The sequence below is a fragment of the Cricetulus griseus genome (assembly GCF_003668045.3).
Source record: "Cricetulus griseus strain 17A/GY chromosome 1 unlocalized genomic scaffold, alternate assembly CriGri-PICRH-1.0 chr1_1, whole genome shotgun sequence".
Taxonomy (NCBI): domain Eukaryota; kingdom Metazoa; phylum Chordata; class Mammalia; order Rodentia; family Cricetidae; genus Cricetulus; species Cricetulus griseus.
This window is the reverse complement of record NW_023276807.1, coordinates 25,878,970-25,951,058: the sequence shown is the minus strand read 5'-3', so window position 1 is coordinate 25,951,058 and position 72,089 is coordinate 25,878,970.

The following is a 72,089-nucleotide window of genomic DNA, read 5'->3' as shown; positions in this document are numbered from 1 at the left end:
AGAAGGGACTTGAAATAAGCTTGTTCCCTAACTAGAACTAATAAAATAAAATAAAATTAAAAAAAAAACTAACAAAACAACAAAATAATAAATAATTATAAAGAATAAAAAAAAGAAAAAAAACACAATGCATTTATAGATGACAATTTTCATTAACTATTTATGAAATGTATGTGCTATCAGTGCCTGATTAATAAAAGAAATAAAATATGAGAAAATTAAAAAAAAATAAATGATGGCCAAGAGTCTACCATTGGCCAAGGAAAATGATTAGATAGTCTATACCAGCCTAGATATGTTCTAATGACTTTCCTGATGTTTTCTATAAACTCTAATAGACAGCACTATATGAATGACCTATTGTGAAAGGTACTTGCTACAACCTGAATTTTACAGGAGCTGGCATTAGATTACATATGAAGCCATATTGCTGAGGAGCAATTAAGTGTGGTACAACCATCTTGCCCTCTAATAGACATGCACCAATGGAAGTGGAAGGCATTTGGGGTGGGGTGGGGACTGAATTATTGCTAAAAGTGAAGCAATTAGTGCCACATTCAGCTTGACACTTCTGGACTACATACTAAAATGTCTATTCCTGTTGCAATTTTAGGAAAGACATTGATTGGCATTGTTCTCGCTTTTTTTTTCAGTGAAATAAATATGTGCTCAAACTGAGATATATTTCTTAAGTAGCCTCTTCTTCCTTGGAGGATATTTGGGCCTTGATTTACTAATCTATTACAAAATCTTAAATTCTACTACTATTTCAATTTGGTTTATTTGTTTTCATATAAAATGCTCCAACAAAAGTAAGTTAAGACAAAAAGAGTTTTATTTGGCTTACAGTTCTAAGAAGATTCACTTTATCATGGAAAGAAGGCATGACAGAAGGCAGGAAAGAGGAATATATATATATATATATATATATATATATATATATATATATATATATCAGGGAAGAGGAATAGAATAGATGGTTAAGGATGTCTGGGCAGGCGACTGGAGCAGGAGCATCAAGTGGTTGGGGAATATAAGAGGAGAACAAGGGAGAGCATACAAGGAAAGACAGCCAAAATTTAAGACCATTTGAAGGGTACTTTGGAAATCGCACTCCTAAAATATAAATACACATAAATGCAATCTAAATAAAGTAGCCAAATAATGGGGAGACAGAACCCCAACTGGACATCTGTTTTCACCAAATGAAGTTTCCAGTACTAGGATTGACTTACATCTAATTGAATTGTTGCCCAAAGGGGTCCCATTGGGACCTCTAAACAGCCCACTATTTCGCCAAGACTAGAGGTTACTCACCACAAATTGACAACCAGGCCCCATTGATGGAGACAACACCTACACAACTCACTGAACATGAAGAAGTTGAGCTGGTGCCTACATAGAGCTTTCATCCCTATGTGCTAGTGTTCATGGTATAGGAAGTTACTCTGTATGCTACCAAAAGAGAAATGTAAACATAAACCCAGCCACAAATCCTCTGATCTACAATGATGTTCTGCTTGCAAGACATGCTAGCACAATGGTGGCACAATACTTGTGGTAGAGACCAACCAATGTCTTTTTACTTAAGGCTCACTCAATGAAATGGAACCCATGTCTGACACTGCTTGGGAGACAAAGAACCTGAGACTATGTAGCTTAGGGACCTAGATAAAACAAAAAAACCTACTATTCTAAAAATAGTAGCAATAACATGACTTCTATTGACTTTCTACTATACTCATAGATCAGTGCATTTCTCAGTCATCATCAGAGAAGCTTCCTTTTGCCGCTGATGAGAAGTAATACAGAGGCCCACAGGCAGTCATTATGTACTAAGTGAGAGACCTTAGAATATTCAGACCCAAATTTAATGTCTCCATCAAATCTCTCTCCTAATGGACTGGGTAACCCTGCAGAAGGGGAGGTAGAAAGAGTGTAAGAACCTGGTAGGATGAAGACAGCAAGGGGTTGAGGTCCTCTTAACCAAAAGGATCACGATGTATATGAAGTCACAGAGACTGAGATAGTGTCTTGTTAGGATTTTTGTTCCTGTGAGGAGATATCTTGACTACAGCAACTCTAAGCACTAAATTTGGGCTGGCTTAGAGTACAGAGGTTTAGCACGTTGTTCTCATGGAAGAAAGCAAGGTAGCACACAGGCAGACATGGTACTGGAGAGGAAGCTGAGAGTTCTACATCTGGATTGGGAGGCAGCAGGAAGAGAGTGACACTGAGATAGAATTGAGCATTTGAAACCTCAATGACCAACTCCACTGACACACTCCTGCAAGGCCACACCTACTCTTAACATGGTCGAACTTCCTAACAGTACCATTTCCTAAGAGCTATCCTTTCCTGTTTCTTTTCTATGCATCTTCCTATTTGACAGTGAGTTTGTGTGTCTGTGTGTGTGTGTGTGTGTGTGTGTGTGTGTGTGGTGTTCACATGTCTGTGCATGTATGTTTAACAGAAAAGGTGCAACTATTTCACACACCTTTGACTCAAAAGCAAAAAAAAAAAAAAAAGTCAGCCATGCAGTTTTAGACATCCAAAGGCAAGCTCAGCCATTTCTCAGAAGAGCCAAAAAGAATGAACAAATCTTCATTTCCTTGATTCACTCTGCCATATGCTTCCCTGTCCCCTGTCTCTACAATTTTAAGCATCTTCCCTTACATATTTTATTGATATTGTTAATCAAGCTAATGAGGTTTATCTTATCAGTAGGTGATTGATTTTAGGCTTCATAGGTGACCCTGATTCTTTACATGTGTCCATTACATCGTGGTTAATTAGATGCTCACGACTGTGTGAAAGCTCATTGATTAACTGATCACCAGAGAGTAAGATCTCTTATAAAAATGATTATCCAAATCTGATGACATGATTCACTATGCACTTATTAATTTGATAATAGTATATACTTTCTATTAGCACATTCTTTACTGCTTAAGTGTCTATTTGCTGTTTCTTTAACCTTACTCCAAATGAACAAGCCAAGGAACTTATAGTTAAGCATGCCTGCAATTGTAGCCCTTTCCACATCCCTAGACATGGATAAAGACAGGACAGTATCTCTCATATCAACACATTAAGATCTTTTTTCAAGAAAAGGGAAAATGGAGTGGATACTGTGTACAGCTATTCATGCTGCTCAGTTCCGAGATGCAGAAGGTTATACAGCCAGTCTCACACTATGGAAAGCAGTTTGACTTAGAATTGCAGTGACTGAGTTCAAGTAAACAAATAGCGCCAGTAGTCTCTTGGCTCAGTTACCAATATGGAAATCAGTCCTAATAAATTATTTTCTAGCATGTTTCTTTCTAATCCCACAGAAAGTAATTCTTTATTGTCTAACTAGGTTATTTAAAGGGGAATTTTCATGGCTCTAAATAGCTATCAATTAACTTTCTATTTCCTGGTATTAAATATGAACATTATAATAATGTTGAGTCATCCATGAACACAAAGGAGAGAAAAATTACATCTGTCATATGACCTCTTTAATAGGCTGTATAAATGTAGCCTTTATGTATTTCTCACCATAAGACTCATCATACTCTGTTACTAAGTTAAACTGAAGAATTGGATGACATCCACATGTAAGTTAGAAATTACCCAGCCCTCTTTGAGGACTTCACTGGCAGACCACTCAGTCTGGGAAATGGTCTTCCTGGGTGGATTAGAACTTGGATATTATTTTTTACATTGCTCTTAAAAATTATTGAAGTTTTTTGAGTTATTTTTCACAAAGATGTAAAAAGCTGAAATTAATGAATGTTTTGAATTTAAATAGCATTTCACCATTAGTCATAAGTATCACAGTCGTTTTTTTCTAAAGCACTTTGCCATTAACATTTAAAATGATCAACAGAGCTGCTTAAGCTATGCTTTTTTCTTTACTCGATAAATTCATCAATTTGAGGTTGACTTGCATCACTGTGCAAAGCAGATCCATTTCATTTGGCTGCAAGACAAACCAACATATTTTGTTTTGAATAACTGTTACTTTTTTTGAAAAGTAATCTATTTGGAAAGGACGTAGCTGGAGGGAGGAGGGAGGGAATGGAGTTAACCTAATTACCCTGTAATGCTTTTTTTCTTTTTAATAATTTATATGGCATGTCTGGAAATGTCCTTTTAGAAGGAATATGTGGGCTTTTGCTTTATCAGGACAAAGTAAATGAAAATGCTAATTGATTTCCAATGAAATTATTTGGGTGAATTCTTAATTTTTGATTTTGGAAGTAATGCTATTTTTATGCTTGCATAAATAGTCTAATATCTGTAAAGCTTTTAAATTTTAGTCAGACATTCCAAGTTTTATAAAGCAGACTGTAGAGTAGAAACCCTCTAAGAAAACACAGGAACCATCGTTTCCCTGGGGCATGTGCCTCAGCTTTGACCCACTGAAGTACACTGTATGCAGTTCTATTGCCCTGTCAAACACCCTACAGACCAGCATCTAACCCCCACCATTACTATCTGTTTCTGCTCAGGGGAGCCTTGTGAGACCTTTCTCTATAAGGGTGTTTTGAGTTTTACTGCTCAGCCTTGAGTGAGTAATATGACTCACTTGGTGCCATGTTTCCTATAAGACTGCCTTCATTCCCTTCCCAAATCTACCAGGAAAAGTACACTATGATTGTCCCTTCTCCAAGGCAAAGGCCTTACACCATCCCTTTAATATGACTCACTTGGTGCCATGTTTCCTATAAGACTGCCTTCATTCCCTTCCCAAATCTACCAGGAAAAGTACACTATGATTGTCCCTTCTCCAAGGCAAAGGCCTTACACCATCCCTTTTCAATCTTTGTAATACACTGATTTCAGTCTAGTGTCCAGTGTATGTAAATCCTCGGTATTATTTTCTGCTATAGGATGAAAGGACTTTAAAGACGTTTAAAGGTAAATGGATTGAACTTTATCTACTATATGAAATGCTAAGATTTCATAAAATATTGAATCCTCCTTCCAATGTTACAGTTTTGTTTAGAAAATATCAAGCTTTCTGTGAACAATTATTTCAAACTGAAGAATGGTGTATATGCTTTGTTATTTATTTCACTGCACAAATTCATGGGATACAGAGTGATAATTCAATATATACATACCATGCATCATGCTCAATTGATAGTGGGTAATATTTCTATCTCCTCAAATGTAATTTTAAAATTTTCAATCAGTGCATAATTATCGAACATTTTTGTAGTGTATAGTGTGAAACACCAATATATGTATACACTGTGTACTAATCCAATCAGATATAATATGCTATGGGCTTGCTCAAACACATTCCAAAATTACACATTTTGATTCATCTGTTCTTGGGTGGGGCTCAGGCATCTGCATCTTAAACAAATGTCTCAGGTAATACTGCTGCTGGAACCAGAAAACTATAATTTAAGCAGAGAATGTTGCAAAGAGGTACTAAGCAATCTAGAAGATGTTTCAAAGCTATGCTTCTGTGTGCAATGGTAAAATTTTGTCTCTCTTTCATTTAGAATATGACAGCTGTATGAGGCATGGCTATTTGCTTATTATCTATTATCTCCATTGCATTGAATTTAGTTTTCTGCCTTCATAGTGCCACTAATGCAGGCGTGGAGAAAAACTCATAACTCATTTCTTTTCTTAGTTTATGCAAAGTTAGGAAAAATAAAGAATCTGAAGTAGTTAAAACACATAATCTAGTCATGTGATTATGTCTGCTTTTGTTTCATTTTGTTTTCTTTTCTTTTTGAGGCAGCATTTCTTTGTGTAGCCTTGGCTGTCCTGGAAATAGCTCTGTAGAACAGGCTGACCTCAAAATCAGAGATTTGCCTGCCGCTGCCTCCCGAGTGCTGGGGTTAAAGTCTTGTGCCACCACTGCCCTACCCTGATATTGAATATCTGCCAATAATGACCAGGCACAAGAAAGAAAGGACTCATGAATCATCATGCACTCATCTTCACAGAATTTCTCTACATCATCACCATGGCTGTTGATCTAAAATCAACTGGTGACTATTCACTGCTACTGTCCCATTACAAGTCTGTCTATGGCTCTCACTCACCTCAAGAATAAGTCTAAGTCTGGAACCTGACAATAAGATCTATGTGGGGTCTTCCACTTTCCTTTCCAGGCCCATGTACTTGACCTGCTGTTTTCTTAGACTTTCTCTAATACTTTAATATATATCCAACTTCCTGCCTAGAGGGCCTCACAGCTTTGACTTCCTGTTCAGATGCCTTCTCTTTAATTAGTACCCATTTCACTGACTGCCTCCAAGGGGAAACCTATGACGGAAAACCAGGCTATCCTGATGTGTTTGGCTCCTCTATTTCCACAAACCCATCAGGATGTTAGCAAAAACAAATCAGCAACAGCTGACCTCATTAACTTGTATCATTGTTTTGACAATTCTAAGAGACAGTTTCCCATTTTACAGATAATACATTGAAAGATGAGGGGACTTAGTCAAGGCCAGAAAAATTAATGATTGAAGGGTTGATACTGAAACCTAATACTCTCTCTTGGCCCATTCTCCTTTGTATTATTACTAAGTGTTGTTTTACTGAGGTGCCTTCTCCACTAGATTAGTAATTCCTTCAACACAGAATTCTTAGGGTTTTCCATATTCCAGTTTTAATGAATAGTCTAAAAAACAGTAGATGCTCAATTAACACATGATTAAATCATGTAATGGATTCATAATACACAGACCTTGGCAAGACTGAAAGAGTATCAGAAACCACAAAAAAGTGAGTTGGGCCATCCAACAACAGCCTATTCTACACTCATTATTATATATAGCTCACAGGAGCCACAGTGACTTAAAACTTCAACATTAAGCTTGAAATCAGGATGATTTACTTGCATTTGACCTCTGGAATCAAAGGTATGAATTAGGAATGGTTTGTTCTTTCTTTGTAGCTATTTCTGGATTTCTCTGTGGCAAGGGACATTAGTTTCAGTTCATGTGATGGGTGTCAGTGACAGGCTCAATGATCAAAGTGCTCATACTTCTTTGTGATCCGAAGCCTCTGTCAACCCTTCCTGTCAGTGTACTTAAAGAGTACAGACCAACTGCTCTGCAGAAGCCTCAACTCGATGAGCTCTTAATGCCTGCCTGATTTGGAAGATGACCTGGTCTTTATGCATGTAACTTTCCAACTTCCTGTCCATGTTAGCACACACCCTATGCTTTGGAGTCAGAGAGTCCTATGTTAAAGCTGCAGCTTTAACTGTAAGTTAAAACAATATGAAGGAGATCTCCATGTCTTGGTTTTCTTATTCCAAGGATTAATAGGGTCTCATTAATAGTATTAATGAATTATTATAAGGATTAAATGTCAAAATTTATACAAGACTTTATTTGTGTTTAACACTACAGTTTTTACACTTCCAATAAAGCTGGATATATAAAACAAACTCGGTTATTTTGGTCCAAAAGCCTGAATTCAGAGCCTCAGAGTAACATACCCAGCTTATGCACATAACTCATTTTGTTAACTATTTAACTTCAATCTCTGGCTTTTTAATGAAAAAAAAACACTATGAAATTTATGATCCTCATTGCCTTTCTTTCCACAATCTGTTGAACTATCTTCTGTCACCACTAATATCAGCAATTCCTAAGTTCTGAAGAATGATAGTTAATGATGTTAATTGTTCATACATCAATTATAAGCCTCTCTACCAATAAGCGATGACCACTTACTGAGTTTATGTATTACCCATTTAACAGAGTGAGTGAGTTGAGTCAGTAGGGTGATTCAACTCCACACATTTATGTAGAATCCCAAACTGACTGGTAGATAAGGTTATGATGAATTGGGTATCTATGTGGGGTGATCCTCACTTGATCACCAATAGAACAAAGTGTAGACAGGAATTCGTGGATGATTCTAAAGAGCATGTAGATGTATGTCAAGGCAAGGCAATGAACATATGTGTTCATCCCTGAGAGCTGCAAATTCTTTCCCATCCTTCACGAAAAAGTCAAACATTCACTAGTGATTAACTTGTCTGGTATCAGCCCTTCTCAAACTTCACAAGAAGTTTGAGACACAATCCAGTCCATCACACTGTTTGTATAAGACTGTTCCTTCTGCCTTAAATGATCTGAAAATTCCTTCATATCCAACCCTTTAAGGTAAAGAGCACTTATTCTTCATTCATGATTTTTTTCCTCATGTTTTCCCTCCAAAGGAGAAAGAAAAGATAGACACAAGTTTTTCCTGTCTCGGATCATATAAGAAAGATCAAATCATGGCAGGTTAGAGTATGAGGAGACACACACACACACACACCACACACACACACACACACACACACACACACACACACACATATATATATATATATAGAAAGAGAGAGAGAGAGAGAGAAAGAGAGAGAGAGAGAGAGAGAAACTTAAGCCAGAGAGATAAAGGAATCACCCAGGGCCAAAATTAAATCCATAGGATGCCGTTCCTAGTTTCTTTCAAACATTCATGTTGCCTTCTCTTGCTGTAGGACCAGTCGCATAAGGTAGTTGTATTCATTAACTGTTTCCAGAATTTCTCTAACTAACCTACAGTGTATATTAAAAAATGATAAAATGTTAGGATTTGTAAAAATACTGCCCATAAAATCTTCCTTGTATAGACTGACAGACTAAAATATTTCCCTAGTTCTGCTTTATGATCCTGTACATTTTGAAAATTGCTTAGTTTTTCTTAGTGATTGCTCAAATTTCAGTGAGAATGAATTCCTGGCGGTTGAGTCTAGTGATAATTGTTTTTGTGCATTAGTCATAATCACTTTTTAAGCAGCAAAGCCTATTACTGTTACAGAGTGAGTTTCAGATGCCCTGCAGATTTCAGTAATTTTGGGTAATGCATCTGTGTGTGGTAAAAAGATTTTACAATGTCTATAAAATGTTGCCTCATGACATGTTCAGCAGCGAATCTGTGGCACCATATAGCAATTTCAGTGCTTTTCATTAAACACCAGATACCATTTACAATGTGCAGTTTTTAAACAAGAGCCATCCTCTGAGATAAGGAGGGTCTTCAAGCTGCTAGCATTTGAGAATCCTGAATGGGTCCTGGAGTCTTGTAAATGTGTTTCTAGAAGCAACAGAAAACAGTAAACACACACACACTGAAAGACATATACAGGAGAGAATCCTGCTATCTTTACATTGTTCTTAGCTACATTTAAGACTGTGCTTCTTCCAGCTTTCCTCATCTAATCAGGACAGAGGTCTGACTCTCTGCCAGAGATTTGCATAATATGCAGTTTTCCACATAAACATAATAAGATAATGGCTAAATCACATGGAAAGCAGGTTACTGGTTTTGGTATTTAAACTTATCTTTCTTGTCTTTGACTGCCTTTAGGTCATTGCTGTTATTGTAATTAAGTTATCCAGCTATAGTTACTTGTTCATTTGATCAATTTACACATTTGTATTTAACACCAATATGTGCCTTGCAAATAGACTCAAGCCTAGGGGAAGAAATGGATATTAGAAAATAGGGTATATTTTTAATTTTTCTCCTCAAAAAAGCAAATAGTGTTGCAACAAATGAGGAATTCCAGTTTCTTCCCTAAACACTAGAGTACTTTTACTTGCAAGTATCACTAATTCATTAAAATTGTTCAATTCTAAATTCATCATCTTTGTCTAAACTAGATTTATCTGTGACTAAAGGAAATTATCAAACTCTGTACTGACAAAACAGCATAATAAGGTTGCATTTATTTTTCATTAGATTTATTCTCCCTGAATTCCATGAAGAGAATCTAAATATAAGGAAATGAGAAAAGAATGATTGCAGGTAATAGACAGGGATATATATGTCTATATCTACCTATCATCTATCTGTGTGTGCTTTATAAGAAGTTTTATAGAAAAGTTTTGAGTGAAGCTAAAAGTTTTCCTAGTTCTAATTCTGTCACAGCTATTTGGATGTGGTGGTGGGTTATAATTGCACAAATTTGTAGTGAAGCTTCACAGCATCTATTTTGAATTCCATTTACAACTCCATAAATTTATTAATTCATGTAGCTCTTGGGTCTGCTTAATTTTTGTCTGTGATACTTTTATTTCAATATATTTTATAATAAAGTAAAAGGAAAAAGGGAATTTTTCAGAGAACTCCAAAAATAATTATCTCAATCTACAAAAATTGAGTATTGTATTTATCAACATTACACAAGCTCTTTAAAATTGCCTCTTTCCTAATGTGTGATAGTGATTGTGTAAGGGTAGAATTCAAACTTAAGTTCAAGTCTAAACCCTGGCACAACTCTTTAACCCGATGGGAACTTTCAGGTACAAATGGAAGTTAATACTTCTAAATGAACAGTTACATCCAGTCCCCCTGCTTTTGGAAATTGCATTATGTAGATAATATTGAAAAATCAACCCTCATTGGTCCCGATGCAACTCTCAATATGCATGCACTACTCTTGCACTCTATCCAATACTCATAATGCAGTTAAAGTTGAAACCCAGTTAAGTATCAGAACACATTGGAAATAGCACTGTATTTCATTATGTTTTTTAAATATTCAGCCAAAATTTACTGAAGATACAGGTAGATACATGTAGGATAATGTTTGCTATTCAATGTTCTGGATGCTGTAGAACTGCACAGGTAATGTGAATATATGATGTGTCTTCAAAGGGTATTTGTTCTGGTGACAGAGGAATACCAGACCACTAATTCATCACTAACTCCATGTCCTTGTGGATATTACTTTTCCTCTAGGAATCTAAATTCCTTAACTATGAAATTGATTACTTATGGAAGCACTTTCCAAAATAAGTATGCTAATGTGTGTCTGGCATATGCAAAAATGCTAAATTATTTTCCTTTCTGCTAGTATCTACATGAGATGAGCCAAAACTACAGACATGCCTGAGTATTACTGTTTGGAGAAACGGTGTGGCCCATGATTCCAATAATTATTCTATTTGAAAACAAGGTTTTGCTCATTTTCTTAAGGCCCCAGCAGATGTCATTTGAATTATGGACTAAGTAGCGAGATTCAGAAAATTTACAGGCATTTTTTTCAGTATTTCTGGGAATTTCAACATGTAAATCCTATCCATATTTTCTCAAGAGACAGAATTTGATTCTTAGGCACTGGTGTTAAGGTAGTGGTTTGTAGAGAAATACTTCAGAAGGAATTCTGGTGTGTGTTTACCTGATGTAAACTGACCCTAATCAAGTCTCTACTGTCCCTTAATTGACTTCTCCACTTATAAGAAGAGAGCAATAACCTTCTTCCACATAAGAGTACTGTCCCATTTATGGCTTGGGTACCCGGTGAACAATGACATGGTCCTAGTGACTGCAATAAAGATTAAAACTAGACTCTCCCGAGCTTTTGTCTTTTGAATAATGCAGACAATATATACATAAACATATTCTGAAACATTCAGAGAATAAAAGTAGCATGAAGAAAAATGAGACAGAAAATTATTGGGAGGAGGAAGTCTTCTATGAAATGGCAGTGTTGATGTTGTGGAGAACCTAGCAGCATAATTTCTAGGAGGTAGAGAGATGGGTCAGTGGTCCAGAGCACTGGCTGCTCGTCCAGAGAACCTGGGTTCAATTCCTAGCACTTACATGCAGCTCACAACTATCTATAGCTCCAGTTCCAGGGAATCAGACATCTTCTTAAGCCCTCTGTGAGGATGTGGTGCATAGAAATACATGCATGAAAAACTCCCTTACACATACAATAAAAATAAAAAATTAAAGATGAAAGCTTCCAGGAGTGGTTTTTAAATTGGTAAAATAATACATGCACAATTAAAGAGCTGAGTTTGAGTCCCAAGACCGTCAGACTCTCATGCCACAAATATATATAGTTACTTTACTCAAATTGTTATTCCTGGCTTCCACAGAGAAGTTCATCATGGAATACCACCTCCCAGAATGGTCATGTATCCTACCTTTTCCTAAAGTGAGAAGAGTAGAGAGGAACAAAGAGCCTCTATGAATTTCTGCTTGTGGCTGTTTCCACCATGTCCACGTTCTCTCCCCCAGCGCATCTCCTAATTGGAATCCCTAGGCTGTGATAGCATCAGGGTTCCTAACAGGGAAGGGAAGGAAGAAATAGAGCCAGGGGCCAAGAGGTCAATGAATCTCTTAGAACACTACTTCAAATCATAGAGTGTGCCTTTGAGGAAATGACAGAGGTAACATTAGATATCATAGAGTAAGGCTAGATGGATAGTTCCTTGCATAAGGGCCATATAAGCATTAGGACCTGAGTTTTAGTCCCTTAATTCTAATAAACTCTAGACACATAGTAAAGCATTTATAATCCCAATGGTCTTATGAGGATTTAAGAGATGAAAACAAGAATTTCTGGAAGCTTGCAGGCTAAAATCTTAGTGTCCACTAACTTTCACACATGTTGGCATTTAGGATACCACACACACACACACACACACACACACACACACACACACACACCAAAAAATCATAGAAGAATAGCTTAAATACTTAAATAAAGGAGAAGGATGAGGAGGAGCAGAAATTGAAGAGAAGGATGAAAACTGAAGGAGTTTGTAGTTTGTTGATAAAGACTTTAATTTTGATGAGTGACTGCCCTGCACATCTTACAAGATTTGGGGTCAGGGGATGTTACTTATCAGTTTTCTCCACATCAGTTACTTTGGTTAATAGAAGTGAAATTCTTATTTTCTTGAAGTCTAGGTGATGAAGAATGCTTTCTCTGTGAACAGTGAAAATTGCTCATGGTAGAGTCCACCAAGCCTTGTCAGTCTGGCTCATCTTATCCCAGACTATACATTTCTTGTCAGGTTCTGAAGGATTGCAAGAGAATTTGCCAGCCATGGTGTTCACATTTGTTGCAAGTGATTTTTATTTAATCTTTCTAAGGAGTAGGCTGGTTTGAATACAGTGATTCTGTTTTACAGACAATTAAAAGAGAAAAGCCTCCTCTGCCCAAATGATCTATGTAAACCAATAAAAGTCACTCTGAGGCCTGGGTAATTATCTGGATAATTATCTAAACTCTTAGCTCTTCTGCTCTTCAAGGCTTCTGGTAGACATACAATGGAAACTTGGACGATTTGAACACTTGGATAAATCTGAAGGCCAAATGCCTGGAGCACGAAAGAAAAAAATATTTACCTGTTGCTATGTTAGAATCATAAACTTCAAAGAGAGTGAAAGCTTCTCCTGTCAGTTAAAAAATGAGCTAAGGTGGTGTTTTCCTTAGCAGAGGACATGATCCTTGCTTTGATAGCAATTTCTGTCATCCTAGAGTTCAAGGTTTTGACTACCTCACCAACTGCCCTTAATATTATCCTCTGGTTGATTCATTTCTATGTGGCTTTTTTAAAAAAATCTTTTGAAAAAGATAGAGCACAGTGAGTTTTCATAATTTATTTATATGCTCAGGTCAGTAACCTGAAAGTTTGTGGCTTCTGGTATTTTCATTTGGGGAGGGGATTAGAAAGTGATATTTGTTATGAATCGGACTCTATGTGCTATGATTTGTACTTTCTCTGGATGTCTAGCAGTGCATGGCATGAATGGTGTGGGATTTGCACTTTGGACACACAACTCAACTCACTCCCAAGATTAATCAATATGAAGAATTATGAAACTCTAATGGTAATAATTATCTTATTTTACTACACAACTTTTGGGTGTTTACATGTACTGAAGGATATATATATATATATATATATATATATATATATATATATATATATATATATATATATATATATATATATGGTATAAAAGCCTTGACAGTTGACTTACATTTCTCTTCCCAGAGCCCCTGAATTGGTTTCTAGTGAAATCTTAACTTTTCAGAAGTTATCATATTTTGATTTCTATTACATCAATCATTTTTGCCATCCCTCAAGTTTACATAAACAGAATTATGTAATATTAATGCATATCAGTCCCTAAGATTGCTAGGCATGTTTTCTTCCATGACATGGATACAAAATTGGATTGAAATAATGATGCCAAGGTACAAATTTACAGATAGAGGTTTGAAGCTTTGACACTTGATATGGACTTGGTCAAACTTGCACAGGAAACAAGTCTTCAGAGGCAGAAGATTACATGTTCAAGTCCACCGTTGAATTCTGATGGGTACTCAGAAGATATCCAGCCTCGTCCCAGCAACATAATGATATAAAAACAAGGCCATAGGCCTGAATCCCTACTTCATCATTACTTCTATGTGCCATGTATTCAGCCACATTTCTGAAGGTGTTTATCAGCTGTAGGAGTTCCCTGGTAGAAGTTTTTATGTATCTTCTGTATGATATTATATCATCTGTAATAACAATATGTTGATTTCTTCCTTTCCAATATATAGCTCCTTGATCTCCTTCAGTTCTCTTAATTCTCTAGCAAGAAATTCAAGTACTATATTGAATAGCTATGGAGAGACTGAACAACTCTCTCTTGGTCCCGATTTTAGTAGAATTGTTTGAGTTTCTCTCCATTTAATTTGATGATGGCTATAAGCTTGCTGTAAATTGCTTTTATTATCTTTAGGTATGAATGTTTTATCCCTAATCACTCCGAGATTTTTATCATGGAGGGGTGTTGGATTTTCTCAAAGGCTTTTTTTGGCATCTAATTTTCCAGTTTGTTTATATAATGAATTATATTGACTTCTCAACTGTGTTCATAGTGATTTTATTCATAATATCCAGAAACTGGAAACAACCTAGATGTCACTCAATCAAAGAATGAATAAAGAAAATGTAGTGTATTATTTACAGGCAACTGGATAGAACTAGAAAATAGTCACACTGAATGAGTCAACCCAGTCCTAGAAAGAAAAACATGATATGTACTCAATTTTAAGTGGATATCAAATGCTAAGTAAAGGATAATCATGCTTAAGTCCACAGACCCAGAGAAGTCAGATAGAGGAGAGGTCTAGTGGGATGCCTGGAACTCCCTGGCAAGGGGAAATATCATAGATTTTGTAGGTGAACTGGGAGTGGGTGGGAAGGGAACAGGAAGGATCAGGTAGGGGAGAGAGTATAGGAAGAGACAACTGGAATTGATGGCATTTAGGGAGCAATTAGAAAACCTAGTGCAGTAAAAACTTCCTGGAACATATGATGGTGACCCCTTGAGGACTCTTAGCAATAGAGGATATGGAGCCTGAACTGACCGTCTTCTGTAACCAGGCTAGGCTCCCAGTGGTGGGACTGGGACACCGACCGGCCACAAAACATATGACCTACAACATATCCTGGCAGCCAGATGCACTGTGGTAACAGTGCCTCAAAACTTGTGGGGGTGACCAAACAATTACTGGTCTAATTTGAGGCCCCTGCCAAGAGATTGAGCCCATGCTAGACATTGCCAAAATGGCCAGGATCTGGAAGGTGAATGTCTCAGAGAGCTAGGGCAGAACCAAGCACAACTGACAAAAGCAAACATCAGTAAAATGATTCCCAGTGATATTCTGCTATACTCATGGCATCTGTGTCTAGACCAAAAAGTCATCAGAGAGCTTGGATAGCAGTAAATGCAAAAGACCCACAGCCGAACATTTGGCAGGACTCAGAGAACCTGGTAGGGCTGGGGGAATTGTAGGAGCTAGAAGGGTGAGGATACCAGGAGAGTATCGCCCACAGAATCAACTAAGTAGGAACATAAGGTCTCACAGAGACTGAAGCAGCAATACTAAGGCAACATGGGTCAGAGCTAGGCCTTTGCATATATGCTGTAGTTCTTTAGCTTGGGTTTTTTTGTGGGACACCTAACAGTGGGAGTGAGGGGAGCTGTCTCTGACTCTCTTGCCTGCTCTTGAAACCCCTTTTCTCCTACTGGTTTGCCTTGTCTGGCCTTGATATGAAGATGCATGCCTATTCTTACTGCATCTTGTTATGTGTGCTTGGTTGATATCACTGGGAGGCCTGTTCTTTTGTGAAGGAACTGGAGGAACAGTGGATCTTGAGGAGAGGGTTGATGGCAGGGTACTGGCTGGAGGGGAGGCTGTCATTAAGATGTATTGTATGAGAGAAGAATAAAAGAAAAAGGTCCATGGGGGCACCACAGCTGTCCATCCAGAGTTCATGAGTTTCCATGAGCTTGGTGACTTTGTCGACTCCTCATGGCAGTTCTTACCTGTTGGGGAGTGGGTTGGGGGTGGATTCAAGAGGCCGAGAGGAGTGTGGGAGGAAGAACTTTGGTTGGAATGTAAAATGAAGTTTAGACAAATAAATTTAATTAAAGAAAAGGAAAGGGGGAAAGAAGAGACCCAGAGGTTGCTAACTGCCATTTTCCATGAGCCTAGGATAATACCTGTCACATGCAACCAAAGTTTAATGACTCTAACAAATAACCAGAAGTAAGGACGCTCAAAGTGTCTTTTTCCCTTCATAGAGTGTCCTTTGTGCTTCAAGACAGGTGGTAGTTGTGTATCTGTAGCTCTTGTGAACATGACTCTTCACGTAACAGGTAAGAAAGACAACTTCCAGGGTTTGGGAAGTATCAGATTGTATCATAACTCTCCAAATCTTTGGGATGTGATACGAGTTTGATCGTATTGTCAACTTTTTGTTGGAGTTAGGTGTAGGTGGGGCCAGTTTCCCCTTGGTGCTGCACTTGGCAGGCTGCGACCTTCTGTCTCCCTACCCTTGCCTTCTGTCTGCTACCTATTGTTAACTGTGGTGCTGTGGCGGTATTAGGGAACACAATAACGTCTGCTAATGCTGCCAACACCTTGGTAATATCTGCCTCTCTTCAATTACTTTTGTTTACAAATTACTCCTAATTTTGTTCTTAAAAGCTAGTTAAGAACAAATGCTGCTAGGATTGATGAGGAGCTAACTGCATGATTAAGTAATTACGTTTTTAAAGCTTGCCTTACACTAGGACTAATGATACGTCACCCAGTAGCAGAAACCCCAGATAATGAATGAGAAATGTTGATATGTACTTAGTTGCTTTTAAATCTCCCTTCACGCTAGAGCTGGTGCTATGCATTGGCTCCTGGGATGAAGAAAGAGAGTGACAGCTTAGCTTCCCCGGCCTTTGTACTGGCAGCAAACTCCCACGAAGGCTTCTTTTTCCTCCCCAATGGGCTCTTTATTTTTGTAGTTCTGGGTTTTCAATTGGTTCAGTGATGAAAATGCTACATCATTTTGTTGACTACAGAGCTGAATGAGTTTAACTAGTAAGTGATTGTCCTTTCCCTGCAGGGACCTGAATTGCCATGGAACTTTTGAGGATATACAATAGAATTAGAGTTCGGTCTGAAGGGGCCCGGCTATCCTCCAAATAGTGGCTTCTACAGTGTGTGTATAGGGGGGGAGAAAGTGTTGGGATGTCAAGGGGCCAGAGAGAGGATGGAGAAAGAAGGTCCTACTGTAGTTATCTTTCAGAATACTTAGTGGCCTGTACACTCAAGAGGAAGGCACTGATTGCCTCAGAGCTGTGCCCCTGAAGGGAGTTTCAGAACTCAGTTTACCATTAAGGATGTTATCTCTTCAACTATATAGTTATAGGATTGCAGACAATTTTTTAGATGAAGAAAGCAGTATAACTTTTATATATATGTATTATAAAATAACTTAAAATTATAAAATAACTTAATACATTTTAATACATTTAATCTAACCCTGTACTACACATGATATATGCCTATACGTTTATAATCCATACTTACATGTTAATATGTATTTATATATAGTTATATACAATGGGACATGTATATAAAATATAGCAAATAGCTGTTCAAGTAGTTGCTATGATTATATACACATTTGTTACTATAAATTGTGTCTACATAAATACGAGTAGATAATTGCTACAGATGCTTATTGCACCACATGAATATATCATTTGTTCATGCCCATATTCTCAAAAAGGTATTATTTAGCAGTTATTTTAGAGGATGCAAGACTTACTAGGAATGCTGTAGTTAGATCAATGCCTTGTCTGTGCAATGATAGCCAATTACCTCTTTGTTCAACTCTAGAAGTACCAGTTGCTGGGCTTTCCTAACATTCTCCTCCACACCCTTTTATAGAAAAATACAAATTATAACGTCACCCTGGTAGATTTGTTTGAATATAAAATGAGACTGTGTGTGCATGTGTATGTGTATGAAGTTTATTCTACAGTTCTACACATAATAGGTAATCAACAAATGCTAGGTTCCTGTCCTCAGAGCTGTAATATAACTCTAAAGTTAACTAACAGTGATGACTGAGATAAGAAATACACTGTGCATCTTTCTGTATGTGCTAAACTCAAATTATACCTCCTTTCTCTTTCTGTCATGTCTTAACAATGGTACAAACTGGGAAGGCTCATATTTAAATAAGTGATTTTAGCCCACTCTGAAAATGTAAATGGGTCCAAATTAATGAATGCCTTAATCATTCTTCCTGTTTCTTCTTTATAGACAAGCTATTTTCTGCCTAGTATGAACATACTGTACATACATTTAATAAGAATAAATATGCACATATTGCACATGTACAGTTTTAGTGTACGAGCTTTAATGAATAACAAAAGGGTAATGATTGGGGTTACAAAAACAATCTCATATATTTTCTTCTCTGCTGAATACTCTATCCTTATCTGTAAGTATTTAAAGTTGCCACAATTCTGGAGACATTCCATTTCCTTCTGGAGGACCTTTTTCTTTACAGAAGACCCATTTGATAAACTAACCCTTTGCTATCCATGGCTTTACTTTATCTTTAAAAAAATATTACTTCTCAGAGTGGTCTCATTTCACTGATAAAAATGTATTTATATATGTATAGTTGTATAATATGCATAATTATACATATAATTACTTTGCTAACACATACACTGATAAATGTAGATATTAAAAATTAAGAAAATAATATGATGCCTATTGAAATCTCCAGGGACGGGTTTTGATGTAGGTACCTGAAGCAGTTAGGTAGGAGAAAAGATCCATTCATCCTGGTCTTCTGTGGGAAGTTCTATCAGTCTCTACTCATCCTCATGCCTAAGTTAGAAAGTGTCAATAGAAAAAATGTGCTCTGTGCCTGCGTCAAAGTTAGAATGTAGACATAAAAGGAACAGCAGTTTTGTAATTGGCCCAACAGGTCTGGTATGTAATTGAACCAACCTGTCTGGTATACCTTTTCTTCTGACATATTTTATGACACAAAGTTCATTTAATCTGAGATCAAGGCAGGAGCTTTTTGGTGTTCACATCAAGTATTATCTTCTAGCTGTTGGGACCCAACCCCCACGGGGTCTCTGTGAGTTGTTTTCCAGAATAACCACAGGTACCTCCTATTTTCCTGGCCTTGCCCACTAGTGTCAACATCCTGTTATGAACCTTTCTTGTTATGAAACATTGTGCCTTGGCCCCATTCCCTTCTTGCTTCCTTGTGGGTAGGGGTTGTGGTATCCTTGTTTATGATATGGTGTGGGAATGCATTCTGCTAGCAGGTGGTGTTTTTCCATCTCCTCTTGTATATAACCTGCTGGCTGCAATAAACCTATGGAATTTTCTTCTATCTAACAACCTGAGTTGTGTCTTTCTTAATCCACAGACTCTTGCCTGGTCTAGTTCTTTGGTCACTGGTGCTGGCGCCAGAGACACTAGCTTAAAGAGAAGAAAATTAAAAGGAAGGTGGTACAATGTGTATTCTCACACCCATGTGGACTGTTGGTTAAGCCAACAGGTTTTTAGCCTTGTTTAATCTTGTTTAATGCTTTTAATGCTAGTTCTTCAATCTTGTTTACCTTCTTCAAATGCCAAAACAAATTTCAGAATATAATAATGAGATTGACAAAATAAGAGGAAGGTGAGCTGGGGTGATATAGACTGATTAGGATGTCCTGGTCAGGAAAATATTGCTATTAACAACAAATATATGAATAACATTAAACTATTATGAAAAAAGAAAAAAATGTGTGCCTATTCTTTAGAACACTTCTCATCCAGTTCTCTGATGCTGTAGGGAACAACCATTGCTGGATATCAGAATCAACACAGATTTGGAGGAATACAAATGCCTACATCTGTGTTCAGTAATAAATTCAGGCCAAGGCATGAATGCTAAGATAATTATAATGTGACAATTAGGTAACTATTTTGGTGTCACCAGAAGCCAGTTGTATTGTAACTTACAGTAAACTCAGGTGGCTGATTCATTACTTTAATTGCTATTGGGACCAAATGACTACCATAAACAACTTATGGGAAGATGCATTTTGGTTCCTATTTTCATAGATGATAGTTTACCAGGTGGATAGTTCGTAGCAGATCACAGCATCTTTTAGCACAGTGGTCAGGAAACAGACAGAAAGGAATACAGGATAGGACCAAGGCAAGATATTGCTCTGTGATACATCTTCAGCAACCTTCATCCTCCAATTAATGGGCTTCACCTACTGCTTTTGAACACCTTCCAATAATGCCATTTCCATTAATAGTCTGCCCACGGATTTAGCCATTTATTTAATCTAGGAGTGTGCTTTACTAATCTCCTAGGCAGTCTCCCAGGTGAGTCTTGATCCTGTCACATTCAAGTGCAACTATCATAAGGAGATATGAGATGACTCCCCCAGATCATGACTAGCTCTGCTACCTAGCTTTTCTTCTGTACAAAGCTCATTTTTAAACTGAAGTCAGGTAAGGTTAGTCTCAATCTGTGTCATCTCTCTGCCTATCACAGGTGACAGATCTATGCTTAGTATTTCAGTTCCAAACATGGAGTTGTTTTCCTGTCATCACTCCATTCATTGTTGTAGCGATCACGCCTGTCAGTTCCCATTAATCTTGAAGAGTCCGTCTGCACTAACAACCAGAGGCCCCACCTGTGCCTCTGACAATATCTGTCAGTGACTGACACCAGGCACAGCATGCATTAGCCCCAGTTGGCTGCCACTTCAGAACCTGGTCTGGTAATGTTGAGTGGTGCTGAAATTTCTACTTAGTAGCCACACCATCCAACACCACAACTGAAACAAATGTCAAAGTGAATGTTGAATAATGTAGGGGAGTCAGAGGCTGTTGCATTTTGAATCAAATGTCCCAGGTGTGATTTAAATGCCTTTCTTGGACCTGCCAAGTCCCCTTCAGGAAAGAATGTATACAAATACAGGGATGATAGTGAAAGCTTCAGGCACTATGTTGGCCTGCCTCTGTTACCTGTCAGAATCCACTCAGGCAGTACCTGGGTCAGCCCAGGGTTCCATGGGAACTAAGTCTGCACACAGGTGCAAAGGACCCCTTTAAAAGCCAGATCCCTGCCCATTTATGCACTCTCTACTCTTCTCTCTACTCTCTCCTTCTCTGCTCTTATCTTCTCCCACCTATGGACGCTCTCTCTCTCTATGGTGACCAGCCATGGTGGTCAGCCATTAACCCTGTTTCTCATCTTCCTTAGTCTCTCTACTCTGCCAGGCCTATAATAAACTGCCTAATATGTCTAATCTGTCTCATCTTGTGTCTCATCTTGCACCTCTACTTCTTTATCTTTAATTTAAGCAAAAGAATAACAGATAGGACACACTTAATGCAGCATTACTGGTATTAGGGGTAAAAATCACATTATTGCTTAATTTCACAGGTAAGTACCAAAACTTGAACTTGGGACAGACTCCAAAGTTTGAAAAAGAAGTTACAGATAGAAGCATATACACTCTCCTAGTTTTCTATGCTGTATTTCCCAGTGCAGGAGTTGAAAGCTAGATAAAAAAACATAAGTACAGAACATATATAGTTTTTCTACTTAATTATCTATATTTCTGCAATATCTAGAGTGAACATAAAAATGAGCTCCTACGCTTCATCGCAAAGTAGAATTACAAAGCATCTCTCATGGATTGAGTCCTACCTCTCTTCCACCCTCCATCCCTCAATTCACCTATCTAGATTGAGGACAGGCAATGAAGACAAATGTTCCTCGGTACCTTGTGCAGAAGCCGTGAATGTGACCCTCTCCTGGAATTCACAGGGTACAGTTTAGGTACTATTTGGCTTTAAAACATGGTGAACTTCCAGAGCCATGAGAAAAATACTAGGTGTATTTATGGCTTTTTAGTGTCTCTAAAACATATTATTTTTGGTTAGTAATATCCAAGTGTTATGTCCCCGATTTGAACTCCCTAAATACCCTAAATGTTGAAAGGCTGATAGAATGTTTTAGGGTAACTATGGTTTTAATCGTGAGTAGACACGATGAACACTGGGGTGCACACAAATATTGGCTGAAATAAAACAGTGAGTTAAAGAATAACTAGTCTGCTAGCATGGATGTAGAATTGAGCTCTTGAGAATTACAAATGAAAATGCATGATGGTGAGGATACAGGTAGCAGATACTGTTACTCGCCATGGGCATCAGTTATGAAGTGTATTTAATCAGTTTAGAGTTACATGGTAGTCTGGGAGGCTTTCTCAACAGTCAGAAGGAATTTGGTTTGGATTTTTTTTTTTTTTTTGAGAAGACATTTCTTGCCATCAGACAGTGTTAATGCATGCTAATATATACAGGCTGATAGCACTACCTGAGGTTGCCCATGGCTCATTAGGATTATTCAAATGATTTAAAAACAGACATTGGGTTATATTGGTAAAAATATTTAATTATTTATTGGTTTTCCTTAAGTTAGAATACAGAATGATGGTTTTATTATGGCAATTTCATACATGTATATGAATTTATTTAGTATTTTATCTGATCCTTTCTTCTGGTTCCCATCTTCCCACCAAACTCCTGCCATCTGCTGCCATGTCCCCAGTATTCCATTGTCTTCTCCTTATTCCTCCCCACCCCTGTCTCATAAAAGCTGTTCAGACTATTCTAGGATTCAGCCAATCAACTTCTCAGAGTTCACTAATCTGGAAAAATGAAGGAAGGATAAGGAATATTCCACAGTGTTGCAATGGGGAAAACCAATTTCTACAAACCATTTTGGAAAATACAGTCCATATCAGGTTGTGGTGATATGACTAGACACGTTATCCAGTTAAAGTGGGAGGCTATGTAAAATCAAGTTGCTTATTAGAACATCTCAGATTTCATGTTTTAAATTTGAATTAGAAGCAAGATTGTTTTACATGTCAATCCCAGTTCCCATTCCTTCCCCTCCTCCCCTACTACCCCCCACAACTAATACCCTACCTATCACAAATCCTTTCTGCTCCCCAGGGAGGATGAGGCCTTCCATAAGGTGTCATCCGAGTCTATCATAACCTTTGGGATAGGGCCTAGGTCCCCTCCCCCCCGTGTGTCTTGGCTCAGGGAGTATCCCTGTATGTGGATTGGGCTCCCAAAGTCCACACCTATGCTAGGGATAAGTACTGAACTACTACAGGAGGTCCCGCAGATTTCCAAGGTCTCCTCACTGAAAACTATGTTCCTAGGGTCTGGATCAGTTCTATGCTGGTATCCCAGCTATCAGTCTGGGGAACAAGAGCTCCCCTATGTTCAGGTCAGCTGTTTCTGTGGGTTTCACCAGCCTGGTCTGGACCCCTTTGCCCATCACTCATTCTTTTCTGCAACTGGATTCCAGTTCAGTTCAGTGATTAGTTGTGGGTGTCTGCTTCTACTTCCACCAGCTGCTGGCTGAAGGCTGTGGGATGGCATATAAAATAGTCATTAATCTCATTATCCGGGGAGGGCATTTAAGGTAGCCTCTCCTCTGTTGCTTAGATTGTTAGTTGGTGTCATCTTTGTAGATCTCCAGACCTTTTCCTAGTGCCTGATTTCTCTGTAAACCTAAAATGTCTCCCTCTATCATAGTATTTCCTTTCTTGTTTTCTTCTATTCTTCCCCCAACTCTATATTTCTGCTCCGTCATGTCCTCCTCACCCCTCCTCTTCTCCCCTTCTCATTCTCCTAGCTCCTTCCACCCTCCTCCCTTGCTCCCAATTTTCTCAGGAGATCTTGTCCCTTTCTCCTTCTCCAGAGGACCATTTATGTTTCTGTTAGGATCCTCCTTGTTTACTAGCGTCTCGGGCAGCGTGAATTGTAGGCTGGTAACCTTTACTCTATGTCTAAAATCCACATATGAGTGGGTAAATACCATGTTTGTCTTTTTTGTGATTGGGTTACCTTGCTCAGAATAGTTTCTTCTAGTTCCATCCATTTTCCTTCAAACTCCAAGATTCCATTGTTTTTTCTGCTGATTAGTATTCCATTGTGTAAAGATAGATCATTTTCTCTAACCATTCTTCAGTTGAGGGGCATCTAGGCTGCTTCCAGTTTCTGGCTATTACAAATAGTGGTGCTATGAACATGGTTGAACAGATGTCCTTATTGTATGAATGTGCTTCTTTTGGGTATATGCCAAAGAGTGGAATTGCTGAATCTTGTGGTAGATTGATTCCCATTTTCCTGAAAAGGTCGCCATACTGATTTCCAAAGTGGCTGTACAAGTTGGCACTCCCACCAGCAGTGGAGGAGTGTTCCCCTTTCTCCACATCTTCTCCAGCATAAACTGTCATTGGTGTTTTTGATTTTAGCCATTCTAACAGGAGTAAGATGGTATCTCAGAGTTGTTTTGATTTGCATTTCCCTAATGGCCTAGGATATTGAACACTTTCTTATGTGCCTTTCAGCCATTCTAGATTCCTCTATTGAGAATTGTCTATTTAGTTCTGTTCCCCACTTTTTAATTGGGTTGTTCGGTGTTTTGGAGACTAGCTTCTTGAGTTCTTTCTATATTTTGGGGATCAGCCCTCTGTCAGATGTGGGGTTGGTGAATATCTTTATCCAGGTTGGGCTGCTTTTTTGTCTTGCTGAATGTCTTCTTTGCCTTACAGAAGCTTCTCTGTTTCAGGAGGTCCCATTTATCAATTGTTGATCTCAGTGTCTGTGCTACTGGTGTAATATTCAGGAAGCGGCCTCCTGTACCAATTAATTCAAGGGTATTTCCCACTTTGACTTCTAATAGGTTCAGTGTGGCTAGATTTATGTTGAGGTCTTTGATCCATTTTGACTTAGGTTTTGTGCATGGCAATAGGCTTGGGTCTATCTGTAGTCTTCTACATGTCCACATCCAGTTATGTCAGCACCATTTGTTGAAGATGCTTTCTTTATTCCATCGTATAAGTTTAGCTTCTTTGTCAAAAATCAAGTGTTCGTAGGTGTGTGGGTTACTATTGGATTTTCATCTCTATTCCATTGGTCTACCTGTCTATTTTTGTGCCAATACCAAGCTGTTTTCAGGACTATAACTCTTTGAGAGCTTGAAGTCAGGGATGGTGATGCCTCCAGAAGTTCCTTTATTGTACAGGGTTGTTTTGGCTATCCTGGGTCTTTTGTTTTTCCTTATAAAGTTGAGAATTATTCTTTCAAGGTCTGTGAAGAATTGTGTTGGGATTTTGATGGGGATTGCATTGAATCTGTAGATTGCTTTTGGCAAGATTGCCTTTTTTACTATGCCATTTTGCTATTTTACTATCCAAGAACACGGGAAATCCTTCCATTTTCTAGTATCTTCTTTAATTTCTTTCTGTAGAGAGTCAAAATTCTTATGGTACAGGTCTTTCACCTTTTTGGTTAGCCATCTCAGATTTCTTGTTCGTTGACAGAACCAGTTAGAAGAGATTAGCTATAGCATCCCCTCAAGCTCAATATTAGAACATATCTGAAAGAGTTTCTCCTTTCTGCAAAACCACAATCTTTCTACCATGTTTAGTGTAGAATTAGGAATTAGGTTTTGACCGCCTTGTAAAGAGAGATCTCAACACCTGCATTTCCCACCTCTTAGGTTGAGTACATATTGGGGACTGTACAGACTGACAGTATTGACTAACACTGCCAGCTTTGGTATTTAAGAGTTGCTTTTTCTCAGAAGTGTGCTGTATTAGCAACCATGAAAGGCAAAAAAAAAAAGAATGTATATAATGTATTTATGGAATAAAGCATGGGATATACAATGATGCTGCCAGAACAAGGTAACAATAAATATAACAATACAGAGATGCCTTGGAGCAAATAGTAATTTATTGCCCTCACACACTTTATATTAGGGGGCATAGGATAAGAGGATTGAGATGGAAGAGAGAGATGTCATGGTCAGCTGTGACAATTCTCTTGATTAAGGGAAGATTCTCATCTGATGAGGGCAAAGAGGGGTGTGTCCCTCAGGAAATGGAATGATGTGTAAATTAGAGAAGTGGGAATGCTTAAGATGTCTTCAGAATGTTAGAACAGAAGTCTAATTAAAGAGGAAGGTTCATGGAGGGAAATACTAAGGAATTGAGGCTCAAAATATGAAGGCACTGCATATTAGCATTTGAATAAGTGTGAGCAGCTAAAAATTAGGAGTGCATTTGATCAGTTTAGTGTGTGACAATTATTTACAAAATTGTAAGTTGATTCACAAACCTTAAAAAAACAAAGCCAAGTCTAAAATATGAAACAAAAATGTGAAAATGTACACTTAAAGGTGACCCTGTTCTATGCTTTCTATTTCCAGTATTGATTTTTCCTTTTTCAAATGGCAGAACACATAGATACTACTCTTCATAAATGCTGAACTAAGAATGTAAAAAATATTGGTATATTCAAATTCCTTACATCTGTATTGAAGAACAATATGTTATTGGACCCATCTGCTTTAGAATAGTCCGGGCTCTGACAGTTACCAGGAGAAAGTGATGGATACATGACAGATGGGAGAGGGAAGATTGATAAGGACTAATGTCCTATAAGCTTGAGTCAGTATTCTTTCTCACTGCCTGTTCATTACCCACTTCCAACATGTGCCCTTATAATTACAGAAGGAGAGAAGTGTAATGAGCCTACAGCAGAGATGTCCTTTGTTTACCTTTACCAAAGTAAACTATATTCAGGAAAGCCAATCTTCCAAAAAAAAAATACAGTTCAAATAACACTACATCCATCCAAATCATTTTACTTTTGGCCTTCTGCCACAGTCATATGTCTCTTCTAACGTGTGACTCAAACTTTCACCTTAGCATCAATTTGAGATTTACTTTGGGGATTTTAATAACCAATTCACTTATTCTTGTATATATACATATGAATGATTAAAATCAAATTGGCTTCACAGAGAGATTTTGAGATCAAGAAAAAAACCCTTGACCTCCAGAGATCTGCAGTCTTGATGAAAAGTCAGGATACACTGAAAGTGATAGGCACCAAAATTCCCACCCCAAGACAGGAAACGAAACCTTAAGACACATAGACTTGTAGACGATGATGAGCAGGCTGTACGTGTAAGCAGAACTTCATAGAACAAAGATACCTTTAATAGCAAAATGCAAGATGTGATTAAGTCAAGAAGGCCAAAGAGAATGATGGAGGTGATAGTCGAGGATAGGGACACAGTGACTGCTGGTGCATGTGGTCCTGGTATGGAGTTGCCTTGGCCATAACTTTGTCTTCCAACTGAATTGTTAAGTTAGCCAAATGCACACTGAGCTGTCATTCTCCCTACCTCACTTCCACCTATGATTTTGAAAATGAAGGGGGAGCACATTTGTCCCCCTCTTAGCAGAGGCAGAGACCCTAGGCAAAGCAGATTCTCAGCTAGGTTCCCCTGTTCTGCAACCACTAATCCAGCATAAGGACCCCCACACTCTAGGGATGTCAGAGTTGCCTGACTATTTAATCTTTCCAGTTTCTTTTAGCATCTGATCTCTAATATGTGTGTGACTCCTTATCAATTTTTTTTTAAAAGAGAACACAAAAGTCAAAACCAAAAATATTTGCTCTTTTCAAATTCCGTTGCTTGGCTCAGTGTCAATCGCGGATGCTTTTTGCTCCTGCTGTGTTACTGCCTTTCATTTTTTCCCTCTCCTTCATAGTAAGCACTCCTTGTTAAGTGACGCAGCTCATGTAAGCCTGTACGTGTACATGTGCAGACTTACACTTGCACCCACACAGAAGACGCACACTCTGAAATTCGGATTCTGCCCTTTCTAATTACAAATCACCACCTGTGGTAAAATTATTGAAAAACAGATGAGCTTTTCATTCCAGCAATAGCCTTAAAACAAGCAGCAGTTTCAACTGCCAGTGTGATGTATAGACACCACAGAGGGCAGATGAGGGATTAATTAGGTCTGTCCTTGCACATTGCCAGGGGAACACTTCTGTAGAGGTGATTGAAAACTAGAAAGAGTGGCATTAGTCTTCATTGTTGGTTAAAGGCAACAAAAATAAAGATGCAATTGAGTTGACAAAGCTTCAAGGTATGTGGCTGAATCATTTGGAGGTGTCAAAACGATCAAACTATAATTAATTAGCCAAAGTGTTATATTTAATCCCTCAACTTTAATGAAGAATTTTACATCCGAGAACAAATAACAGAAGAGGTGCCATCGGTTTCTGATATTTGTTAAGGGCTGCAGGGGAGGGGCAGTTCTTAGGAAAAACTCAAGTTTTTCTCAGGCTGTAATGATCCACACCCTCTGTTTTTAATCTTGTTGTCATTTCCCCTTTTCTTACAGAGCAGTGATGCTGTTCTCTGCATTTCTATGAGGATGGCAGGATGCAATTGCAAGCACACAACTCTCCCTGCCAGTACATGAGGGCTTCTTAAGGGTGTGGAAAAGGTTGGCTGGGATGGTAGGTTTTGAGCACTTGCAGATTCTTTGTTAAGCTATGCTTTGGCCTGTTTTTTTTTACTAAGTATTGGCTCTATTTTAAACCATAATTGTAGCTTTTGATCACGCAGTAATAAAAAATAATTAATGAATGTTAATTATGGCCAGGAAATATTATTGAATACCTGCTGTATGTATGGTACTTTTTTGCTTGTCTTTACAAATGTTAGGCAAACATGTGATTATATATTTTTTCTGCTGTTTGTAAAATTTTTACTCACCTGTCTTTTTTATAATCTTGTTCTCATTCCCTGGGGAACATGAGATATGTTTGCATTGTCCCCTTCTTGTGGGGCCTAACCTAGGCCCTTACAGTGCCTGGTTTCATGGGATGTGTGATTCAACTGGTTCTAAAAAGAGGCACAAGTGACATTTATTAATATTAAGCAGTTCAAGCTTTCAGTTATAAATTAGCAGATTTTCTACTTATTATGTACAATGTATGTTTATTATTTCATACCAGTGCTATTGTCTTAAATTTGTAAAGCCTTTTGTTTTCTTTATTATAAATTTGTTTTCACCGAGACCTTGGGTGGAGATGGGCAGGCTAAACACAAGGAAAACTCAGAAATCTATGGAACCTCCTGTAGATGCCCAGTATTTATCCCTAGCTTAGGTGTGGATTTTGGGAGCCCATTCCATATAGAGGAATACTCCCTGAGCCAAGACACACAGGGGTGGGGCTAGGCCCTATCCCAAAGGATACAAAAGACTCTGATGACATCCTATGGAAGGCCTCACTATCCAGGGGGAGCAGAAAAGATATGTGACAGATAAGGTTTTAGTTGGGGGGGGGCGTAGGGGAGGACCAGTGGGAGAAGGGAACTGGGATTGTCATGTAAAACAATTCTGTTTCTAATTCAAATAAAAAAAGTTGGAAAAAAAAAAAAAAAAGAAACACGGTAACCAGTGTTCTAAAAGGCCATTCAATGTAACTTTTCAGTCTGCCAATTTACTAACACATACAAAAGAAATGTCCTTTTCAGAGGATTCTTTCAAATGTCAACTAATACACATTTTATGTAAAATTATGTTAAGTATTAATTATTTATTTTAGAATTTTTGTTTTAGTAGCTTTTAATATGCAAACAACTATTCAACAATGAATTAGGGGTTGAGGGGATGGATTACTGAGCAGGTTCAGGTAAGGGCCAGAGGTCAGATCACTAGCACCAATGTAGATGCTGGGTGAGCATTTAGGCCACCTGTAATACTAGCTCTCCAGAGACAGAAAGACAAGGGATCCCCACAATAATCTGGACAGCTAGACATGCCAAGTGTATGAGCTCTGGGTTCAAGTAAGAAACCTTGCCTCAATATATAAAGTGGAGAGTTACTCAAGAAAATATCCAATGTCAACTTCACATGCTTGCACGAATATCCACTCAAGCATATGCATTTCACGCACATATACACAGACATACACACACACACACACACACACACACACACACACACACCAAAAAAGAAGGCATTAAAATGTATTCATATGCAATGCATAATTGGGTATTGTAGATGTAGCTTATTAATCCCCAGTATCCATTCTGCAACTCGAAATAACTCAAAAGTACTCAACACATTAATGAATCTCATTGTGTTCATATACAATGGAATGGGACTCAGAGGAGAAGTAAAAAAATTAAATAAAGTAAAATAAAATAAGCATGGGACACATCCAAGAAAACATAGTGCCAAACTAATGCAGCCAGGCATCAAATATACACAACAATTAAATTTTATCTTCACTAATAATAGGCACATGTTGATAGAAATCTATGGATGTCTAAGAATGCCAGAGAAAGAAGATAGAACTAATGACAAAAAAATTTCAGTGGAGGAAGCTATGAGAGTGAGAACAGAAGAAAAGGAAGGATGCAGAAGTCATGAGGAAGCAGAAAGGTTGAGTCAGGTGTAGATTAGAAGAAAGGACATATGACAGGTAGAATTTTAGTTGGGGGGGTGGTAGAGGAGGAAGGGAGGGAGAAGGGAACTGGGATCATCATCTAATTCAATCTTATTTGTAATTCAAATATATAAAAAATAAAAAACTAAAAAAAATTTAAAAAATTCAGTGGAAATGGTTTTCAAAAAAAGCTGGTTTATTGATTTTCTACTGTCCTTTTCTTTCCCAACCCCAGATACTTCTCAAATCTTTGCAGCCATAGTAATTTTCCTTCTGCTTTCACCATGGGTCCCATTTCCCTCGCCTCTTTCCTCAACACTCCTTTTTGTTTTCCTGTGGTCTCCTGTCTAGTTTCATAAAATACACTTTAACTCATGCCCACTTGGATATATGATAGTTATAAGATAGATAGATAGATAGATAGATAGATAGATAGATAGATAGATAGATAGGCAGATAGAGATTAGAAGCAGGAATCTGCATGTAAGAGAGGTCATTCTGAGTTATCACATTTGTAATACTTTCCAGATGAATTCGGTTCCTATAAATTCTATGATTTCATGATGTGAATGTGTACGGCACATTTCCATGACCCACTGATGATCATCTAAGCTGGTTCCACTCCCTTACCATTGTGAATACTAAACAGGGGTTGTACAAATATCTCTGTGGTAAAATGTTCAGTGTACATTCAAGATCACATAGAAGTAATAATTTTAATCTCCACACCAATTTCCATAATGTGTGTGTTAGTTTACACTTACATCAGAAATTAATATGTTTTTTTGCCTCCCTATATCCTGGCTGGCACAAGACTAAAACAGAACAAAACAACTGCAAACTGACAGCTAATAAGTGTGTGAATGAGATGAATAGTCAGTTCTCAAAATAAGAAGCATGGGTGGCTAATAAGCATTTTTTAAAAAAATGTTCAATGTACTCAGCCATCAGGAAAATGTAAATTGAAGCTAATTGGAGATTCCAAATTATCAAAGTCACAATAGTTATATACTATTTTTTTCTAGACTGAGAATAATAAAAGAGTAGTATAATTAGAAAGCATTAACTTCTCTCCCTGTAAATGGAATACAGGAGTCATATTCTTTGGATATGAAAGTTGGGGACTTTTCTTAGAAAACAGATTACCAGAAAAATGTCCTCATTGCTGAAAAAAAGAGTTGAAAGTATTTTCAAAGAGAAATCAGAAATCAACTTTCTCATTTCTCTACCTCCTTTCCTCATTTAACCCATGCATCTTGTTCTAGATTTCAAGAGATTTTAAATATGTCCCTGTCATAAAATCAACTTTCATCAATATGTACAATAAACTGTTCTTGTCTTCACAAATGGTATCTAGGTCCCTTGAACTGAGATGGTAATAACAAAAATTGTCAGCTAGAAATGTCTCCAAGCTATCTAAAGTTATAATGAAGATATAGATACAGGTGGTACTTTGTATCGTTTTATACACTATGAGATGTCTTCATTGGTTTTCTTTGCTCATAGGACAAATCAAAGCTATGGTTATGGGTAACGCTAAGCATTTAACACTGAGAATAGAGATAAAAGCTTCTTAAATGCAGAATGCTATTAATATCTCCCCATTGTCACCTTAGTTTCCTTTCTTAGCTGTCGGGATAAAAGAAACTTCAAAAAAGCATGGCTTATTTTGGCTCACATTTCAAGGAATAATGCAACATGGTAGAAAAGTCAAGGCATCAGGACCTTAAAGCAGCTGGTCACACTGCAGCTGAAATCAGTAAGAGTAGAATGCAAAAATGTATGCTGCTCTTAACCTCTCTTGCTCAGGTTATTCTGTCTCAAGCAGAGAATGGTGCCACCCAGAGTGGGCATGTCGTTCCCCAAACAGCATATATAATCCCTCACAGCCGTGCAAATGGACCCATACCCCTGTTCATTCTAGATTTTTTTCAAGTTCTCCATTTTATAAAATGACAGCCTACAAGATCTCCCAGTATGCCACAGGAACAGAGGACATTTCTTGGTGTTGTATATCAACATCCATTGCAAGAAAGCATGAAACTGAACATCTTCCCTTGTTTAAACACAAGCACAATTTCCCTTTAAAATTTGTGCTAAAACTAGTGGGGAAAGTGAATAGTATGTTGTGATTCTTTGTGAAGTTCATAAGATATCTTCTATTTCATTCATTTGCAAAGGAGATGAATCTGTCTGCAAATTGTATGTGCCTGAAAATGCGAATGTAGAATTTTCTTTGTGCAGAGAAGCCACACTGTCATATAGGCACCTGTATGCCTACCCTGGAAGACAGCCTTTGGCTTTGCAAAGGAGCTTGTGCTATTTTTAACTCTCAAACAGCAAAAGGTACATACACCACTACTTGTGTTTGGAAAGAGAAGCAGGTAGGGAAAGTGAATATTCCGATACCTTATGAGGATCAGGCAGAGGGTACCATTGAGAAACAGCTCATCAAACAGCTTTTACCCAAGTAGCATCTCATGGGAACTGGTGAGTTGCTCTCTCATTACAATGCTGTCTCAATGAATATGCCTCACAGTCTTGCAAGAAATCAGTGACTGGCAAACAAGGAGGGAAGAAAACTTGAAATGATCATTCAGGGAAGGAGTGGATAATATCTGAATCCCACTCTTTTTTCTTTCTGCCATCATCATTTCCCCCAGATCACTAGCACATGCAAAGTAGAGTCATCTAAAGGCATCCATTTCCAAACATCTCACTTCTCAATATCTTCTAAGTTTGATTTGTAAAGAACAAACAAACAAACAAAAAAACAAACAAAAAACTAAGCCAGTATTGACAACTGCAAGGGCATTACTTCAGGCCATAGGACACAAGCAAATTTTCTGCAGTGGACATGTAGCAACATACTCTAAGAAGGCACAGCCAAACTGCCACAGTAGCCTCCAAAGTTACCTGCAGTCAAGGGTCTTTGAAGACACCAGTTACAATTTTATTAGCAACAGTTGCAGTCAGTGACCCTGGTTGGAAACTACTGAGCTCGCAGCAATTCTCAGGTCCTGTGTAACCAGTTCTGTACTCATGAAGATCACATGGGGCTGAGTCACTTGTCATTTTTTTCTTTTGTCCCCAAGAAAGGTGCTTGCTGTGGTACATTAGTTTACTTTGCATCTTTGCATAACTTCTCTGTTATCTTGACATATTCTTAATGAAGTCTATGTGCTGAAAACAAAAAGTCTCTGAAGAAAGCTGAATTTACTGTGGTATCATTCTGAAAGTGGAGGGGCCATTGCTTGTTACACAGACAAGCTTTGTTGTTCTGACTCTTTATACCGCAAAGGCCCCATCGCTATATCTCTGTCCTACTGAGTTCCCAGTTCTTACTGCAGTGGTGTCCTTTGTAACTCATTTCTGCTATGACAATTTTTTCCAGAGTTTTCTTGGCAATTGTAGTATGGTTCTTTTCTTTTTAATCAACAACTGGTCTGTATGTTATTGCATGTTCCATCTGGAAGACATCAAAGATCAATAGGCACAGAATTTCAAAACTGTCAAATAAAAACTAACTTCAATTCTTTAGTTCCTGTTTCCAAATCCCGAGGTAGTGCTGAAGCCAAACACATCTGTCTGCAGTCCAACGTGGCCTTCCCTGGACCAGAGAGGCTGCAGGTAAGGTGGAAGTTGGGTAAACAACACACACTGAAGGCCCTTTGTTCTCTGGCAAAACGTTAGCTATTTATTTACAGTTCCTTGGTGTCAATCTCCCAGATGGCTTGGAGAATCCAGTGGAGCCTCTAGATCTGTACTTCTCAACTGGCAGGCTTTGCCACCCTAGGGGACATATGACAATAACCAGACACATTTTGAGCATCACAACTGGAGATGTGTTATTGGCATCTATAGTGTAAAGATTAGAAATAAGCACAAGCATCCTAGGCTGCCTGAAACAGCCCCTGAAACCAAGAGTTATCTGCATTACACTTGACAAAGCTCCTCTGGATTGGTATGCATGAACACAAGAATTTCAGTAACAAGGAGGAAATTCAGAGTCGTTTTTATTTATGAGATGCCGCTTAAGGAGTCATTATTAGTATTTAGATAGGACATGCAAACTGAGTCCAGAAATAAACTGAATGTGAGGTTATGAGGTCTCCCAAAGCTCACCCTCCAACACCCACCCCATTCCATCACACCCCTGTTAGTCTTACTTAGGAAAATTAAATATGGCTGTGTTAATGTCTTTCTTTGTCCTAATTGAAGGTTTGCCCAAGCAGACTGTTTTGTCTTTATCAGACTTTCTAGCTGCTCCAATAAAGTAGGATGTACATCCCCACTTCACTCAAAAAGGTAAGGTTGTGAGAATTACAGTTCATACCACGAGGTTCACCTTTACTGACAATACACACCCTACACACCTGATAGAAAGACAAGTCCAATTTTCAGCAATCATTGGGTGAGGAAATCAGCAATGGCCAGTCCTTGGGGAGATGTGGGTAAGAGAGGCCTTTACTACTTGTTGTTATGTGTACTATGTCCAGGGCACTTACTCACCGTGCCTCTCCTGTTTTCTCTGACTACACACGGAGGTATAGTATATTTCCCTTGTTACCTTCAAGTTTCTGAAGCTCAGGAAGGCTTCGTCTTCTATTTGAGCACACAGACCTTGGAAAAGGAATCAAGATTTCAGATATGGTTTGCTGACATTAGGAATTGATGTAGGGGAAATCTAACACCACACACACACACACACACACACACACACACACACCACACACACACACACACACACACGGAAAGATGGTGATGCCTATCAATCAAGGAAGTAGAAAATGCTTGAATACAATTATTGCTCACTACAAGAACCAAAGACTCACAGAGTTAGGAGAGGCCTTGAAGACGTTTCCCTAAACACCTCATCTGACACATGAGTAAATAATATCCAGACAGTGGGTGTGTTATGTGGAATTCCCCAGCCCATATCCTTTTCCTAAAGGTTTGTGCCACCAATTTCACCTGGAAACATGATAGAATTCTTCTATGTCTATTATTGGAGAAGGAAAGAACAGCCAGTTCCTGCTGGTCTCTCTGGTTCATACTGCAGGGTTTTTGCTCTAGAATTCCCTTGCTTCCTGCTTAGACAAAGCCATGATGTATTTACTTTAAGTTCACAGCACCGAGAGGCAGTATAGTATGAAAACATATGCTTTATAAACTTCCTATCCTTCATTCCTTCCTTTTCTTAACTTAGCTAGTAAAATCTCACTATATGTTAAATCCCAGGGCTAAGGGGCTGAGACTAATAGTGATGTTTATTTTGGTACGTTTGCCTTAGGATCCATGTTTCCACAAACTTAAGGAATAATTTTACCTAGAATAACCAGACACTCCATAGCCCCTGATAACTACGGTTGGATTTGAACTGGTGACCTTGAGGGGCAAGACTTCACATCACATTATGGATGCCCTAGGCCACAAAGTTCACTAGCTGGCTGTTGCTTTAATGTAACTGCCGACAGCAAGATCAGCAGTGGGAATTCTCTGCTGTATGTGGATCCTGAGGTCTTAGATATTCTGCCGTTGAGAGTTTTCCTTTTGCTTGGAGTGTGGATCTATTAACTAGCAACATTGTTAGAGAAACTGCAGAGGGATTAAGAGTGGTATGTAATCAGGCAGTTCTGCTGGAGAAAAATAGAGTATCCGGTTATAGCTGTCTGATTTCCTCTCAGCCTCGTTGATAGCTCAAGTCACCAGTGCCCATGTTAGAGGAAATATTCGAGAGCATTAATGATTTGTCGGTACCAAGGGATGCAAAGAATGGTTTAAAAATACTGCCCCTCAATGGGAGAGAATGTATTTTTATTAAGGGACCAGAATTGTGCTACGCTTGTTGGAATTTTTGCTTGTGCACAGGAATTTAGCTTGAGGTCTATGTCTGTCACTAAAATTGACAACTGCCTATGGCTCTGCACAATTGAAACGTAGATCTTAAATTTCACATCATTATCCAAATAAAATATATCTGCCAAAGGGGACTGGTATTACATAGTTAGAGGACTATGATACCAGTCGTCTGATTAACATATTGAGAGGAATATAAGAATTTCTCACCTATTTTCCAGAAAGAGGCTGGCTGGGGAGCTCTTGCTAAATGGACTAATTGATCAGCCTCCCTGTGATAAGCAAAAAAGATGCCCAGCAACTGCCTGGCCTGTGGAGAAAGGCCTTGCCTATAATGTATGTTAGTGCAAGAAGGGACAGGGTTCAAAGGTATTTCTTTCATTCCATCTTCTAAAAGGAACCATTAGCCCATGATTACCTAATACAGAGCAATTTCTCCTGGGCTTCACACTCACTCAGAAGGATGAAGGAAGATTCACAGTGAAATTCTCTTCTCAAAGTCTTGACACCATAATGCCATCTCTTTTGATTATTCATAAAGTTGCCAAAGCCATAGATGACAGAGAGCATAATCAAACAAAATGTATAACGATAAGGGAATGAGAGTTGTATCTCTAAGAGATACATTGGAAGTTTTCACACAAATTATGAGGGTTCTTTTTATTCTGTATTAGTCATTTGTTTTACAGCCTGGGGAAAACTTCTATATTGTGATAGAAAGGTTAGGACCCAACAATCACCGGACATAACTGACAGGTTCAGATGATGCAGTAATTTCAGGAATCATAGAAACAAGTAAATTCAGGAACAAATGCCATTGCAAATTTTAGTTTGCCAAGTGAAAGAAGAGATGATGGATCACTTAATGTATCAATGGCTTTACTGTGGCTTTAAGAATCTAGAAGTAGCAGACAATTGTAATCATTTTGGGGCATCATGAGGATTCAATCAGCCTTAATTTCCAGAAGTGTCTTTCCATACTAATTTTCATCAGACTTTAATCACATCCTGTAATGATAGGTGTATGGATGGCATTTTATTCTTAACAGACCAATGTCTGTCTCATATCGCTGGTTAACTCATGCCTAACTTTCTACCATCTTTGATAACTCTAAAATATGGTTCAGACCTAAAATTCTGCATGGTGTCACGTATAGACATGGCTTAAAATGCAGGTTACTGATGATTTTGTTCAAACATTTCTGAAATTTGGATTTCTCTCTTTTCCCCCAGATATATACTATAAATTCAGTAAACATGAACTCCCTGATGTGAGCAGTTACTATGACAACCTTGTATTTTCATAAAGTGGGTGGTGCTCATCTTACGTCAATGGAGCAAGGTCTCATTGAAACAAAACAAGGGGGCTCTGTGAAGTTACTATGAGAACAAGGTCAAACCACCACAGTTCCCTCACCTTCTGCCTCCCAACAAGGAGAAGGGAAGGGGAAAATTTCACTTCTCTGAGTTGTACTGAGCAAAACTGTGAGCACATTCCTTCTGTGGTAATATTATGCTCTTAAGGGAAAGGTCAGGGAGGAGCAAAGCACATGTGAAACACAGTTCTGTATCCTCTATTATAAAACCTCAGCACCAATGCTGTCACAAATGAATGTAGAGGATTCAAGATGAATAGATAAAAAACATGCACTTGCCCTTGACTGGGCCTAAAGTTATGGTTCAGATACCTAAGTTTTACTGGGACAAGATGCCATGCTATTTTATACTATACTAGATTTCCTTACAGCTATGCAGGAAGATAACACAAAAAAATGAATCATATTTATTCTCTAGCATCCCATCCATGTAAGTTAAGGTTCACTTGATCAATATATTCCTTGAAGGAGACTGAAAAATAAACTTTACACATCCCAGTGTGTATTGAAATTTCTTGAAAGAAGGCATTTTTAATAACTGGCAGAGATACCAGTTATCACAGAACTAGCGTGGGTTTGGGGGAAATGTACAAATGACTTTAGTCATATGTTTACATCTATGTTCTTTTCTATCAACTATCTTAAAATTCCATGGTTCTGTCATGTATATGCAATGGACAAACTTAGGGATAAAGAGGAAAGGTAAACTGGTCTTCACTCCCAGGATTCTGTAAGTCTTAGATTCCAGGAGCTGTTTGTGCTATTCACAAGGCTACATGAAGAGAGTGGTTTAAATTGGGACAATAAAACAGATTCTGTACACAAGCACAGCCTTTGTTTACTCTGAATGTTCACTGAGTGTCATTCTTGCTTTCTCTATAACCTTGGGGATTGTGTGTCTCCCCAGAGAAATGTTGGGAGGGTAGGTGCTATAAAGAGTTAAGAGAAAACATAGAAATGGAGAAATAAGAGAGAAATACAGTCCCTGGGGCTCTCTGTTTGCTTTGCTTTAAGTTTCTTTTTACCTGGTCTTTACTGAGATTTATCAATCCTTTCTAAAATCATAAAGTATGTTACCCTGTTCAAGACCCAAAGTATTTTACAGTACACACGACTGACTTCCCTGTGGGTCTTGTATTTAGTTTGATCAGTATTCATCATTTCTGTGAAGAACAAACAAAAACATATTCCCACTGGGAAGATAGAGACTCTCAAGCATGGATGGGTCCCTTTTTGTTCTTTTACTGTCTCCTTCCCTAGAATCCATAACCCAGCATTGTCAAAGTGAAATAACTAGAGAGTGGCATGAGACAAAAAAAGCATGGGACATATGAAACTGATGGAGTAAAAGGAAAGCTGTCAGGTTAGTGACAATATCAAATTACTTTCCAGAAACCTTAGAAAAGGGTTTTCTAGTTTATGTACTGTAATTTTTTATTAATGTGTACTCATTGTACAAAGGGGTTTCTTTAAGACACTTCCACACCTCTTGCTTTTTCTCATATGTCCTTCCTCCTTTGTTATTTCCATATCCAAAGCAATCCTCCTTTTACTTGTAAGTCATGCCTAACGCAGGTTGCACACCCAGCAGTAAACATGTGATGCTTGCTTTATGAGGCTGGCTTGTTTCGCTTAGCATGATGATGTCCAGGTTCACCAAATTCCCTGCTGTGAGACAAATCTCCCATTGTGTACAGAACCACATTTTATCTACTGATTTATCTTTTGCTGGGTGCCTACAGGGATTCACCAACTTGGCTAATGAGAATTTTGTAGTGCTGACACGGGTATTCAGTTAGCTACAGTAAAGGATTTGATACACATGCTATATACATAGAGTGCTGTAGCTGGGTCATAATAAGTTCTACTTCTAAGTTGTTGTAGGATATTCTTAGTATCCCTGTAGAGGTCATATTACATTTTATTCAAACAACACCATTAGGAGAGATCAGAAATAAAAGGACAAGAAGCAATATGAACAATCATCAAATAGGCCAAGGATATGAAATAGGTATAGATTTGCCGCTTAATTATTAATGTATATAATGATCTGCTATCTTATATTTTCCTTGATGATCAATAAAAGATGCGAGGAAGAGGGAAAGAATAACGATTGACCAAAATGGAACATAGCAACATGGTAGTTACCTTGCCGTGAAATCCAGTTCTCTTCTTCTGTGTTTTAATCCTTCATCCATATTTCTATATGGTCAAACATTTAATAGCATGCCCCATGTTCCTTGCCCTCACTGTCTATCAGTAGTTGGGTCACAGGCTGAGTTTAGTAAGTTTGTGTTCAAGGATGTTAGAAAATGCAGTCATTTTACAGCTGTGCCAAAGACAAGTTAGTCTGTCTTTACTTTGGAATCATTTTTATTCATCCTCATCTATCTCCTTCTTCTTGACAGGATTTCACTACATGATAGTCCTTGCTAGCCTATAAATTGCTATATAGGCTAAGACAGGCTGGAATTCAAAAAGAGCCATGTTTCTGTCTCCCTGTTAGAATTAAAGGCATGAGCCACCATATAGACTTCTTCAAAATCTATTGGGATTGTTTTTAGCTTCTTTTTTTTCTTTAAATTAGAAACAAGCTTGTTTTACATGTCAATCCCAGTTCCCACTTCCTCTCCTCCTCCCCTGTCTCCCACTGGCCCCCTATCCCATCCCCTGTCTGCTCCCCAGGGAGGGTGAGACCTTCCATGAGGGATATTCAGAGTCTGTCATATCATTTGGAGCAGGGCCTAGTCCCTCCCCCGTGTGTCTAGACTGAGAGAGTGTCCCTCTATGTAGAATGGGCCCCCAAAGTCCATTCTTTTGCTAGGGATAAATACTGATCTACTACCAGAGGCCCCATAGATTGCTGAGGCCTCCTCACTGACACCCACATTCAGGGATTCTGGAACCAGTGCTATGCTGGTTTCCTGGTTATCATGAGCTTTCCCTTGTTCAGGTCAGCTGTTTCTGTGGGTTTCTCCAGCCTGATCTTGACCCCTTTGTTCATCACTCCTCCATCTGTGCAAGTGGATTCCAGGAGTTCAGTTCAGTGTTTAGCTGTGGGTGTCTGCTTCTGCTTCCATCAGCTACTGGATGAAATCTCTAGGATGGCATATAAGGCAGTCATCAATCTCATTATAGGAGAAGAGCATTTAAGGTAGCCTCTCCACTATTACTTAGATTGTTAGTTGGGGTCATCCTTGTAGATCTCTGGACATTTCCCTAGTACCAGATTCCTCTTTAAACCTATGATGGCTCCCTCTATGATGGTATCTTTTGTCTTGTTCTCCTCTATTCCTCCCTTGACTTGATCTTCTTGCTGTCTCATGTCCTCCCCTACCCTTCTCTTCTCCCCTTCTCTTTCTCCCTCTCCCCTCCCCCCATGCTCCCAATTAGCTCAGGAGACCTTGTCCCTTTCCCCTTCCCTGGAGGACCATGTATGTCCAAGATAGCTGGGGCAGAATTCCCTACCTTTATTTAATTAATTAATTTTTTTTGTGTGTGTGTTGGTGTGTTTTCAGTCTTCCACTGCCAGTGCTTTGGGTCTTTTTCTCTTCCTAGAAAACATGAAGCCTAAAGGCCTATAAGAAAAATTCTCTTTACTCTGGTGTGAAGTGAGGGTTGTTTTTGGAGGAATCTTTATATTTGTAAGAGTACAGAATAAATATTACACAGTACACTAGAAACCTGTAATGTTTGCTTTGAGAGCAGACCTGTACATTATATGATGTAACTTGTTAATGGCATTTCTGTTATAACTTTGTTGCCACTGTGGCGTCTGGTTGATTTCCCTTTAACTCAATGATGTCCGTGATGCAGTGTAGAGTGATGGAAGGTAGTATCAGAAGGTGACTTGGGATGGAATCTTGTGATTTGGCTGTAGCAGGGTGGTGGACCTCGCTTAAATTTTTTAAACCTCTGCTTTGTATTCTAAAATGAGGAGAGGGGTCACTTTTATCATCATAAAGTGCTGCATAAAATGAGCACATGTGTAGTATGATGCAATGAAAATAAAGGCCCTTTGTAAACTGGAGGTGAGGCAGCATTTGAAAACAAGGGTGAGTTCATTCCATCATATAAAGCACTATGCAAAGAGAACGAGGAAATGGTGAGAGTGACTCATGGCTGTTAAGTGGTGCCATTACTTTCACACAGGGATCCATAGGCAAAGATTCTTCTTCATTTAGACACTGATTTTTTGTTCTCTTTATATTGGGACACATGTGGAAGAGAGAGAGAGAGAGAATTTGAAAAGCTTAAAAATTAAGCTTTTTAAGGTCTCTTCTGATATTGCTCACCGTAACATATCTAAAAGGGATGTGTTTTTAGCCATTAGGAACAAGAAAAGAATGATGTCAGTTTTGTTTCAGCAGATCATACCTTAACCCACACCAGGCATGTTTCAAATGTAATCACAGGGACCGTAGACATTACGCTATTGTGTCCTCAGTGTATGTAAGCACAATATTTTCCACACAGGAGAAGAAATGTGAACATTGTCAGTGACACAGTCAGATAAAATGGAGCAGAATTCCAGGGGCTGTGTCACTCTCCTTACAAAATGTTCTTTTGGGCAGGGCGGGGGGGGGGGGGGACCTGGAACTTGTAGTGGACTTTATATGTAACCCATAAATATAAAATTTATGAAGGCTGGAGACAAAATTAAAAAGAAGAACTTTGAAGACCTAGGATGATCTGAGACAAAAAATAAATATTCAGAGTCATGTTGTCCAATGAACTAAATATAGTGTCTGTGTTCAGAAAGACTGGCTTCAGTGTCTCCAATGTATCCCAAAATAAATACTATAGAAAAGAATTGTACCCTTTGTGTTTCACAGTCCTGGTCTTCGCTACAAATCTTCAAATGAACCACTAATCTTCAGAGCTGTGGATGGGCCTGTCTTGATAGCAAAGCTGTATTGAATGTTGAACATTGAGACAACTGTGAGGTGGCCTGTAGGAGAGCAGCAAGAAGCCCCACTTTTCTAGGGAAAATCTGGAAGAAAAAGAGAGAACCTTTGAATATATAGTAAGACCACTGGAGTATTTCAAAGAAGCCAGGCAAATTGTGCCTCATAGTTTGTGGCTTCATTTGTTCTAGAAAACATTGATTTTTTTTTAAGTCAGTATACAACATAGAGCACTTTGGGGCAATTAAGCTGACAAAGAAGCTTGAACTGCCATCTTTTCTGAAGAGGGACTCGTACAATGTAACCTAAGTTTCCCTTGCATCTTGAGTCTTGGCACTGATCTAATTTCTGTCTATCCTACCACCGCTTTAAGACAATTTGCAAAACCATGAATCTAGTGGGAAGACTGCCCAGTGCCCAAATGCAAGCACAGATCCTTCCTTTATTGAGTTTCAGGTCAGAGGCTCCTAAAATTAAAAGTGTGTGGGTTCTTTCTGTAATCACCACACAAGTGATAGAATGTCCAAAACCCAATTAGAACAGTTTGTCCTAACTGACTTTCATTTTGAATCTGAATCCAGATAAGCAATAAGCAACATTAAGTCTAATATTTTGAAGCGTGAGAGAGTTTGCAGAAGAACTCAGCAGGCTGTAGAGCATTTTGAGGGGAGAATGCATCTTAGATTTCCACCACTTAACTTATAATTAATCTCACAAATAAAATGGCCCATAAATTACAATAACATCATCAACAACAACAAAAAGTATATACAATTGCAAACATAGGATAAAACCCAAGGAATTGGCATAGCTTTTTTCTTGGAGTGAACATCTCAAGAAATGAATTCTGTTGTGGTATGTTTTTATTCCATGCAGTGACAGGAAGCAGGACGAATGGGACATGCTAACAGCCATAAGCTGAATCCCTAGTACTCATGACCCTGGAAGGAATACTTTGCACTAATCAAATTGCATTATTCTGAGAAATAGAAGTCCTATTCATACCTTAAAGAGGAAGAAAGAAAATATTGGTGAGCTCCTGCAGCATGTTGAAACTTTCCAGGCTTATTTTCTTAAGGGAAAAATAAGGAATAAAAGAATCACATGAACAGTGACAACTTTTTGAGAAGTTAATTTAAAATTACAACACCACTCATTTCATATCAATTTTATTTTGTCAACTTTCATTGTCCTTTTCTCTCACTAGAAGTCCTAACTTCCAATTTGTCTTCCATTGCATGAGAAGAAAATAATTAGTTACCAAAAAACTAAGAGCACACTGGCCAAACTAGTGCTAAGAACCAGAACTGCTCGCCCTCTTAAATCACAGGCTATATTCTCTCATCTAACAAGAAAATAAGGAACCTTCTAAGGACACCTCTTCTATGCTGTCTAGTTAATAGCTTTGCTGCAAAGAGCTTAAAGGGACCCAGATGAAAAGAAGTAGTAGTGAGATAATGATGGGATTTCTGTGTATTGACTAGTAAGGGAGACCTCGGAAATACAGTACATAGAACTTGAAGCATTGCGAACAAGTGGTAGTAAATTAACTAACCATAAAACACTGCCATATGACACCATACAGATATTATTGGAGAGATTCTAAGGTTTTTGAAGGCATGTCCTTATAACCCCACAGAAATAGTCAAGATTCATAACAGATCATGGTAACAGAAAAAGGAAGCTATTTTTTGTGTCTTTGATACTAGACTCCATGTGATTTTCTGATGATCATTGCCTTTCACAGGGGCAACCCTTTAAGTATTTGTCATTTTCTATATGAGTAAAGAGAAAACCTATTTAGACCTATGGTTGTCAACCTTTGCGTTGTGACCCATTTGAATGTCTAATGATCAAGATCATCTGCATATCAGATATTTACATTACAATTCATAACTGTAGCCAAATTACAGTTATGAAGTCACAATAATAATAATTTTATGGTTGGGGTCACCACAACATGAGGAACATGTATTGAGGGGTTGCATCCTTCCATACGGCTTTTGTTCCTCTCTGTGTCTGTAAAATTGGCTGCAACCTCAGACCCATGCCAGACACACAATATACATCAGAGAGATAAAACTAACTTAATGAAATGCAATGTTCTTTCCCAGTTTGTCCTAGTAAACACAGCTCATGACTATTGTGTTCTGTCTTGATAGCAGAAATGTGTTTAGGCAGGCAAGAAACTGATGTTTGTAACAGGAAAGGGGACATTATTAACAAATTAATTGGTTCTGTAAAAACTCCCCTGAAAACTTCCCAATTCTATACACATCATCAATATTTACCACAATCCAGTGTGAAAGACACCTCTTAAAATTTCATCATTTTCCTGAGGACTTGAACTCAGATTTATTTTGAGTGGAAATATAAGTAAGGTTTAACCTTGGTTTGTCAAAATCATTACAGTGGAAAATAGTTACAGCATTGCCCTTCACAGACTAGTGATGTGAGCTCTATTACTTATTTTGATTAGACTGGCTTTGTTATTAGAGAAAAATTTCTCTCCAATCCCATGGAACACCCCTTTCAGAAGACAGGAGGGTCCAGGAATACTAATTTTCCTCTCCACCATCAACTTCAGATAGAGCTAGCTAGCATCCTTCATTCTATTCAGCCTTATCATGTCCACCATAACAATCAACAAAAAACACCCAAACACCCACCACTTTTGTCCTTACTCACTGAAACCGGATAGTTCACTTGTGCTACCTGCCAACTTAAAAACATACATTACACTCTTCTCCACCAAACCACAGGAACATTTTTCACCACAGAGTGAAATCCTGGAACATTTAAGTCTCTCGAAAGCAAATGGTAATTAAACACTTTTCCTGACACTGGGAAGCTGGAGTGGTGAAGGGGAGAAAGCTAGGGATTGGAATCTATTATGTGGCCGAGGCTTCTGTCTGGTCGATTTAAGCAGATTGAAGCTGAGGCAGTCGTACATAACCGCCTCAGGTAAAGGAGCGCAGTGTTCCTGTGGGGTTATCAAACCGGCCAGGCCTTGAAGGCAGAGCAAAACCCTTCCAGTGGGAAGTTCTTCCTAAGTGCTTGCATGGCATCCGCGGGATTATCCCACCCCACTCTCACACATCATCTGGCTTTAAACTTCAGGCCCTCTGGCAAAGAAGAGACGAACATTCTATTCGTTCCCTCCTCCCTCTTATCCCTTGGTTCTGCCTTTCCCCTCCTGTTTCCTAGCAGCCGCTGGCTGAGGCCTGCCCTTCTCTGCCAAGCACCAGGCTGGATTAGCTGCAAGCCAATAGCTGGGGGTCAGGATTAAGAGGCCAGCGTGCACTTTAATACAAGCTGCCTATAATTAATGGCATTATTAATAGCTTGACTGAAAAATTCATTAAAAAATCCATTAAAAATAAATACCCTTTTACAAAAGGCATCGCCTTGGGTGAGAACAACAGAAAAAAAGATAAAGGAAAATTGATTGGTGGCTTTCAGTTCACAGAAAGACAGACCATAGTTCAAACTGATTAAAATTGAACGTTTTAGATTAAGCACCGTTGCCAAAATATTCTCTGTAGTTACCCAACATGAAAATATTATGATATGTCACTTATTTATATTTTTATGTATCAAGGGCTAGGATAGAACACATGCAAGTAACTGCTTCATATAACTTTCCCTAAGTGAATATTCTTGACTTTCTGTAACAGCAGAATGCCCACTGACATGCTGGCTCACTGGATCTGATAAATTCACAACCTGGACTGCAAAAGATCTTTCAGAAGGCCGATCATCACCCCACAAACCATTGACTTTTCCCAACTCTCTAGCCACTTGAATATTGTCTGTGCCTCTATGAAACTAGCCCTCTTTCCTCTTTCTTCCCACCCCCCTCTCCCATTCCTACCACAGGCCTGGGCCCTCTTTCTGGCTCTGTGACTTGGAATCGATCCCATTGAGTTTTGCCTCAGCCCAAGTAAACACTGTTGATGATGATTGGAATGTCTGCTTTAAATGCTTGCTCAGAGAGAAAAATGGCGATATCTATAGGCTGAGTACGCAGCCTCCTTGGATTTCTATAAAGGTTTGTTTGTGTTGATCCTAAGTCTGATCTTTTGGGTCAACTTTGCCCTGGGTTTAATCTGCTCACTGGGGTGAGATGAACATTGTCTTCCTGAGGTGCAGCCGATCACATTCTCGCTCACTCCAAAGGGCCTATTCATGAGAGCCTTTGCTGGGAAAGCGCTTTTATTCACTTCACCTGTTAGGTTGTGTCTATAGAGCACAAAGCCAAGTGGAGATTAGGCAATTATCTGGTTAATAGGATCAACATAGACAAGAAGTTCATTCAATAGGCATTTTTGACTGCACACCATGCACAGCTCAGCCTTTCGTGGATGAGAGGCACAGGACAAGGAGAGAATGCAGTGCTGCTGAGTTCATAATGGAATAGAGGAAATGAGACAATCATACACAGCCATCAACTGACAGGCAGTTTACAAGCAAGGGCAGAATCAAACGGGAACCTATGCATTACAGTGTACACGGTAACTCGGCAAATGTGACAGGACATGGCTACAGCAGGCTAAAATTCTTGGAAAGGCAGATTATTGGGTCTACACATTCAGATGTCTCAAATTCGCCTCTTTTAAATCTGGTAGTTTTGAACAGGGCCTGCTTTTCTTACCTTTGAAAGTGCACTCATTCCCCCTTGTTGCTCTTACACTAAGTTCCCAGAATTTGTACTGAAGATAGTATTAGGTTCCTAGAAATATTGAGAAACTTTCCTTTATCTGCAATTCACAAAGACGCCCACAAATACTGTGTTAAAACCCTGGCGTTGTTTCAGCTCTCTCTTTTCCAGCCTTGAGTCCTAGTTGGTACAGAGGTCTTCAAAGTTATCAGCACATCATGATCGATACTGAGAAGTGCACTTTGCAGTCCAAAGCTCCTGACAAAAGTGCCCTTGCCCTGTTGATTTTCCCTTTTGTTACAGATAACACATGGCCATGATCAGCAATGCACTGGGTAGCTTGGTAGTGTCTCAAACAAGAGGCAATCTAGAACCATCATTCCTCTCCATTTCTTCATGATAAATTTTCCCCAAAGTGAAATACTTTTGTGTTTTGTAAGAAGAGAAACTTTAAAAAAAATAGCATTTGGGAGATAAGACACTGTTTCCTAGCCTTCTGAGCCCGCTATTACTGGAGTGTGTACTTCCACGTTAGTGGGAAAGTCAACAACACCTTTTGAAATTTTTAAAAATTTATTTCAATTTTGTCCATGTCGACAAAAAAATTTAATTATTGTGTTTCTGAAATGTTTAGTGATGGTTGGCAGCTATCTGGGGATGTGCTAGAGACAGAAAGACAGGAGCCAACTAGGCAGAAGGATTAGTGAGACAGTAGGTACCCAGGATGAGAGAGAATGAGGAGATGACATCACTGTCTGTATCAATCACAAAGTGCTTGGTGTGTCCTCCACTTTGATTGGGCAAATCAATCAACATTGGCTTTGCAAAGAAAGACCTTGGCCATTAGGGAAATGACATCTGCAAAGAAGCAGGCGATTCTTCATTCTATTTTCCCTCTTCAAATCCTGTTATTCCAGATGTCTGAGTCTGCTGAGAAATTTACCATATTCCAAGCACTAAGGGATCTACTTCCATAAAAGAGCAATTGAGTGGTTACAGACATGACTTATCAGGAATATGTGCAGAATGGGGAGGAAAGGTGGCAAAGGCAAGGGAGCAAAAGAAGACATTTCATTAACACAGTCTCCACTGCTTCCCATGACCACACAGATCTCAGTGCAGATTCATTCATTCCCTCAATTAGGAAATGATATTTGAACACTTACTAGATGCTGGTCACATCACTCAAGTGGGAAATACACTACATAACAAATAAAACCCCTGCATCTTCCTAAAGACTATATTCCAATAAAGAGGTGAAGTACAAAATATATATATGAAGGACATGCATACATCTATATGTATATATACATATACATATACCTGTATGTGTACATTTATGTAATGCATGTAATATATACATGTGATAACATACATATGCAATAACTTGTAAATGTAAATATATGTAACAATTTAGATGCAATTAGGAGTAAGAATTACTAAATTAGTGCAGTACACGAGGAAATGCCAGAACAAACCTTCTGGCCTTCTAACAGTTTGATATTTCCAGAAAGACTTGGAGGAGAAGAGGGGTGAAGACACTTACAGGAAAAACATTCTAGGAAAAGATGACAGGGGGTAAGGGGAGTTCAATTGTTTGAAGATGTAATGTAAGAATGAAGAAAATTATTTTTGCAATGGTAAATGTATTTATGGCTACAGGATGCTGACAAATAAAATAAGAGTTCTGACGGTCAAATGGATGGGAATAATAAACAAATGTACTGAAGGCCAAGTATTTGATCCTGGTGTTGTTTAAGGTTTATAATCCTTCTAAAGAACTGTTTGGGGTTTCTTGTGTTTAAATCAAATAAATTTTGAGAATGCATAGTTAGCCCAAGAACTAGTCAATTTCATTAAAATTGTTAACACATAATTTATGTAAAATACACATTTAAAATCAGATTATCTTTCTCAACATAGTTTGGGTCATATTTGCTATTATGGCTTTCTGCCCCCAAGAAGAATCTACTCTTCATGCATATAATGCTAAACAGTAACTATGATATGACAGCTACCCTCAGAGGATCATTACACTTTAATTAGGACATGGAACACATAGTGTTCCATGATGCAGTACAGTAAAATTTGAAACCCACATAATCCTAGAGTATTGTAGAAACAGATAACTGAAATTTTTTTCCCAGATTGGAGAGAGAGAGAGAGAGAGAGAGAGAGAGAGAGAGAGAGAGAGAGAAAGTTTATCCAGGTAATATTTGTAAGTGGAGTCCTAAAGAAGAGAGAGAATCTAGTCAGTGGCAAAAGAAGAGGAGGGCATTTATTTTGATGAGAGGCAGAGGCAGAAATAAAGAGTTAGACCCAACAACAAACAATGATTTATAACAAAATTATGAAAAATGAGACTAAATGGGAATAATGATCCCACGGTAGAATGACTCTGGCTAATATTACCTTGAAGAGAAAATAGTAATAAATTCATCATGCTTTGATCTGATATACTTCTCTTTCCAGAATGATGACTGTGGCAGCAGTGTCATGAGTGTGAATGGCATTAAGGAGCCATGGGAACTGGCCAGTGCCTCACTGAACTACCTCAAACAGGACATTATAAATGAGTTTGAAATATGGAGTCCAGTTGCATAAAGGGAGGAGAAATAATATGAGCAAAGGAGTTAAGACCATGTTGGGGAAACCTGCAGAAACCTGCTGACCTGAGCAAGAGGGAGCTCATTGACTCCAGACTGACAGCTGAGGAAACTGCATAAGACTGAATGCAGCCCTCTGAATGTGGGTGACAGTGGGGAGGGGAGTGGTAGTCTATGGGGCCGCTGGCAGTGTAACCAGTATTTAACCCTAGTGGGTGAATGAGCTTTTTGGATCCCATTCTCTATGGAAGGTATCGCTCTCAGCCTAGATATGAGGGGAGGGCCTTGGCCCTCCCACAAATGACATGACAGACTTTGATGATTCACTAATGATTCACTATAGGAGGCCTCACCTTCTCTGAGGAGATGGTGGGGTGGGATGGGGAGATGGTGGGGAGGGAGTGGAAGGGAAGGAGGGAGAAGGAAGTGGGGTTTATGTAAAATAAGATTGTTTTAAAATAAGAAATTCCAAAAGAAGACAAATGAGTTTATAAATGGCATTACTAAAAAAAGTAATTATTGAAATACTAGGAACACGACATAATTGCAAGCGGCATTTGACACCTAGAGGATGTGGGAGGAATCACAGATGACCCAGATATTGGCTCAGCTAAAATAAAGATCCAACAGAGTAAGAAACAGATTCAGGGTAAATGATAATATTAACTTTGAATAGCTTGTTCCTGACATATCTATATGACTGTCCTCATGGGAATGATCATTGCACAGCATGTGCATGTGTGACTTTGGATAGGTAAAATGTACATAAAGAGACCACTAAGCCTATATAATATTTCTTTCAGTAGCTGACATATTGTAAGGATTCCAGTTATATGCATGTACCACCAAACATGGTGATGCTTAAGAGTAGCAAGCATAAATCTCTTGCATTTGATATTTGTCTTGAAATCATTTTCTGCCATCACTGGTGATGGGTCACAAAATATAGGGTATTTTGGAATGCTTATCAATTAAGGTATTTTATCTTTGTTACATTTTTTAAAATTGTGACAAAACATTTTATCACTTAAAAATACTCCAAGCAAGTGTGGCTGTTAGAAATACCTATTTATTGATTAAGTCAGCTCTTTGTCAATTTCATGCATGAATATAATGAATTCTGATGACTGCCCCTCCTACTCTCTCTTATCTCCATCCCAATGCTATGAGTTCATTTCTTCTCTATTGGTTCGTTCCCCAAACTCATGAGTTTGGGTTTTATTTTGTGAGCTATTGTTATGGCCATAGAGGACAATCTTGCATCTGATAGACATACAATGTAAAGGGAAAGGGATAAAACACAATGAGGTGGCAGTAGGACTGGTTACCAGAGGCATAAACAAAGTATATTGAGAAATAGGATATGGGGATGATGGGCAACAATTTGACTTATAGAACTGTTGCCTTCATAGCTTCACTAAAATAGACAAAAATAAAACCCGTGTAAGAATCAGAATAATATGAACTGAGTCATAATGTATCTCAAGAAATTCTTATAACCTCTTCATATCCCTTCACTAGTTGATAATCAATTTGTAACACATTTTGTTTGAAGTCATTACATCATAATTTGTGTGTGTGTGTGTGTGTGTGTGTAGTTCTAGTGCAGCATGCAATGATCTGGCCATGTCAATGTACAAAGCTGGGAATAAAGAAGGAACAAACTGTTTTGATTTTGTTCATTGCTTGAGATCAAACCAAGTGCCTCACGTATGCAAAAGAAAGTCTTGATCTATCTTAACCCTGAAGGATGTCTTTTAACTGGGTGGTTCAGGTTGTGTATTCTGGGAGATGCTTCCAGAACAGAAAGAAACAATGTGTGCCTAGTAGCTTAGCTAAGGCTTTTAAGGAAGTAAGAGTGAGGTCATCTACTCAAACATGTTTCTACAGGAGCAGGAGACCAAGAATACTGACCTTCAAGTGAAAACAAGCAGAAAGCTGCAGAAATATGATGTAAATAAACAATGACTTGAAGAAACCTGAGATGAAGAAAGTGTTTGCTAATTATTTCAAAACTGGGGAGCATAGAGGAGAAACTCTCCCAGCCTATTAACTTTTCAACTGAAATTCTAAAGGAGATGGCCTGAGATATAGGATACTCAGGGAGGCTCAAATGATGGACACTGTATCTCAATCTTACATAGTAAATACATGACACTCAGCTGTCCACTTTGTTTGTACTAGATGTCAATCCACTCTGCACTTGCTGGACAGACACATCAGTTTCAGCAGCATGTGTCCTGCTCTGTATGCAAAATATATCCGTGAGTATTCACTAAGTTTGCAGGAAGAATCAGGCTTCATAATGAATGCTTTAGCAAAGAGGCTTTGGGGAATGAAAATGTGTCTTCAGGCAAAACTCTCATAAAGTAGACATCATCTTTGATTTACAATTTATAGTATTTGCTTCACTGTATTCAATCTACCCAGCTTGATATGGTATGATTAATGTCCAAAGTAGGAGGATCCTTCCATGCTAAGTCAATGGAATTGGAAATCAAGGAAGACACATAACAAGCTGAAATTTCCCATTTTGTTTCCTTTTTATGGCTGTTTGTTTATTAGAGGTCATTGAAATATTTGCGTATGACTCAATTTAGTGAAAAGAAACCATTAAAAAGACTTGTTTGGTCTTTTAGATATATGGTGCTCCACTCTGCTTGGCCAATATTCACAAGATAAAGGCACAGCTGGGGAGGTGTGCTATCCTACTTTGCACTGTAGGGTATCAAAAAACACTAAGGGATTTCAAATATGGGAAAAGATTGGGAATGGAGAGATGGTTCAGTTCTTAACAACAGTGGCCACTCTTGCAGAGAAGCTGGGTTCCATTCCTAGAACCCACACTGCAGTTCATAACCATCCTAACTCCAGTTCAAGTGGATCCTTTGCCATCTTACATTCATAGGCACCAGGCATGAACATGGTGCACTTGCAAACATGCAGACAAAGCACTCATACACATAAAGTAAAGAAATAAACCTTTCAAAACCATAGAAAGCTACAAAAGCTATACAAGTGTCCTGGCAGATCTGAAGGGTAAACAAAGAGGAGAAAAATGAGACAATATTAGATAAATTTGATTTTGTCAAGACACTCTTCAGAGCACATTGGTACATTATATAAACTATAGAATGTACAAGAAACTAATGTCATAAACCATAAATAATGAAGACTACCATAATTAATTCATACATGGAAATAAGTGATAAATGCTTTCTAGAGAATTCTGCCTCGTTTTTGAATCATGTTGATATTCAACTTATTATCTGAATGATTACTTAAAAGAAACATGACTGTTTGACAAAATGGATTAGTGTATACATAAGTAGTTAGAACACACGTTTAGAGTTATTGGTAAATGGGTGCACAGATATATTTAATTTATATTGATCATTTATTTAAAAAAACCTAGATGATGAAGGATTCTTCTGAGTATGCTTGATACTCAATGGTCATTTATAACTGGCTATGAAGCCACAAGAAACTTCATAATTATTTCTACTAAAATATTTTCTATGTGTATGAGCAATGTGAGAAGAAGAAAAGTTCTATGTGTGCTTTAAAAAAAATAGTATCCTGGTAAAGTAAAGATTCTTCCAAGATGCTAACTAATGGTAGCAGGAGATATTACTGTGTTTGGGAACATTGAGACACATGCTCCAATAGCATGAGTGGACACAGATGGGCAGAACAAAATAGTTCCATAAGCAGATGGGTTAAGCCACTCCCCACAAACACATACCAAAGGCCGAGAAGATTTTTATGGTTGCTTTGCATGATGTTTGGGAAAGACTTATGTGACTTTAGTATGTGTATTGGTTCCAGATTATCAGCTGTGTCTTCTGGATTTGAATTTCGTCATGAATGAAAAATTGTTCCCGAATTCTTGGGAAAAGCCCTGCTTTCGAGAAATCTGGGTTTTCAAAACAGCAAACACCGATATCCTGACCAGAACCTAACCTCTGCTTCTTGCAAAGATAGCTCCTGGATATAAGCTGTTTTTGACATTTCCCCACTCACATTACTTAAATAAGTATGAGATGTTTTCACAAATCACAGTACTGGTAATTTCATATACTCTTATTGTTACTCAGCTACATTGTCATTTGTCTCAAAGGGGCACAGATAGCCTCTATTTTTACAGCAAGCTGAATAGTAACAGAGAAACCTATTGTGGGGAATGTGAGAAAATTAAATGCCATTCAGCATCAACATGAACACTACCAGTTCAAAACACCTCGCTTAAATTAACCAAAGTAGGAATAAAATATGTGTTATATAATAAATGAGACAGAATATCGTGACCTTTTTTGTTTTCACATGCTGCAACACCAACCCCAATGTGTGCTCTTTTGGCACTGATTCATTTTGACGTGGAGCTAGAGATGGTGTGTGCTGATTCTGAGGGTTGCAGCCTGGGGACTGAGCCTGTCTCAAAATGGATGGCTGGATTTGCTCTGTATTAGAATACATGAGACCGCAGGAAAAGAAACCCACGCGTGTGATGAGTTCACAAGCTGAGCTCTAAGCAACCATTTTCTTCTTCTTCTGTTGGTGGGCAAGCGCTCCAAAGCAAAGCTGTATCGCAAGCCCTCGAGCTGTTTTCTAGCTCCATTGTGCTTATGAAAGTTCAGAAAAATGAACAAGAAAGTTTTGGTAGATCATGTGTGTGCTTCAACCATTGATGTTTTCCATAAACTAGAAATACAGAGACTCCTCCCTTCCTACAGCAAACATGAGGTTCAAAAAAGAGAACAACGATTAGCTGCTGTCTGCTTACTCCCGTGTAGTTCTTAACAGATTTAGAAGAATGAAGATACCAGGGTGGTGAAGAGCAGAAGTAATGCCATAATGCTGAGAGAACATATGGAAAGTAGAAAGCCTTGAATGTTTCTACTCAAGGTGGATTTGAGTGAATCATGTTCTCTTAAAGGCCTGCCATTTTCTTCTGTCCACAAGTGACCTCTGATAAATGCGGCTATTTGGAACAAACAGAAACAAACACAGATCATAAACATACTAAAAAGATGACTTACCAAAAAAAGGGGGGTGACTAAAGAAAAATGAAGCAAGACAATTAGTCTCAATCTTTGGGGTTTAGAGAATATTTTTAAAGCTATGAAACTTTTATCTCCCTCGGTCCCCGTTGAGCCCTAAAATAACGACCACGTCAAGGGGGCGGTTCTCTTCTTTCCAAGCTGGCTTTTGGCCTACTGCGCAGCAGCTGATTCTGTGAACTCGGTATCAATAATGGGGGTGCTGTCCCTGTGTGCATTGTGTGGGTGTGTTAATCTACCACCCATGTCAAATTGCCTGAGCACTTGGGAGGTGGATGAGGATTTGGGGGAAGGGTGGAGAAAGCTTGGCTTTTCTTATCTCATTCAAATTGGTTTGTTCATTTCAGCTCTCATGTGTCTTATAAAAATCAAGATGGGTGAGCTCCCGGGGGGACTCCAGTATATTCCCCTCTGTCAGCTAAGGATTATACCCTATGATCTGCCCCCAAGTGCTTTATACACACCCGTTTAAAATAACTCCAGTAACAGGATCTTTAATTGACTAAGAGATGGTGGGGGCCTTCCCAGTACCATTGTAGTTTTGCTTCAAAGGAGAAGAATGAGGTTGATTCTCTGCCTTGTGTCTAAGTAACAATATGTGAAAAGATTCATTTAGTTCTTAATCCTTATGGGCCATCTGAAAGGAACTGGCCATTTAACAGCCACACAGAGTTCTTTTGAGCTGTTTTTCTTATATAGGTCTTGGTTGTTAAAGGTCTAACTGTTTGCCTCATTGTTCAGCAAGAAAAGAGGAAAGAGAGAAAGAAAGAAGAACAAATTGCTATTAGCAAGTCAGAAAGCAATGAACTGAACTTAAAAATGAAATCTACCCCAAGTCTTCCTGTAGGAGGTTAAAATATTGACTGCAATATTCTATGATTCATTGTATCAGGAAGACAAAACAATAAAGCTGAACAAAGGAAAACATCTTTTAGAGAAAACTGATGTTTATAAAGAGAATGTTTGATTTGCCCAACTGTGTCTCTCCCAGTTCTACTGTTATAAATGAGCTCAAGAGCAGCTTGAAGGAGGCAAAGATGTACATGAGTGCATTGATCTACGTATTTGTGGCAACAGTTTTGCATAGCTTCAATTGCACATGCTTTTTTTTAAGGCACACAGACTAATATTTCTCCTCAACTCCTACTTTTATAGCATTTCCAGCATTATATCACATTGAGAATATTTTAATACAAATTTGGGGTAATAAGACAAAAGGATTCTGTGGGGGCATTTACTCTAAGAAGCAAAAGTATCATTATGTATCAATAGCTGCCTATCTGTATACAGATTTGTTAGTTCTTCCTGCTTTGGATTTTGTCAAGAAAACTGAGAGAACAGGCAAAGTCAAAGCTTCTACATTGTCATTGATAGATAAAACTAAAGGCTGGGTGAAAGTAATGAATTGATATTATACCTCCTAATTTCCTCTAGAGTAGTGCATAGCTTACACACCCATATCTATGTGACCTCAAAGATCTGTGAACAAGGAACTCAGATTGAGAAACAGTTGACTGAGATGTGGGTTTGTCTTGCCACATAGGATCATGATTTCAGATCTGTGCACAAGGACACATCTGGATGCAAATGAGTGTAGGAAGGTAAATATATGAATCAAATCACAGCCAACGGGGCAGAAATATTTTATTAAAATAGCCAGGCTTCAGAGAGGCAATAATCATGCCCAAGGCACACTTATAAGAAAACCCTTGCACTACTGAAAGAAAGAACATAGAAAGGTTCCTGGTACCCAATAAAATCCTACTTTGGGGATTGGTCTCTAATTTTTTGCTATCTTAAAATTCTTGAAAGAATTAACATACAGTTTGTATGCTATTTTATTATTATTTGTAAAAGGTTTATTTTAATTTAATTTAATTTTAATTTTAAATTAGAAACAAACCTGCTTCACATGTCAATCCCAGCTCCCTCTCCCTCCCCTCCTTCCCTGCCCCCATTAACCCTCCACCCCATCCTCCCTCCGCTTCCCAGGGAGGATGAGACCCTCTATGAGGGATCCCCAAAGACTGTCACATCATCCAGGGCAGGGCTAGACCCTCCTCCATGTATCCAGGTTGAGAGACCATCTGTCCACATGTAATGGGCTCCCAAAGTCCATTCGTACACCAGGGATAAGTACTGATCTACAACCAGAGGCCCCATAGATTGTCAAGGCCTCCTCACTGACATCCATGTTCAGGGGTTCTGGATAAATCCCAAGCTGGCTTCCCAGCAATCAGTCTGGGGTCCATGAACATGTCCTTGTTCAGGTCAGCTGTTCCTGTGGGTTTTGCCAGCATGGTCTTCACTCCTTTGCTCATCTCTCCTCCCTCTCTGCAACTGGATTCCAGGAGTTCAGTTCAGTGTTTAGCTGTGGGTATAATGGCTGTATTCCTGCATGTGTGTTTGAGCACCTAGTGCATGCAATGCTAATAGTGGCCAGAAGAGGGCATCCAGATTTCCTGGAGTTGGAGTTAACAGTGTAAGCCATGAATTAGATGCTAGGAATCAAACTTGGGTTCTCTTGAAGAGCAGCCAGTGTTGTAAACCAGAAAGTCCCCTTTCCAACACATAATAAACAGTTTGAAAAGAATTGGCCTGACTTTTTTTGTTTGTTGTTTTTTGCTGTTTTTAATTCTGTTGGAGAAATTCTGAGTGATGATTGAAATAATTTCTGGAGAGGCAGTTTTGAAATGAGTCCACACTGCGATTTCTTTTGCTCACTTGAGGACTGACAGTTGCCTCATGTAATTAAAGCTGTAGGCAAGGAGAACAGAGTAGCATGCAAACAACTATATGGTCATTTCTGTTGTTTCCCACAGTGAGATTAATGCAATTCAATCATTGCTAGAAAGTTAGCAAAGCCCTATGGCAGAATATAATAGCTAGAGAAAAGATCTGAAGTGTACATGGACATCTAAGTTGCTATGTTGGAGTCCACAGTTAGCCAGACTAGTGTGTAGCATGAAGATGGACTGTATGGTGGTTCCCCAAGAAGTCTTTTGGCAATGAGATACCTTCTCTGAGAGTTTCAGGAAGCTCCTGCCATAACACCTTTCTGAGATGATTAGGTAAGAAGAAAATACTCTGAGAATCACTGCTTTCTTTTGACAATGTTGTATGGAAGCAGTGTTTACCTCTTTTTCTTCCATGTCTACCAAGGGTATGATGGAAACCTTGGTTTTATAAGGATCATCTTTAAAATTGGTAGATGTCAAAAACTGACCTTTCCAAGAAGAAGAAAGGTGAGGAAGCCCTCATAATTCAGGGTTCAAGCTTCAGTCTCCTTCGTTATTGTTGCTTTAATGTCATACTAGGTTTTTGTTTTTGTTTTGTTTTTTGTTGTTTTTTTGTTTTCTTTTTGCTAACCACAAGTAATTGGATGGAGTCTCCAAAAGGGCTAGATGATATTTGATTTGCTTAAAACTATTTTCATATGAGTAACTTTGCTGAACATCTAAGGTTTACTTGAGGCAGCACCTCAGGTGTATAAGACACTATGACAAGCACTTCTAGGTCACCCTTAGCTTTCTTTTCAGACAGACAGCATAAACCAACACACATGTTGACTGTGTGTTGAGTTATGGAGCAAGAGCTCAGTAAGTACTTGCCTTGAAAGCATTAGGACCTGAAATACCCTCTCAGAATGCAATTATGGGAATTCTCCCGTTAAAACAAACAAACAACAGTTGGACATAATGGTATTCACTGTAAACCAGTATAAAGGCAAAGATAGGCAGAAATCTAGGGTTGCCATTGTTATTCTTTTGTTTAAAAAGAATAGAAATGCTGAGACATGAGACATAAGACTATAAATGTTATTGTTTTGTTTAAAAAGAAAAAAAGAGAAATGCTGAGACATGAGACATAAGACTATAAGTTTATTATAAGGCCCGGCAGAATGGGGAGACTAAGAAGAGGAACAGGGGTAAATGGCTGACTGCCATGGCCGGTACCATAGAGAGACAGAGAGAGCATAGGTGGGAGACAGAGTAGAGAGAAAGCAGAGACAAAGCAGAGCGGGGAAACAGAGAGAGGGAACAGAGAGCATAAATGGGCAGGGACTTGTCTTTTAAAGGGGTCCTCTGCACCTGTGTGCAGACTTAGTTCCCATGGAACCTTGGGCTGACCAGGGTACTGCCTGTTCCACCAGGTAACAGGGGCAGGCCAGCATAATGCCTGAACTTTTCATTCCCACCTCTACTTATTATTTTAAAAAGGTGGGGTGTTTAGACATGGCAGGTTAAGGAATAAGGGTGTCGAATTCTCAAGACTGCTTCCTGCTGACGTGGTGGGTGTTGACCATCTTTGGGGGACCCCAGAAGGTTGGGGTGCTGCCACATCCTGGGGTAGCTGGTTGTTTCATTGCAGTCCAGGCTGTATGGAACTCCCTGGCGCCTCTTAGACCTAGCAAGATGTTGACAGAGCAGAGGACAAGGTTAAGTTTAGAAAAAATTTTTTTCTTAGGTCCTGTCACTTGAGGGGAAGATTGTAAGATGAGGGAGGGGTTCCCAAGGAGTCCTAACATGAGGGAAGGGAGTCCTGGGACCAGGGAAAGATTGAATAACTGGAGTGAATCTGACCTGTTTGTTTGGATCCAATTCTGCTCCCTGGAACTTACAAGAGTCCTTAGAGTTTGTGGAAACATAAGTATTAGACACATTAGCAGCATATTTACGTTAGAAGCAACTTGGCTAAAAAGCATTACCATTTTAAAACAGACAGATTTTTTTTTAGGACAATGAAAAGCATCTTAATCTTGACTTTGTAGTTATGATCCTATAGTGGTATTGTTGAACTTTACTATGAACAGTAGCATGAGAAATAGAGAACTCCAGAACATATTTCATTCTTTTCAATGTCTCAACTCACTGTATCATCATTTAAGCATTTTTATCCTCAGGCCTTTGTAACTACATTCTCAGACTTTTATACATCTTAGACTTTCCTATCTTCACATAGATAAACCCTAAAATACCTGTTCCTGGAATCTGTTTTGCTTTAAGCTGGCAAGACTACCAGGCGTCAAAAGCATCAGAGTTCTTGAGAAGGATAAGATTTTACCTGAATCAATGATTAAAGAATAACAGAGACTTGCCAGCAGGCTGCATGGACAGCCACCCCCAAGGTCCTCCATCCATAGTAGTGGGCTGCAGGACACCTGCCTTCTTGCTGATAGTATGTGACCTGTGGATTACAGACTTTGGGAAGACTCGCCTACTGTTGGTCCAAGCAACACGGGAAAGTCGATTCCGTTGTCCTCTTATCCACGGTCTGGAATACTTTGTAGTTGTTGAGGTGAAGGGCAGGGTTGCTCAGTGACCAGCCTTGTCACTGACTTGAGATGAAGCTTCTTCAGTGCCCATCAGTCTTCTTGGAAGAAATGGGGTGGGGCCAGCAGCTGGCCTATCTCTCTGTTATAAAAAGCTTTTTAACAAAACATTTTAAATGCCATATTCTCTAGATCTCTGAGCATTTGAGGGCTGTCTGCTTAGTATCTTAGCAGTTAAGTTTGCCTTTAGTTAGAGAAAAATCCCTTTTTGTAATTAAAGCTGTACCTTTGTAAACGGCTTATAGGATAGACTGAGTGGTATAAATATTTTGTTAATTTGAAATAGACCTTTATGATTTTAAATTTTTATCATCATTTAAAGATACATGAGTTAAATTTAAGTTGTATAGACTTAGCTTATATTTTAAGTATAGTTAAATTAGACCTTTATGACTTTAAATGTTTACCATCATTTAAAGATACATAGCAATTTAGAAATATGATACTTAGTATAGTTTAATTTAAATTGTATATAGAGCTAGATAAGTATAAAGTTAAATTACAGGTACAGAGACAAGCAGGACTGGATAACAGTAAAGGGGGAACCAGAATGTAATCTCTGATCCGTACACTGTAGCAAATGGACAGGAGATTTAAAGGGAGAGAGTAGATTGAAACAGAGGGCCCTGGAAAGGCATAGTATTTAGTAAACAAGCCATGAACAACAGAGCCAGTGAAAGAAGAAATCACAGACAAAAAATAAAATAGAAAGCAAAAAGATCTGGCAGAAATAAAAAATCTGGTAGACAGGTTTGCTAGCTGGGCGTGCCTACAGGTAAGTCACATGACCATAAGCCGCTTTTGTCTGTTTACCTGCTTGTTGGATGAAACCAGAAAGGTTCCTCTATGCATTTTCCATGGGTGAGGCAAGTGGAAAACCAGCAAAAGCTCCTCTCTGGATGCACGTCTGCCCGTGGGAGTTGCCAGGGGGCCTGGCCCGGAAGGGAACACAACTATTCCAAAACTGAAAAAGGACCCAGAGGTCTGAACTGAAAAAGCAAAAAAGCACTGCTCCTGGAGTGGGATCCCATGCCTGACCTTCAGGAAATGCACCCAACAAGTGAAAGAAGAAATAAAAAGCAAAATGTCAGGTGGCAGTGCTTGCCCGTGTAAGTCATTGAACTGAGTGGGCAGGCCTAAGCTAGGTCACCTGATTATGACCAAGATGGCAGCCCCCAGGTTAGCCCACGTGGTTGAGATGGCGACCCCAATAAGCATATTCTCAATTTCCAGAAAAGTTTCAAACCTCATTAATGTGGAAAAATGAAAACCAGCAAACAAACAAAAAAACTCTTAGAGCTTCTCAAGCAGACATTGCCAACCAAGAAGAAACAGTCAGAAATAAAACAATCAGAACAATGAGGGGCATTCCCAGGTGAAAGAAAGTTCCCACTGGGAGGCAGAACTCCGCTCATTTACCTACTCGATGCCAGTAACCAAAAGATCCCATAAAAATGTATTTCCCGTGGGCAAGGCCAAAAAATGGCACAGATTGCCCTGTCTGAGAGCACCCGGCGCGAAACCGAAAAATGGACCCAGAGTGAACAGTGCTGGGTCTGCCCCATGGGAAAGGTTTTGGGTATCTTACCGGATTGCAGCGAACAGGCAGATCAGTGAGTTCAAGAGATCCTTAGTTGGAAAGCAGCGAGTTGAGTTCCAGCATCTCAGGATGCTGCAGGCAGGAGGAAGTGCCAGGAAAAGCAGAGATGGAAGTGGGTTAAGAGTTTAGATTTTAGGATCTCTGAGATTTCCCGTGCTTCTGGCAGGAAAAGTTACAAAGAAAGACTATCCCACCAGCTAGCATTCAGAGAGGGTCTACAGAGAGAGCCTAAACCAAGTCGGGCGCCAAAATGTTATTGTTTTGTTTAAAAAGAAAAAAAGAGAAATGCTGAGACATGAGACATAAGACTATAAGTTTATTGTAAGGCCCGGCAGAATGGGGAGACTAAGAAGAGGAACAAGGTAATGTCTGACCGCCATGGCAGGTCGCCATAGAGAGACAGAGAGAGCATAGGTGGGAGACAGAGTAGAGAGAAAGCAGAGACAAAGCAGAGCGGGGAAACAGAGAGAGGGAACAGAGAGAGGGAACAGAGAGCGTAAATGGGCAGGGACTTGTCTTTTAAAGGGGTCCTCTGCACTTGTGTGCAGACTTAGTTCCCATGGAACCTTGGGCTGACCAGGGTACTGCCTGTTCCACCAGGTAACAGGGGCAGGCCAGCATAATGCCTGAACCTTTCAGCCATCTCAAAAAAATGGTGAATGACACCCAAAGCGGATACCTGAGGTTGTCCTCTACACACATACACAAATACACAGATACACACACACACACACACACACACACACACACACACACAAATACACAGATACACACACACACACACACACACACACACACACTGATACATACATACATACATACATACATACATACACACACATATATATATATATATATATAATATATATATATATAAATTCACAAATGCGCACTCACACATGACCACATACACACACAGATACATATGTAAACTTCCACATGTACACTTGTCGTGGCCTGGCTTGTCTCCGCTTTAACCCACGACAGCCATGAGGTTCTACCTGAGTGGGGGTATGTGAACTTGGAAGCTTCTAGGAACGCAACGACGATAAAGACCAAACACAGGCATCTTGTCATCTTTAGAGAGCTCTCAGTTCCATGTTTTGGAACTAGAGCCATTACTTTATTAACCATCTTTTCTGGTGTCCCTTAACACCCTGCTAACACTGCGAGGCAGTCATTTCTCTCTTGTTCTCTCTCTCTGCTCACCTGCTTCCCTCCTCACCTTCTGTCTCTACTTGACTCCCAAACCACCAGCACCTCCACCCAGGTGGTGGCCTATTCAGATGCTTAGGCACATACAGATGCAAAATAAGAGGGATATTACCCTCAGGCCAGGTAAAGTTACAGCCTGGTTGTTAATTAACAATACAATAGTGGGCCGGAGTTTCCTGGCGCCTGCTGACAGCCAGAACCTAGGGCCCAATATTCGGTCCCCCACAAACACTCACACATATGAACATACACATTGATATGATACATATATAAACTCCCACATGTGCACTCACATGCATGAAAACACACACACACACACACACACACACACCACACACACACACAAACACACACAAGCATATCTAATAATAATGTCTTTTAAGTAATTACCTTGAGTCAAATTTCTGTCTACATGTTGATAGCTTTCTATGCACACATGCTCTAGTCTTGCTAAACATCTTAAAACATCCAGCAACCAGAACTTTATTGAAATTTAAGATTAAATTAAAAATCAAAATCTCCCCTCCTAAAAAAGAATACCAGTGGCTTTAGTTCAGCTTGATGTTCTCAAAGCTAAAGTCTGTAACCCCAAACCTTCCTGAATCTCACTACCCTGTTGATATTCCTCAACAAGTTTTCCATATTAGCAAGATGATTAAAGAATTTTGTGAATCAGCTAAAGGTCAAACTTTATCCTACATCCCTTTGTGACTTTAAATTTCTCCTTTGCCATTTATGACCCATGGTAGGTTTTGGTATGTTTCCTGACTTGTGGGTTACATACAACTAATCTCATGAAAGTAATAACATAGCAGATGTACCTGATCTATGTTGTTGCTTTGCTTCTCAATAAAGTGTCCTTGCCATCACACACACACACACACACACACACACACACACACACACACTCACACACACACTCACAAATTATAAAAGTGAAAGGCAGCGTCTTTTATTACCTTTTGAATATGCAAAGACTATCTTGACAAAATGTTCTAAATAACAGCCATCAACTCTCAAGCAAAGCAGCTCCAAAGCAGTCAAAGAAATGTCTCGTAGAAGATTCAAACACAGGTAGCTACAGGCAAAAAGCTTCCATAGAGGTCAGATTGGCCTGACTTCCCATGCAGCATATGTACTAGAATAGACTTTGAGCCAGCACTGCTCTGTCTTCTTTTGGAAGGCTAGTTATAACTTGGCTGCTACAACAGGGACTGTACTACTGCCAACTTGAGGCACCTGTGCAGGTATGTGCAACAATTACAGCCAATTTGGCTACTTAGATGAAGGCATGGAGAAAACCAGCTTCATGATTTCACTAAAAGTCACAAGGACAAATGAATTGGCTAAGTGACGGAAAGAGAACAGCTCATGTTGGCATGGCATCATGAAGGATCTGAGTATGAATTGGAAAAATTCAGTGTTGATTTGCCCATTGTGTTACATGGTACATGGTGATGCTTGTTATCTTCGGAGAGGTGAACTTATGACAGAAGGCCTTGGATCTCGAAGATTAGTGTTCTGGGTAGTCAAAACATGAACCATTCCCCTCCCAGATCTAGAACTAGTGCCAGTCATAGACATCAGCTCAGACATTGAGTGAAAAGGTAGACTTTCATTGTACAGAATTTTTCTCACTTCTGACTCACTTTAGTCTTAGCAAAGCTTAACATATGAAATTTCATTGTGATATTACTTGGACCAATAAACATCTTTTAACCTTTGAAAAGCTGTGATAGATCATATGCTTGTGGTGGATACTGTTCCTCAAAATGATAATAAAAAGCTTGTTATATCCCTTAGACAGAGAAAAATAGACTTACATATGGCTTCCTAAGAAATTACAAATTATCAGGACCTGAAGGATATTTTTACCAACATTAGTCTTAAATAACAAAAAACAAATCAACAAATAACAAAATTGTAAGAAATGATATTACTGTTAATATTAAATGGCACAGAGAGATAAATCACAATAAATGCATTTGAATTATTTTAAGCCTTATTATACTTCCTCAGGATGACTATCAGCCTTATCTACAGTTATTGAATGCTGAAGAATTGGCTAATACCAATAACTACAGGATTTGGAATGCAATAGTGATCCCAGAACACAGTAGGGTTGCAGGCATCAGTGAGATACCTCTGTTCTTCTCTATTCATCCAAACTTCTACCATAGGAACCCCAGGTGATTCATGCCCTAAATCCTAGAACTTATGAATATGTGGCTACAGGACTCTGAGAATTAAGGTTATACATGAAATCAATGTGGCTGATCAAGCTACTAAATTTTACTATGTTTTTCTGGATTATTTAATTAGTCTCTGTGAATCATACATGTCTTTAAAGTTAGAATATGGAACTGTAACCACAGAAAAATTCTCAGAGGGATTCAACATGAATTGGTTGTGAAGATATAAGAGGGGACCCCTGAGCTGAGAAGTGCAAGCACTGTATAAAGTCTGACACACAAGGAAATGTTTTCCCTAGAGATTCGGAGGATTCTTGCGTCTCACAGAGATCTTGACAATTAGCTCAATGAAAGTCATTTGTTTGTTTGTTTGTTTGTTTTAGTTTTTGTTTACTTCTGACTTCCAAAACAGTATACTAACAAATTAATATTGCTTAAATCAAAAGGCTGTGGATGTTAGTATTCAGGCATTTTACTGGCCTCTGTGCCTATTCAATATGTTCCCTTTTAAAAGGTCCCTGGCCACCTCCCACCCTTCTCTCTTTATGTCCCTTTCTCCCTCTCTTTCCTCCCTTGAGGCTGGTCTCCCCCCTCCCCTTACCCCTTTTTATGATCATTTTCCCTTAATAATAATATAAAAAGCCCTCTGCTTGAACTCTATTGAATGGCATCTTTCTCTCTTGAGCTTCATTTTAAAAACTACAACAGTAGGTAAATCACTATAATAGAACACTCATTCATAGATTTGCACTGCTCTCCCTTTATCCATCTCTCTGGACTCTGTGCTCAGGTCTATCTTATGGTGCAATATGGCCTCCTGTAGCAGAATCCCCAGGGCCTGAATTTGCTGAGCACTGAAGACTATCTATCTCCCTTTCATTATTCCAGTGACAGCAGCGGGGACTCTTGTCTGGCAATCCTGGGACTTGTGTTCCTTTTAGGTTCCAATTCCTGGGCTCTAATGTTCACCACCTGGACCATAAGGTTGGGAATCAGAAGCATGTTCCCTTCCATCATTGTAGAGAATATAACCATGAGATAAGCAAAGATTAAATGAGAGGCTTTCCGACTTTCTCAGCTTCAAGGCTAGAATGGATTTCCTATGCTACCTGCTCTAACATTTTCACTTCCATTTCTCATCATTCAGATGTAGAAAACAGGCTGAGAGAGGCTAAAGACATGGCAAAGACCCTTCCTACTTAAAAATCCATTAAGTCATGACCAGGTTTCTCTGAGTCTGAATGTATGGGCTTTTCGTGTCTCCAGCCTTAATTTGATCCTGCAAACTAAGTATCAGAAGACTGTTGTAATAAAATGCCCATTCCCCTCACAATTGCAAAGAAAACCTAATTTCCTTAAGGCTGACATTTCAGTCCCAGTGCTCATTCTTCTAACCAATCACACTGACTTGCTTTTCTTCACACCTACACCTTCACTCCCCATCAAATGTAAACTTTGATTTACATTTCACAAGGAAGCAACCAGGGTATATTCCTCAAGTGTTTAACACAGTAGTGCTGCAGGCAATACCAATAATGAAGAGATAAACAATCATATATTATATTTATTATTGGGTATGCATACTTACTTTATGACAGAGTCCTAATCCATTCCCAAATGGTTAGCAGATTTGCTGGAATTCTTTGCTGGAAGGATTTTCAATTTTCCAATAATCCCCTTTTCTCCAAGGCCCATAAAATAAAGCTGTCTCTTGAACTTTAACTATGTTCTCTGAGAGAAGCTAGATGTGTCCGTGCTTAAATAATAAAGGACAAACAAAAATGTCCAGTCTTAAATGGTCATTATCTTTAACCAAGTTTATATTTCAGCAGAGTCAAGCACATGGGAAATTTTCTTTCAGTGGTATACTTACAGGAACAAAATCCATAGTTCTTAGGCTTAGTGGGCATGTACCTTGCTTTACCTGATTTCCTCCATAGTCCATTTTAGGTTTCAATTATTGAATTCTTGTTAGTCCACTGGATTCACTGCAACTGCTTTACTAATTATTTTCTCCTAAAATATATCCATCTGCCTACATGTTTTCTTAACCTCTGTATATCAGCAAATGTCTAACAAAGCAGCCAATCCATGAACTCAAAAGGTAAGGTTAAGGGGTGAACAAGTTGAGTAAAGATGCTTGCTGCCAAGACTGACAACCTCAGTTCAATACCCAGGCTGTGGTACAAGAAGAGAGCAAACTGGTGGAGTCGTTCTTTGATTTTGATCTTTATATACAAAGACACAGACACATACAAGCACCAACCAGACACCACAAACTCACAAATAAATACATTAATTAAAAACAAAAATTTAAATAGACTATTTTTTTACTTGAAAAGGTCAATTTTATTACATTTTAAAAGGGAAGCTTCACCCACTCCTCAAGTAAACACCAACACCTGTTAATCCTTCCCAAATAGTTCCACAAACTGGGGACCAAGTACTCAAACATATGAATTAATCGGGACCCTTCTCATCCAAACCAGGGAGGCAAGCCACAAATTTCAGCAGCTGCTCAGAGGAGGAAGATGAAGAAGAGAAAGAAAAATGATGCCATTTGTATGAAGCCATCTTGGAGGTCCGCTTCAAGGAGAATGACAGCCACACAGTGGGGAGGAGAGTTTTAAAGAAAAAGGAAGCTCAATGTGCTAGAAAAAAAACATAATTAGACTATTACCAGTGCCTTAGTTAGGGTTTCTATTCCTGTGAAGAGACACCATGTCCATGGCAACCCCTGCAAAGGATAAACATTTCATTGGGATAGATTACATTTTCAGAGGTACAATGTTATTGTCACAGTGCCACATCATGGCATAAAGGCAGATATGGTACTGGAGAAGGAACTGAGTGGTCTGTGACACTGGGCATAGCTTGAACATAGGAGACATCAAAGCCCACACCCACAGTGACACACTTCCTCCAACAAGGTCACAGATGCTCTAACAAGGCCACACCTCCTAGTAGTGGTACTCCCTATGGGTACCATTTTCTTTTAAACCACCACAGCCAGAACAAAATGAAAAGAGACAGAAAAAAGAAATAGGAAAGATTGTAAAACCTCATGGTGACTCTCAGGGACTGTGCTAGCAGGGGTGGGAATTCTGAAAAGAAAATGTACTGGTGTCTTACCAAAGAAATGATTATGCCACCTCTCTCTTTCACGTGTCTTCAGGTCAGCATTCCTTCTCTAGGTGATTGGTGTGCCCATGTGAAATGCTAAGTCTCCAGCCAGGCCAAAAATTCTGTTTTCTTGACCAGAAGCTTTCCTGAATGGGCCTTTAATGGGATGCTACTTTCCCACCCTGAAAAGGGAACAGTAAGAATCACTTAGGAGATGAACTGAGATTGGGGAATCAATATAAGCCATTTCACCATGAAAACTCAGAGAGATCCAGTTCCAAAATTGCTCACCAGGAGGGAGCAGCATCGGCATTGACTTTTTCCCTCCCTGGCATGTAGCCTCCAGAGAGGACTGCTCATTAAAGAGAAGATAGGAGACCAGAGCTCCATTCTGGAACCCCTAGCCTGAAAACCAAGAGCATTTTTTGTTACCATTGCTCTGTGTGCCCTTCTCCAGTTGCTAACTCCTGTTCTCATCATTCCATTTTTGAATGACACTAGATTTCCTTACCTGTCACTAGGAAATTGGTCAATGTTGGATCTGGCTGCTTTTGAGCTAATGTAGTTTTTGAGTGTGACAGTAGGGTTCCCTTCCAGTGTTCTATCTAAAAGAACCCCAAAGTGCACCAGTAGTTCCATTTATATAACATCCAAGTGAAGTCCATGACTGGTACCTCAACTGGAGAGAGATGTGTGGGGAAGTAAAGTTAAGAGTTAGTAGCTTCTAGACCTCAGGAAGAGGTCTAGAAGAAGCCAGATAAGCAAGGCTTAGTCTCAAAAGATGAAATATCTCAGAAAAGGATAGAACCATTGGCTCCTCCTAATCCCTCATTACCCCAAAGACAAGATCCTTACTGGCCTCAACAATTACTTTTTTTTAAAAACCCTATATAATGTGCCGGGCATTGGTGGCACACGCCTTTAATCCTAGCACTCGGGAGGCAGAGGCAGGTGGATCTCTGTGAGTTTGAGGCCAGCCTGGTCTCCAGAGAGAGTGCCAGGAGAGGCTCCAAAGCTGCACAGAGAAACCCGGTCTCGAAAAACCAAAAAAAAACAAAAAACAAAACAAAACAAAACAAAAACCTATATAATGTATTTTATACATATTGTTTCCCTGCCAATGGAAAAATTTTAAATATAAATTTTAGTCATTGAGTCATTGGAATGGTCTTACACACCAAACAGAAAAGCATTACCAAAGTTTAAAAGTAATTGTGATGTTTATTTAGTAGTGTTGCATTCGGCAGACACTACTATTACATAAGAGATTTTACTACTATTATATATGAGATTTTATTTGGACATCTACTTCTCACTAATAATTTTCTTATTGATAAGAAAAATGCCTAGACATAAGACATGATCTTGGATCAGTTTCAACAGTGCAGCACCTGCCTGAAACCAAGAGAGACTGGCCTAGTTGTGTTTTATACAAAAGGTCAGGAGTTTAAATGTCTCCTGTTACTCCCTCTCTAGAAATCATGTAGAAGATACCTAACAGTGTGATTCTAGCTACCCCAACAGCAATAAAAGTGCCTGGAAATGGATCCTGAGTTCATCACTTTCAAGTTCAGCCACAGGAGCCCAAGAGAGCAGGAGGAGCCCAATGGATGAGTTCATTATTTTTTTTTTATTAAAATAAGGTAGGTTCAGACAAATGAAATGGTAATTATAATCATACACGAGGGCAAATGCTCCTGATCCTGGATTTATATCCTGATGAATCATAAATGAAAGATTCCTTGACAAATGTATTGAATACCCTGTAGTAATACATAACATTGAAGGGATCAGTGGCTTAGATTCATGACTTTGAACCTGATCAGAAGATGAGGCTGGCTGCAACAAAATATCATTGTAAACGTATCTACTACATCACAGGTGTCTGGTTATTAAAAACAAAACAAAACAAAACACAATTGAAAGTATGGTTTCTATTTTGGGGAAAACATAGAAGCCCGTATGTAGGAAGGGAATCTGAATAGGAAGGCATGGCTCACCCATTAATATAGAACCTGGCTGGCATAAAATACTCAATAAACATTAACAGAATTAATGAGCACAATCTGTGATGAAATACTCCTGAGATAGTTCCCATGATTGCTTTACTTTCAGGTTAGTCTGCACCATAAACATTTATTATCGGTCTGAATAGAGGCAGTCAGATAGTGAGAGAAATTAAATGGATGTTTCACTTTTATAAACTTAAAGCAACTGAGTTATTTTTTCCCATTGATAGATCTTTATTGGGAACTGTAAATTTGTCAGTAAATTGGATTCCCTCAGAGGTAAATAAAATTTTGCAGGTTAAATATTCTATGTTTTTATTCTAAGTTTGTCATTGATGAGCTTGTTAGACTCATGAGTTAAATTCTATAAGCCATATTTGTTAAATAAATACCACCGGGACTAGAGAGAAGGCTGGATGATTCAGAATGCTAGTTGACATCAATCTCATTATCAGTGGATGGCATTTAAGATAGCCTCTCCTCATTGCTTAGATTGTTAGTTGGTGTCATCCTTGTAGATCTCCAGACATTTCCCTAGTGCCCGTTTCTCTTTAAACCTATAATGTCTCCCTCTATTTTGGTATCACTTATCTTGCTCTCCTCTATTCTTCCTCCAACTCAACCTTCCTGCTCCCTCATGTCCTCCTCATCCCTCCTCTTATATGCCATCCTATAGCCTTCATCCAGCAGCTGGTGGAAGTAGAAGCAGACACCCACAACTAAACACTGAACTGAACTGGAATCCAGTTGCAGAGAAGGATGAGTGATGAGCAAAGGGGTCCAAACCAGGCTGATAAAACCCACAGAAACAGCTGAACTGAACAAGGGAGAGCTCTTGGTCCCCAGACTTATCAGCAACTGAGAAACCAGCATGGGACTGATCCAGACCCCAGGAACATGGGTTTCAGTGAGGAATCCTCGGAAATCTATGGGGCCTCATGTAGTAGATTAGTACTTGTCCCTAGCATAGGTATGGACTTTGGGAGCCCATCCCACATAGAGGGATACTCCCTGAGCCTAAACACACTGGGGTGGGCCTAGGCCCTATCCCAAAGGAGATGACAGACTCTGAAGAACCCCCATGGAAGGCCTCCCCCTACCTGGGGAGCAGCAAGGGTATAGGATAGGTAGGGTGTTAGTTGGGGTGGGGGCAAGGGAGGAAAGGAGGGAGAGGGAACTCAGATTGACATGTAAAACAATCTTGTTTCAAATTCAAATAAAAAATGGAGAAAAAAAAAAAAGAATGCTAGTTGTGACCTCAACTTGATATGTCATGCTTTGTTGAATGGAGATGGCGGAGGAGTGGATGGTGTGGGGAGGTGGCAGATAGAAGGGAGGTATGGGGAGGGAACAGAAGGAAAGGAGGAAGGGGAAATTGTGGTTGGGATGTAACATTTCTTAAAAGTAAAAATTTTAAAACTGTAAAAAGAAAAAAAAAAAGATACTCTTCCAGAGAACTGGGATTAAATTTTCAGTCTGCATATGGTGTCTTACAACCTTTGCTAATTCCAGTCATAGCTCTCTTCTGGACTCCATGGCACCAGTCGCACAAGTGGTACTCAGACATACATTCAGGAAAAACACCCATAAGCATAATATAAACAAGACTTAAAAAATGGTTACAGTATTTGAGAAAGTGAAAAATAATATTTAA